Source organism: Tinamus guttatus, unplaced genomic scaffold (genome assembly GCF_059628265.1).
Source record: "Tinamus guttatus ecotype Peru unplaced genomic scaffold, ASM5962826v1 Tinamus_guttatus_pri_ptg000025l, whole genome shotgun sequence".
Taxonomy (NCBI): Eukaryota; Metazoa; Chordata; class Aves; order Tinamiformes; family Tinamidae; genus Tinamus; species Tinamus guttatus.
The window spans coordinates 1,014,301-1,086,389 of record NW_028288559.1 but is presented as its reverse complement, the minus strand read 5'-3'; the positions used below and the strand labels follow the sequence as shown (position 1 = coordinate 1,086,389).

General features: G+C 38.2%; 1 protein-coding gene across 1 annotated transcript; it reads left to right on the top strand.

Annotated features, from left to right (window-relative positions):
* The first annotated feature begins 14,929 nt into the window (after window positions 1–14,929).
* On the top strand, window positions 14,930–62,770 carry SLC9A3 (solute carrier family 9 member A3). The gene is made up of 16 exons (XM_088526361.1): window positions 14,930–15,161; window positions 35,678–35,980; window positions 39,188–39,348; window positions 41,215–41,293; window positions 41,714–41,891; window positions 42,764–42,984; window positions 44,852–45,054; window positions 45,874–45,963; window positions 49,133–49,203; window positions 51,052–51,181; window positions 54,096–54,211; window positions 55,559–55,688; window positions 56,055–56,231; window positions 56,783–56,858; window positions 57,943–58,056; window positions 61,915–62,770. Exons 1-16 carry the CDS (start codon window positions 14,930–14,932, stop codon window positions 62,490–62,492), a joined length of 2,859 nt encoding a protein of 952 aa, XP_088382487.1. The 3' UTR covers window positions 62,493–62,770.
* The last annotated feature ends 9,319 nt before the right edge of the window (window positions 62,771–72,089 follow it).

The following is a 72,089-nucleotide window of genomic DNA, read 5'->3' as shown; positions in this document are numbered from 1 at the left end:
GTTGTATCAACTGACTCAGGAAATAGCCCTTTCTTGTGGCAGTGATCAGAATACTAGTTTCATCTTAGTCTTGCCTTTGCCTTTGACAGTAGGATTTCTTGGGTCCTTAGTGAGTTTGCTGTGACAGTGTGACTAATGAAATTTGCAAAGATATATTCTCTTTCACATGAGTGAAAGGTTGAAAATTAACCAGGAAAAGAGAAGTTTGGTTATCTCTTTCTCTCAATCAAAATTTGACAATACTCTGTGTTCCTTCAGCTGCAGAGCTTTAGTAAGTGAATGGTGCCACCACAAAGCTTGCAGTGAAAAAGGAAGGATGGGAAAAAAAGAGATTTCATCCTACAGTGCTACCACAGCACCTGTGTGACTGCCTTTGCTCTTGGGTCCTAATAGGAAAAGCTGGGGCCATGCATCCTGGAACTTTGCCTGAAATTTGAGAGGTGAGAAAAGTAAGAATAATTGCATCGTTAGTCACACACATCCAGGATAACAAAACCAGAGATGCTGCAAGACCTCCAGAAGGTTTGCCGACTTTCACTACGCATACTGTGTAGTTATTTCATTGTTAATCACTGAGAGAGTGATCATTTTTGCATCCATATTTCACACAAAGCATCACCATTCATAGGGGATGCAAAATAGTTGTTAAATGTTCTAACTCCAATTGGTAATTTGTTAGGATGACTGTGTTCACTACATGAACATTAAACTCTTTCAGTAGCTGCAAGGCACCTGGGTCATTTTTTTGGAATTTCAGGACTTGAAAATTAGAAGTAAATAAAATGTTATCAGACCTCTGTAGAACAAATTTAAATGAGAATAGGAAAATCTTACTTTTCAGTGAGCCTGACTCCTTGTTCTTCATGCTTTCTTCAGCACAGACTGTCTTTTAGTAGACATAGTCTAGACACCAACATTTTAAAATTAACTCAGTGTCTGATTTGCTGAACCTAAACTCACCTCTTTCTTCATCAGAAAGAATGTACCAGAAAAACAAGTTATACTCGAATAGGGACCTATTGTAAATTGGAAGTAATAAGAGATGTGCAAGGGTTAATGTTCTAAATTAATACAAGATTGTTTTTGAAGTTTTGATCACTTAGTATTGATCAGTGGCATTTCATTTATCTTCCTGTGTATTACAATCCATAATAGGGCAACACTGTTCTCTGCTGTGTCCGGTGGGCCATGCAGTAACACTTTGATCCCCAATCAATTAGGATTGCCAAACACTAAATCACATCAGGACAATTTTACCCAATTATCTAGTGTTGAGAAGGAACTAGTGAAAACAGAAGTGGAACGTGGGCCTTGGTCAGGCCTGTCATTATATCTGAATCTACCTTATCAGTAGATCAGTATGAATCAAGCACTTACGATGGGGGAAAAAAAGAAAACAATATTGGGAGTGTTTCCAGATTATTTCTTTAGGAAGCCCTATCTTCAAATAATATAACAATTCAGAGAGTAAAAGTAACGATCACTTTTCCTGATGCTATCTATATTTAAACCATGTCATTTTTAACCCAGTTCAGTGATAATCATAATTCCAACAGGACTGAACTGCTTATTGCAAGGTAAGTTTTACTTAAAAATTTTGTGAGAGTGATGAAAAAGTTAAAATATCTGAACTATTGATTCTTTAAAAACTTTTTTTAACTTTGCTAAGCCAGGTCTCTTGGTTTCATGCAGACCACTTAGGAATTTTGAACAATTCCTGTAACTACTAGGATACCTTCCTGTAGAATTTTAAAATGCTGAATCTGTTACTTTGATGCTTTTATATATATATATATACATATACATATATATATATACATATACATATATTGTCAACAAAAGCAAATATTTCTTAACAGTTTTATTAAAATAATTCTTTTTCATTTTCTCATTTCCTCATCTTTCAATTTCTTGTAACGTCATTATTTCACTATATCTCTAGTCCTTATAGAATCTTCCTGTGAAGCTATTTTTGGTTTTACATGGAAGCACATGTCTTTTCTTCGGTGTATGTTATGTCAATGAAAAGGGGGAAAAAAAGAAAAAAAAAAAGAAAGAAAAAAAAGGAAAAGCTAGTTACCAGACACCTTTATGATCACAGGCAAAAGATTACTTGACTCCACCAGAAAAAACATTCATGTATACCTTCCCATAATCCCAGGTGCAGAACAACCATGCGCCTTTCTGCCATAGATATCACTCTGCTGTAATGAAGCATTCTGTAGAGAGTATTTTAGTGGTCATGTTGCAGTGCACACATATTTTTGGCACAACATCAAGTGCAGCAAAGCATTATTTTCTGAGGAAAGAAAAAAATTAACAATTAGGGCCAGGTCTATAGTGCTTTTTAATTTGAAAGGAGTCTTGTGGTTTCTCTAAAACATTTCAAATATGCCAGATAACAATATGACTTCTTAATGATAATGTGTGAGGCAAAATATATGTATATATATATATATCCTACAACTAAAGAGATCTTTTCTAAGTGTGCATCCCTCACTTGTCTATAACATCTCTAGTGGGGTAGTCATTCCATTTCCTAAACCAATGCAAGTTACAAAGACCCCCAAAAGGGAAGAGAATGACTCAGATTGTATTAAACTTTGTGTTTGATATGTAGGAAGTTACTCATAGCTGTCAGGAAGAAAACATTTTAGAAGTGGCTTTGTTGTTGTTGCATTTGTTACACTGCCAAGATTCGAGTTTACCAGAGATCATAGTTCAGTTTGAAAACTAAAGCAATGTCTCATTTGATCTAAAATAAGATCATACTCTCATCGGTTCAACTGAAAATACTAATCATTTTTATGAAACTGTAAAACTGCACAGAGAGTTTAGCCTTGGAAAACGGTGCTCATGAAAACAAGTCTGCAGATGATATCATTTTATTGAATGCAAAAGGCTGAAAACTTTTGAATCAGTATAGGAATTGAATCTTAATTTCCCCCAAGATAAAATAACTTTATATGTATACCGTTTCCTTATTAAAGATCATGTTAATTTCAGATTTAATTAAATTGTGCTAACTTTAAATTTAATACCCTTGGAAAATATGCAAGTGATATGTAACTGAAACTAGTAAGCCTGTGAGGAACATTAGAGGTACTGACTAAGCGAAGGTAAGTGACAGCACAGCATGCTGCACATCAGTGTTGGTTAATGTCAGGTATTTGCTGAGAGAGGAGGAGGAGATCACACTTCTCTCACTGCTCATGTGATTCTTTGTAAACCCTATCATCCTCAGGATAGATGCATGGAAATCACAGATGCAGCTCAAAAAACCCTCTAGCAAGCATGTAACAGGAATCAGGACACTAGAATCTGAAAGAAATGAGATAGAATATCAAAGAGAATGAAAAAAAAACATGCTGCAACTTGAAGGTGCATTCTCCTGCAGAAAACCTTGTCCATTGGTTACTTCAGCCCATGTTCCCGTCAGTTGTAAGATGCTCACCAAAACCCCCTAAATTATGGAGGTAGACTCCGTCCACCCTAGTTTCGATAAGATAAACATAGACACCTCCAGAAGATAATTCACTTCTATGAGTGCTCTGAGTATCCCCCTGGAGTGCCGGTCTCTTTCTGATGAATGCAGGAGGCCCAAGTGAATGTGGTCCTAACTTCTGTGATCAAAGTTAAATTAATCTGAATCCAAATCCAAAATACTGAAGTGGTATTTCAGAATTAGGCAGCACTGAGAATTTGGGAAGCATGGGAAAGAACTCTCCTCTGAAGAATGGAAAAAATTGTGTAGCTTAAATGTGAAGTCAGTGAGAGGCTATATGATAAGTGCATGTGGTAAAATAACACAGGAAATGAGTGGGACCTTTTGTTTTTCCTATCACATAACAGGAACAAGGAAGTATCCTGTGAAATTGTAGGATAATCAATTTAAAACTCATGAGAAAAAAAAGATCACTCAGTGCATAATTACAATCCAAGAAATAAGAGGTGGGAACAAGGGGGTTAGTTGCTGCTTATCAGTGCCAGGTCATTTCTTGTAAATAATAAAATCACTGAATGCTCTATTCTGTAGCTCTAAATCCATCCTTCAATTCTGCTTTTTTTAAAATTGTTTAGAAATCTGCAGGCTTATATAGATACTTATTTTATGAAACTCTCCTACTGAACTTTTCTTATATGCCACCTAATCTTTTTTTTTTTTTTTTTTTGTGAACTCTATCTCTGCTTATGATTTCAACTATATATATTTTTAACTGTGTTGTTCATATACTACTGCATTTTATTTTGGAGACTTGGTATTGTTACTCTTTATTTCCTGGTACCTTCTCGTGTGTTCTGTGTATTACATCTAAATATTTGGCTATATTTGACTGGTACCTTGCTTTGAGTAAGAAACACACTGGCTTGTTTCTTCCTTTGTTAGATTAGTCACTATGTCATAAACTTTACTCTTAAAAGCTACTGATGAGCACCACAGCTAGAGGTAAATGCAATAGGATGGTAAGGATGTAAGAAAGGCCATGCTGGGTCAAACCCAAAGTAGCCTAGTTCTCTGACAGTGGCAAATAGTCGATTGGTATAGTTGATTAGTAGACTAGTGAAGAGTTCAAAAACTGGGAAAATATACATCTAACATCTCCCTACAAACTGTGCATTTATTGATGGAATTTTGTTTGAGTTTGGGTTTTCAACAGCTATTACTATTTTGGGCAGCCTGCAGGTTTTCCAGGTGCCTTGGGAGTCACTAACTACGAGTGACTTCTTCCTTTGTAAGGTAGACTTAGACTATCAGAAGAATTCCAATGACTTCCTTCCACTAAAATACCTTTGGGCCTCTTCATCTTTCCTCTCTCCCACAGCTCGCAAACCATTATAGCCATTCTCTCATTGATGCACTTGAAGCAAATACATTTTTTTGAATAATGTCTCACATTTTTTCTGAATACTGTCTCATGCCCAGAGATAGGATGAGAGACAACAGACACAAACTGAAACACAGGAAGGTCCCTTTGAATATAAGGAAAAACTTATTTACTGTAAGGGGGTAACAAAGCACTGCAGCAGGTTGTCCAGATGGGTTGTGGAGTCTCTTTCCTTCCTTGGAGATATTCACAAGCCTTCTGGACAGAATCCAGTACACTGCTTGATCAAGTGGTTGGACTAGATGATCTGCAGACGTCCTTTTCAGCCTAAACCCTTCTGTGATTGTAGTATCTTCAGCTAAATTATGATACACTTATTTACCTGTAAACAGATGAGAATTTAATGTGCTATAATAACCATGGGAGGGAAGGAAATGGCATTTGCTCAAGAAGAAATGAGAAACAAAGGCTTATACTCATATTTCTTGTAAATCCATCACCATTGGTAATCAGGAGTATTTCATCTGTTCTAGAGATCGAGTCATAAAAATGACTTCCTTGAGATTCAAGAAGATCTCTGTTTTAACTGAAGAGCAGGAAATATGCCTTGTATGCATGTCTCAACAGGACACTATTTTATACTGGATTATAGATACAGCTTCTGGTATGCTCGCTTGCATTGTAAGGCAGTGGCCATTTGGATATCGTGAAGAGTACAGTCACCCTGATCTGACATTGAGGATCTCGATGGGGATCCTTGTTGCAAAGTTACTAGTACAGAACATAACAATACACCAGATGATGTTAACTGATTTAGCAGAAACCAAGACTCTATTCTGTGACTCAATATCTGGACTCTCACTAGTTTCGCCTGGTTGGTTTTCAGTCAGGAAATTGAGAAGTGATACTTGAGGTAACTTGTGCATTTTCCTTCAGATGCAGAACACTGTGTTGCTGAGTTGGCATTCTCTTTTGTCTCTCTCTAGAGATCAAAATAAGTGGAGGAGACTTCTAGTAACACAGGAAATAAGTTAAAATGGACATGAAATAAAGTTAAGGAAGTAGCTAATTTGTTTAAGGGGAGAAGAATGAAGCAAATGCTATGTTGAGATCATAGGTTTAAGATGTTATCAAAAGAGTAGTAAAAGATTATTTCCAGTGAATCACAATGAGCAAAGCATTAGTTGTGCTTCTCAGGGATATATCTTTTCACATTTAAAATTAAATGAAGTAAAGATAATAAGCAGAAATAAAACAGCAATGCACTGTTTTTATTCTACATTGATATTAAGCAAATACATATCAGTACGTCTTTGAAGTTCTGTGGAGCCTGTGATAATGTTTGATCTTTGTTCTACAGAGCATTTCATAACTGTAAGGTCAGAGCAAGAAAAGGATAAGCAAGACATTCATGAAGCAAGTGACAGAACAACATAGAATTTGTCTGATGCCTTTTAAGCGTAGATCTTAAAAACAGTCATGGAAAAAGCTTTGGGGAATACGTTTGTACTTTACATATTAACTTGGAAAAATAAAGTGCTTTAGTTCATTTTTTGGTCATTTAGACATTATTTTCTTCTAGTGGAAATAAAAACATAATAGAACTACTCTTTATGATGTGTTATCAAATATGAAAACTAAATGATTTTCTTGCAGTCGAGTCTTGCAGTTTATCATTTTTGGTAAAATTACACTGCTCAATTTTAACAAGACTGGGCTTTCAATGGATGAAAAGAGAGATAAGTTTTCTTTTGTAAATTTTTCAAAGGGATATAAATTACATAAGAGTAGGGAATAACATAGAGTAAAAACAATTTAGGTAGTTCTTTTTATATTTAATTTGAATTAAACTATTCACCCCTGCCAATAGGGAAAGACTTTTGTTCTTTGCTTTGCTCCTTTTCCTCTTTTCCTTAATCTGGGACTTTCAGTCCTAATTTCTTCCTTAGCCTCGGGGGCGAAGGAATCAGACCTTTCATGGACCAGTGCAATTCACTAATTCAGCAGCTCAAGGAAGCAGAGAAGGGCAGGGTCTGTGGAATCCTTCTTCTCTGATGGTGTTAGGGAAGCTCTCAACATCTCAGAGGTGAGATGTTAGATCAGTTCATCATACCATTTGACATTGTAGGCTCACTTCATTAAAGAAGCAAAACAAAACTGGATGGTTATTCTCAAACCTTTTTCCAAGTTTTTCACAAATCCGAAAAAAATTGTAAGAAACCACAATTCTTCAGCCTGAACATAGCAGCTTTTGCTAGCTGAGAGTTTCCCAAACTGTCATAAATTCTGATTTGGTTTGATTAAAAAATCAAGCCTCAAAAATCAATGCCTCTTTTTATAGAGTTTCTGGTTCTGTATGTGGACGTCCAGAGAATATTACAGAGAGAATATAGGAAAACATACAAATATATTTGAGAATTCAAATATCTAATCTATCAAGCTGAGAATTTGCTAAAAACATGGGACTACTTTTAACTCAATGTAAATTTTTAAGCTAATCATGATGGTTAAAATTTTGCCTCAGCTGTTAGTACCATGCTGCAATAGCATTATATAGCCAGAAATAGGTACTAGAAAAGCGAGGGCAAGAATCAGTCTAGAAAGAAGGCAAAAAAGGAATAAATCTTATACTTCAGGATCCATCTTATTTAATATTTCCATCAATAAACCCTGAATAGAATTGCTGATGGGGGTCACTATCCATACAGAGAAAGCCTGTAGTGGAAGGACACTGAAGACTCAAATAACAGGAACATAATGAAAGTTCACTCTGTGAAATAAAAGATGATGCAATGCCAATAAAATAGTCAACAGTTACAAGTTCGTTGATTGGGAATCCCCAGAAAAAAAAAAAAAAAAAAAAAACGAAAAAAAAAAAAAAAAGTAGAACTCAGGAATATTACTTGATTTCAGGATAAATACAATTGCTCTAGTGGTGTAGCCATTAAAGCAAAAGCCACTGCAGCACATTTCAGGTGCCAGCTTACAAACCCTCACCTGTCTGCAAGGCCATTGGGCCTGTGTTCAGGTAGGATTAATCCAAATTGTAAACCTCTTGGCAAAGAAGGACTCCTCAGGTGGCCAGGGGATAGGAGAGCCTGCCACATGAGAGCTGACTGGCTTGCTTAGGCTAAAAAAAGAAACGCCAAACAAAAGTATCATTACCTTTATAGGGTAAAAAAGGAGAAAAGATCAGTGCACTGCGGCAAAGGACAACACTGTGACAAGAATAAGTAGGTTGTGAATTGTCTGATGAAAATTAGGTTAGAAATCATATGAATATACATAACCAGTAGAAAGCATTTGAGACGGTATCTTTAAGATGACATGTGGTTAGGCAGGAAACATACAATATGATACCAGTCATCCCAGGAGACAGGACTTATTGACCCAGGCAGACCTTATGGTCCCATATTTGATATTTTCTGTATTTCAATGCATTTTCTTCATGTTTTAAGACAAAGTTGAATATATAAGGCTTGAAAATGTCCTGGACTGAACAAAGCAGGTGAGAAATACTCAAAGCAAGCCTCTGCTACTAGTATCATCCTTCAGGGGACTGCAGTTGCCTGCTTACCCCACTGGCATCTGACACTCTTGACTGGCCGAAAGAGACTCTGCTAAAACTGGAGAGGCTCAATGTGGTCTGGTCTCTTTAGAAGGGGTGGGAGGGCAGAAATTGTGATCCTCATTTCTCCTAGAGACATTGCCACTAGAGTACCTTAAAATTACATTTTATGGCAAATGAGCTGCTTATCCAGTCACCACTTCTTTCCTGCACTATCCGAATATCCTCACTCCTTCTCTTGTGGCACGTGCAATGTTAAAATGAAATACCTCACTAGAAAACTACTCACTTTTTTCAATAAACCATTTTTTTCTACCAAGAGCAGAAATGTCTCCCCGAAGGCCCATCAAGCAAACAGAAAGCAGTAGGGCTGCACAAGGACTCCAGCAGCTCCCAAATTTGTTCCCAAAGTGTCTCTGTGTCATCACACTGAAGTGCACCTCCAAGATGGCCCTGCCATTAAAATTTACAAAGATTTTCCTTCCTTTCCTTGTTTATTATGTGAATTTTTATGTTCATCTAGCACAGTGAATGAGTAAATCTCCTCTATGATTTGTGAGGTTTACCTTTCTATATCTCCAAAAAAAAATGTAACTTTAAAAGAGAACAACAATTTAAAATACCGGAGACTGACAAAACCTTGTTCCACTGCATATTTTTATTGAGCCCATTTGTACATCTTCATGACAATAATGTTTAGTAAGTTTTTTTCTTGTTTTCACTGTAAAGCTATCACACTGTAGTTATTTTTCTGTATCTTAATTGATTCTCAAACCATATTTTATACACTCTTAAAATTTTAACGCTAACTAGGATCCGGCCTTCCTGGATAGCAGAAGATTGTCAAGTCAGGTTGTTGTAGTTAGTTATTAAACACAATAGCATCAAAATATTTTGCCTACTAAAAAAAATCCCTCTTGTTTACACATTCATTTACTGGTCTTAGTCACTTCATTTATGACTGTTATTTTGGTAATGTGGAAGTGCATGCCACGCGCATGCTACACCTTGTGGCCTTTGGAACGGTAGACAATAAACAGCAAACCTGTCCAGATTCCCTCAAATCAAGGCACAGCACACTTCTGCTTCAAAGAATCGCTATCACTTTTTACACCAGCAGCAAAAGTCACTTTCTTCTCCAGCCCCACTGCTGTCCAATTGACGTTTACTGCAATCCTTTTAAACTGATGTTTGAAATACCACATGCCAGCTTCTCCAAACTCATAACTATCAGTGCCATTAGTGCACATTCATGCACTGATACCGTAAAGGTTTTAGAAAGCTTAAATAGACAGAAAACATGAGTTCTATCTATCTCGGCCATTGAAGTTTCAACAATTGCTTCACACAGAACAGAATGAAACCAGAATCAACCTAATTTACTCTAACTCATGATCAAGATCAGGGCACTTGCCTGAGAGTTTTGAAGTTCAAAATTATGTTTTTGTACTGAATTAGGTGGATTATTGGTGTTATAAATGGCTCTGAAGTTCTTCCTCTATGGTTTTGACTGGGAATCCCACTCTGATCCTAACAAAACATTCATGAAATCACATATGTTCTCATCAAAGTTTTCCATTTCATCTATCTGGAATGAGCCAGTAAAATCCTCAAAAAGCCTTGATAACGTCCTTGGATATCTGCAGATTTTAATCAATGCATAAACAACAAGGAAGAAGTGACTCTTATTTATGCCTTTATTGTTGCTCAAATTGCCAGAATCAATTCCTTAAGCCATAAATAGTGTGAGGACAGATTTTATTTGCAGTTTAATCTATTTAATGGTTTGACTTCTTAGTTCACCCAGTTGAAGTTCAGATATGCTGCTAATTATTATATGATCATTGTTACACATCAGCCAAGACTCACTCTTTTTCACAATTTAAGTGAACTAAAGTCAAAATGGCTCTTGGGAAACTTCAACTGCTTCCTGAAAATGTGTCAGAGGAAGAGTTGCTGTGTATAAGGACAGAGAAGGGGCTTAGTTGAGGTGTCTTGACTTTAGGAGGTGCCATGGAAGTTATAGAATCATAGAATCATTACGGTTGGAAAAGACCTTTAAGATCATCAAGTCCAACCATAAACCCACCACCTCCCTGCCTGCTAAACTATGTCCCTGAGTGCCTTGTCTACACGCCTGGGACACTGCCAAGGACAGTGACTCCACCACTTCCCTGGGCAGCCTGTTTCAATGCTTCACCACTCTTTCCATGTAGAATTTTTTTCTAATATCTAACCTGAACCTGGTGCAGCTTGAGGCCATTTCCTCTTGTCCTATCGGCACATAGGTCGGAAGAGTTTCCAGCAAGCCACGGATGGATGCAGCTGCAAGAGGCCCTGTTCCCACCAGCAGCACACTTGAGTCTAGGAGAGCTGCAGGGTTGCTCTTCCTGCTAGAACAGGTTTCCAGTTGCAGCAGGCAATTCAACTCAGTTCATTCTGATAGCTTGAGCTTTGAAAATCCACTTCCACCCCATGGTTCACAGATAGGAATAAGTGAAAATCACCGTGTGACTCTCACTGCTGCCATCTCTGCAAGCAGCAGGAGACAATTTAGGGAGTATCCAGAAGATACTCTTGCTTAGTGTTCATGGGGAGAGGCCTGGAGGTATGAATAATTCTGAATGTGTCCTATGTGTCTGGTGAAAGAGGAGTGCTGGGAAGGTCAAAATGAATTCTGTAGTTGCTCTAGGTAAAATGAGCTGGACTTTTTAAGGTGAACATGCAACATGTAAAACTAGATATGGGAGGCAGGAACTATGGACTTCAGAAGGCTACGATGAATGGAGATTCAATAAACAGGAAAGACTACCTTGCCATACATCTCCCAAAACTTAAGATCAAGAAGAATCTGAGCCTAGATGCAGAAAGAAGAAATGACACTAGAATTATCTTGCTAGAAATTTGGACTTCTCTACTTAGCCACTTCTGTTATTTAGTAAGTGCTTGTTTTTCCACTAAGCAACTCATCTCTGTTTTCCTTGCCCTTCCAGTCTAAGCTGGACAAGGCTAAATACTTACCCACTGAAACAGAGCTGAGAGATGCATTTTTATTTCTATCCTTTATGTCTGGAAACTGTAGTTGTGGCTTCTGTCACATATTTGCTGGAATGTAGAACAAGATATGTGGGAGATTGAGGACTGGGAAGAAAGTTCCCAGTCCTTTACTTGGATGCAACTAGCCGTCCTTAGGTTCAGAATTTGCCTTCCTTAGGTTTCAGAATTTGGGATTTTTGGTGAGCACTGAGAAGAAAACTTCTATGAAAAGACAGACTGCGGAGACTAGAAGTACAGAACTGTATAGAAATTGACTGGCAAAAAAGGGAAGAATGTGAAGCATGCAGTTTGAGAGAAAATGGAGGAGAGTGGAAGATGCAGGTTGTGAAAGATGAAAAATGCACTCTTAAAATCTACATTTAAATACTATGTTATGTTCTGAATTTGACCAGTACTGGGACCAGGAAAGCCCTAACCCACAAAACAAAATAAGGAGTTAAATAGGAAGGAGGTTTTATGCAAACGACACTTTATAAAAGTGTATTTTCTCTGAAGATGATAAAATGCACTAGGTATCTAGTGTCAAAAAGACATGGGGCTAAAAATGGGTGATCTGGTTAAAAATCCACTCTGCCCTTGAAAAATCAATTAGTCATGTCTTGAAATGAGTTATGAAAAAAAATCACGGAAATCTTCTCTGACATACCACTTTCTAGCCAAAAAATCCGCCCATCTCTCCAGCTGACTCATGCAGCCAACTCCAGTCTTCTTTTTGTCCACTAAAACTTGTAGTAATGTGCGTGGGCTGTAATAGTACATTGCTTCTCACAGCCATTGGAGAGGTTCACATTCATCATGCTGTAACACAATATTCTGCAACATTACTCGGTTCAGCAACGTTTGTCCAACTCTTTGTAGCATATACTGGTACTCATCTCATGCAGAGAGAAATTGGCACAATGGCAGTTGTGGCATCAAGTAGGTTTTAGCTATAAATTCATCCAGCTCTGTATTTACTTATATATAACACATATTACATTAATAACACATTACAATGATAATAATGCTGGTTCAATTACATTCATAAGCATTAGTGTTCTTTTTAACTATTTAACCTCGGGTGGGATTATGGCATAAGTGTATCCTCTGGAACAATATTCCTTTCAATCTTACCTTGGCTACTTATGTGTTTTATAGGCATTGGTATGAAAGCACTGCATTTCCGTGAGGGAAGTCGAGTATCGTAGTGAGTGATGATCATTTATATTGTAGTAGGAGATTTTCACACTTCATTTGCAGATTCTTCTCTTGGATTTATTTATTTTCCTTTACATAAGTTCAGGGTTCCACAGAATGTATTTCATATTTCTAATTTTCCCTCTTTTGACACATTTGTTTGTAATGTATCAGCACTCAGATTTCTATCACTGCCTGTTGTTACTACAAGTGGAGTTCTCAGTATATGCTTTCTATGGAAAACTAATGGAACATTAAAATTTTTTAAATGTCTCTCTCTTTTCTTACTGAAATTGTCTTTTATCGCATCCTTAAAAGAATCCCCAAAGATTAATCCTTGTAACACACAGAGCGTATGAAATGTGTATGAGAGGCTACTAATTACATTCCAAACCCCTAGCAATTACACAATATTCTCAGAAGTGTCTATGGTGGAAATTTTTATGAAAGAAAGAAGGAAAAGAAAAGAAAAGAAAAGAAAAGAAAAGAAAAGAAAAGAAAAGAAAAGAAAAGAAAAGAAAAGAAAAGAAAAGAAAAGAAAAGAAAAGAAAAGAAAAGAAAAGAAAAGAACTCAATACTGCTGCCAGCCATAATTTTGTAATAGGCAATGATCGTTTTGTGATATTTCAAAGCTCTTGTTTTTATTTCAGAGAGCCAGAAAAAAAAAAACCGGCTGTTCTGTGATAGGGGATTTTGATGGCAAACAATACTGAAGGAACCAGAAGGAAAGTCTTGGCTGTGGCTCCTCCAGGTGAAGTGTCAGCCTTGACTTTTTCTTTGGAAAGGGTCTACTGGGGAGGGTTTCTCATACTTCCTAGCAGAGCTGTATGGAGTCACAATCCCTTACCCATTAATCCTAACATCGAAGCTAATCAACACTTTTACTAGCCAGGTTTATTTTTAACCTCGTTATCATTCTGATGGACATAGATTTGAGTATGATTACTTGTCCAAGTTGGAACACTATGGCACTTGTGCCGCCCTTTTATCAGCTGCAGCTAAAGATATTTGATTGCAGTGTGATGGGATAAACTGAGGTACTAAAAACTGTGCTGACAGCTTGTTTTCACTACACTCCTCCTTTGCTTGATATCAGCAAATGGATCTGATGCTGACAGCAAGGAACTGCTGCTCTCCACACATCTCAGCAACTTAGGATACAGAGAAGATCACCAGCCACTTCCTTCCTTCCAACTGCAGTTTTCCTCATAAGTCAATGATTAAAAATGTTGCTTTATGAATGGTCAGAGCCAGTCAAAAAAGGCAAAACAAACAAACAAAGAACCCCCCAAAACCCTAACAAACTCTTAAAGGTATTTAAGTATCTAACATAGAGAGGAAAAAAAGAAAGAAAGAAACAAGGAATAGTAATTTTTTTCAGTTACTAGGCACCAAAACTTTCTTTGTCTACATCATTTCCTAGATGTAAAGACAGCACGCTGCTGTCTGCGCTCCTTCCTAATAAATTGCCAATTCCATCTTCAGACCGACTCCTAGTCTGAAAAACAAACAAACAAAAAAACCCGTAATTTTCTTTCCCTTAAATAACGAAGCAGCAGGAGAAACACACACACACACATATGATTGTTTGACAAGCGGCATCAGGGCTGGCACTTTCTTAGGGGTCATAAGCGAGTCTTCAGTGAATTAACTTAGCAGAACTTTGCTCTTCGAGCTCCTCAGCTAAATGAGCTAATTACGCGATAACGACAGACACCCTCCGCAGCCGGGCCATCCCATGCAAATTTATCGTTCTAATTGACCAGTAAATTGATTTATGGACTGTCCGCACAGGCTTTTACCGTAGCTCATCGAGGCTTCCAAAAAGTACTTTTATATATGTATATATATCTATATCCCGAGCGATTAGAATAATCAAAGCAGTTTATCTTCTGAACGTTTTTTTTTCCCTCCTCAGGAGAGTTTATCAACTTCGTTTCTGAACCCTTACCCAAGGCAGCTCTCGCGGCAGGAAAGGGGGGGTATTTTTCCATTGCGGGGCGGGGGAAGGTGCGCTGGCTTCACCGCGGCTCGCGGCGCGGCTGGCAGCCCCGCTCCGCGCTCCGCGCTGCGCCCTGCAGCACCTCCGCCCAAGGGCGGCCGCGGCGCACGGGGCGCGCAGCGCGGGGGAGCCCGTCGGGGCCGCGCGGATCCCCCGGCCCGGGCAGCGCCGCGCAGCACCGCGCAGCGCGGCAGCTCCGCCCCCGGCGCCGCGGCCGCCCCATAAAGGCAGGTGCCGGCGGGCAGCGGCGGCTGCCCTAGCGCGGAGCATCCGCCGGTGCGCAGAGCGCCCAGCAGCGCCATGGGGCCCGCACCGCGCCTGGGGCTCGTCCTGCTGGCGCTGCCGCCGCTGCTGCTCCTGCTCCTGCTGCTGCCGCCGGGGGTGCCCGCGGCGCTGGCGCAGCGGAGCTCGGGCAGCCCCCCGAGCGAAAACGGCTCGCAGAGCTTCGCCATCGTCTCCTTCAAGTGGAATCACGTCAAGGACCCCTATGTCATTACGCTCTGGGTACTGGTGGCCAGCTTGGCCAAGATCGGTGAGTCCGGAGTTATATCTTTAATTAAAGTTATATCTTAGTGTGTATGTCCTCTCCTTTCCCCTCCCTCCCCCCATCCCTTCTCCCACCCCATGTAAGGGAAGAAAGCTTATCGTAAGTCCACTGACCCGTTTTCAGGGGTTTTACTGTACTCTGTCCTGATTTCATAATACTGCCCTCCGCTGTGCTTAGCAGTGTGGTTTTCACCTGCCCCTGAGGGTTACCTGGTTCGTCTTCGGCGCCTGAGCCTCTGGCGTCTCTGCTTGGCTTCTTGCAAGCCCTCATCCTCCCTAAACCTCGCCTTATTCCCTGGGAAAGGCTCCCATGTAGCGGAGATCGCGCTCTGCTGCTTGTCCAACTGTGCCTGCTACAACCGCTTGTAACGTGCCGGCCTCCCGCTCACGATTGGTAGCCGTGTCAGCTACTCCGCTTCCAAGTAAACACCGCCAGCCACGCTCACGGGGCTTGGCGGAGGCTCTGCCGTGCCCGGCTCAGAGCCGGGAAAGGGTCTCTGGAGAAAGGCGCTGGGCTTTATCAGGCTGTAGACCACGGCTGGCGAAACACAGGCTTTAGAGCATGTAGAGATTTCTCCAAGAAAACAAGAGCATATATATAAACTCAATCCAGTTGTGGAGTCCTCGCTTTTTCATTCGTTCTAACTCCTGCGTGTTTAAACCCAGGACTTTGCCAAAAGTGATCTTACATTAACAAACCTCCAAAATCCACCACAACTAAGAAGGCATTATCAACTGCAAATCACTCGAAAGCTTTTCTGTGCTTGCGTTGATAACACTATTTGGAGATACCAGAGTCATCCTTTCTGGATCTTGCTTGTCACACGGGATCAGGGATGTAAATAGACAGCACAGGGAGGCACTGCCTAATGCACAAGCTAAATGCATTAAGGTTTGGGTGCAAAGTGTTGTCTCCAAATACAAATAAACCCTAATAAAACGTGTAAAACTGAGGGGAAAGCTATTAACAGGTGATCTTGAGTTTCAGGTATTTATCTGCCCATATTATAACTTTAATATCTTATCTGATTCTCTATTGGACTACACCTTGTAAATACTTTATGTTGAGATGGGTGATGTGTTAATGAGATTACAGGAAAAAAAACACTTTGATTTAATTGACTTTTGTTGATTGGCAGAACAAATATATTAAAACAAGTGACCATGTTAATTCCCTGTAAACTTGTCCTAAGATGACTTTCTAGTTTGAATATTCATTTTGAAATACTCTATTAATATTTGGTTTTGTAATTAAGGTTTGACTGCTTTATATATATATATATTTATATGCTGCTGTACAACTGTGCAGCACAGATAGTACTCTGTATCAGGGCTGTGGCATAAATGCTATAGAGGCAGCATTAACAGGACTGTGAGATGATCTTGCATTTAAACTGCAATGGCCTGGATTAAGATGAGCTCTTTTAACATGAAGTACTCGGTATAACTATAAACTCTTGATAAAGTACTAAATGTTCTGGAGTAATTCTGCACAAAAGCCAACTACAGAAGAAAGTCCAGGAACTGAGTGCCACTGGTTGTATTTTTTAATTATTTGTGCTCCTTTCACAACTGCACAGAGCATGTCACCTACTGGTAGACAGCATCTATCAGTATTTTCTGCACCAGTTTTCTTCCCCAAAGCTCTCGAGCTTAATTCTCTTCTCTCTTTCTCTATACATTTCTAATTTTAATGCTGTCCTCCTCTGGCCATAGTCTCTGAAGAAGCAAAGGACAAGTGCTGTGCTCTGTGTGAGAGCCTGTGAACCCGCTTGGTTTCCCCACTAGCCACAAGTAAAATACAGATGAGCAGAAATGTGCACTTGCTGTCCAACAGCTGGTTGATGCCGAAAGCGTGGAGGGGTCCATACAATCCAATGGGAAGGGACACCGAAGGACAAGAAAGCCCATCAGCCTCCTGACAGCTGGGGTATGTAGAGGGCTTTGGAGAGTAGACCAGAAGGTTTTGAAGATGAAAAAATGCCAAGACCAAGAGGGCTGATTCTGAAAGCAGATACAAAAGAACTGATGAAGAAGACGCAGAATGCTGCCCCTGGGTCTCTTGGTTTGCTAACTGAACAAGGGGGGAAAGATAGCAGAGTGGAATCATAGCCTGTGCTGTGTTATTCAGCAGGGTTGAGGGGTAGTTCTCACATATTCCTTGCTTCTCAGTGGATACAGAGGCTGGCGGGGATGTTTTATTGGTGGGTAGGTTTTAATAGCAATTGGGTTAGCAAAGAGTCTTCTGGGAACTGCAGCGACTTGACCTGTTACTGAAAGCTCAGGATGAAAATCGTACAAGGGGATCTTGCATTTTTTTGCTTTAGGTTCATTTTGCTATTTTATATGGCTTTGGGGAGAGTGTGTTTAATAGGGGATTCATGTGGCTCTGTTGAGGCTTGATATTCCTTGTTGTGTATGTACAGAATTCAAATTAGTGATGATGTGTTCTGTAACCAGCTATTGTTTGTGAAGTCTCACGACTGTGAAGCATCTCAAATGTTACCGGCTTTATGGAAAAGAAGCCACTTCTCCCATTCCTCCCCCCCTTTTTTTTGGCGGGGGGGGGAGCAATTCTACATATTGCTACAAATAAAAGTGTGGAAAAAAACTCTTCATACAACTGGCTTTCATGCTCTAAAAGAAAGCAATGAGTTTGTCTTATGTCTACTATAAAATTTTGGATGCCTGTCAGGGTACAGTTCTGCATATTATAACTGATTTAATTTGATCCTCTTCATTTGAAGTGCACCAACTCTTTATTCTAAGGTACAGAGTGTTCCACTTTGGCTAATGATCTTTATTTCCGCTTTTGATAGGCTCTCTTATCACTACCAATGAGTATCTTTATGGGATAAGGCCAATAAACTACTCACATGTGTAAAGTTAATCCTTAAAAACATCTTATCTGCATGAAGAAGGTACATGAGGTACATCTGAGAAACCCTCCTAGTGGACTTCAAGAGTTCATTTCCTTCTACCCTGCTTTTCCGAATGGAAGAAGCAATTCCAAAGTGTGTGCATGCGCACACATACAGTATATGTGTTTTATAAAAATACACACAAATAAACACATACTTGGTTAGAGACTGGGGCTTTTCCTAGTATAACTATGTTTTAAGGATGTAGTTTTTTATCAAACATACTTGCACTTTATGTTCCTGACTTAAGATTAGACATGTGCACCCTGGCTAGCCTTATGTGTGCTTTCTAAAGCCACTTCACCATGTTCTTGCCTCCATTCTTATACATCTGGAATAGAGCAGATCTTGAAAATAAGCCTTTAATGGACAGGAATGTAGATAAATGTAGCTAGAGATGTGTCAGATCTAGCAGAAGCCAGAAGTAAAGGAGAGATCAAAACCAGCTTTGTGCACAGGTCCTAGGAAAGAAATAATAAGCTCAACAAATGAGTTTATTTCTGTTCAGAATAACATAAATTTCAGGTTTTTTTTTTTTTTGATCAGTGGATTATGCTTTTTACTGGGGGGTGTTCACTGTATGCTAATTCATTTGCTCAAAATACTAGGAGGGAGAAAGATTGTACTTACATTTTCATTGAGTAGTAACTGGAGAACTTGTAAAATTTCTGTATGTGGTTTACATCTTTTTGTACAGTAGCATTTTTCAACAAATAGTTAATTGCTTATCCTGCAAAAATAAAAACTATAGAACACTTCTTGTTTTTCTCTTTTTTTGCAGCCGTAATGTAACTGGTGCCAGTGAAGCTCCTTGCATTACCAACCTGGAGTCTGAATAGTAAAGTTTACTGCCTTCACCTCTGTCATCTGACCTGTTAACCTTATGCTTTACTGGTCTTCCCCAAGGAAAGTTTTACCAGTGTAATTGTCCCAGTATGGTCAGATTGGTTAGATTAAGCTAATTGCTTCTGTTAAAAAGGTCATCCCACTTTTCCTTTTCCTTCTTCATCTCTGTCCCATGTTTCCGCCAGTGCCAGAAACCATCTGAGAGGGAAAGTGCCCAATTGTACGTACTCACCCCACCTCACTGCATACGCCTTTTATTTTCAAGGTAGTCTTGCTACCCATTGAGCTCTGTGAATTTTCTTATTGTGGATCAAATAAGCACTGGAGATTTTTTTAATGTCTGCATGGTTGCAACCAAATTCTGAAGTTTGTTATACTTTAATTTTAGAAACGGTAGTGAAATTTGAATGAAGAGCAACTGGTAAATCTGTCTTCAGAAATGCCTCAGTCCTCCAGAGAAGGAGTGGAGAGGCAGGTTTCAGTAGTAATGAACGCTATGGAGAAGGCTGCCTCAATGGTATTTCAAAAAGATGTCCATCATCCCTAAAATGTCATAACATGCATCGTATCTTTGATCTTATAGCAAGACAGGGTCCTAGTTTGAAATGGCTGCATGAGTCCTACGAGTTTCTTTTGCTGAATTCCTGATGGCAAACTACCCTGAAATCAAGGTTTGTTATTGCAAAGTTTGCTGTTACACTTCCAAATAAATTGACTACATACCCAGGATCCTTCATATTGCCTAGAACTATTCTGAGAACTGATATTAATTCAGAGCAAGGAGCTTTTTTTACGTGGAGCATTTAGTTAACACTAACATTGCCTTGGAGAATTTTAAACATGTTAGGGATGGGCTAATGAAGAAGCTGTGAAATGCAGGACTAACAACCCTCCCCCTTCAGACCCCTGGGCAATATTTTCTTTAAAGAAATCATTACTCCTTGTTCCAAAGCCAACTGTCAAAACAAAAGGCCGTTTCAGTCAAGGTTGCTCCTCCTGGCATTTTAGTAGTAGTGAAAATAGTCAATTATTCAGGGAATAAAAACAAAAATGTGAGAATAACTGTTCTACTGGACACTCTGTGTGCCAACTTTCACTAAATAATACCTTTGGGAAGAAACGTTGAAGGATGCTTAGCAGAACTTTATGGGAAACACTTAACTGAAAAGGGCGTGAGAGACTGTCAAGGTGAGGATACTGCCAGAGCCTGGAAAGTGAAGAGATAAAGTACCAGCCCTGTCATGACTGCAGTGCTTGTGAAGACCTGTTTTCATAGCACAGAGTGAGAATATGAAAAATGGCTCTGCACCATGACTAGTAAGACTGGTCTTGGTTACCTTCCCCCATAGTCTAAACCCTAGCCTAAGGGAAGATTCTTGATGAAGAGAAATGTCTTGTACTGTATTTCTTGCTTTATTGTTTCAGAAGTGATAAAGATTTTACTTTTTTTTTTCTTTTTTTTTTCTCCACTGATCTCAGTGGAATCTGGAATGGGTTGGCATTTATAAAGGAGGCAACTATGTCTCCTTCTTAGATATACCTATATTATCTTTCTTAGGGTAGAAAAAACAATTACACGGAATGCCAGCCATTTGTGTTGGTGACCGTCTTACATAACTGAGGTGTTTTCCTGGTGGTAAGACTCTGTGTTTCGTCTTGTACAGTGCTGTTCATGATACCTGTAAGCTTGCACGATTAAGTAGAGTAAGATTTCTGTCTTCCAAAGAATTAACTTAGATAAACATTTTAGGCAACTGAAAAGCAATTTTCCAGCAGAGAGTAATAGCTTAGCATTTCCAGGTCTAGGAACAATTGTGTAAGCCACGTTTTTATAAAATTTATAGTCTGTAGACAGATTCCATTTCTGCATTTTGTTCCCATTTTACTCTCTTTACCTCTCATCCTTTTCCTGTCCTTTTTGCCTCCCTGAAATACACATCTCTCCTTCCCTTCCCCCTACTACCTGCAAGTTGCAAGTCTTAATTATTTAGAGTAAGGAAGAAGATATCAGGACAGTATAATTCTACACGATTCAGATTACATCGCCCAGCGAATAGCAAATATACAATGGCAACTTGTGTGAATTACATAAGAAAACAATGGCATTTTGGGAATGGCCCTGAGTTGAATACAGTGCAGGCATGCATACCTAAGAGAGGATCTCTGCCATCAATTACTCCCAGGCACCTGTGTGCAAAGTGCTCAGCGTTCTTTGCAGAACAATGTGATCCTTTTAACATGTGGCCATAGGGTTGTCGAAACCATTGATTTACTGTCTTCAGATCTAAAGGCACTTATTACTAAGAGTGATCTACAAAATCCAGAATTTATTGCGAGCCTCTCATGTGGTAATGCAGCGGACCGCAGGCTGAGAAATAATTGGCACAACCAGTAAACGCCTTCGGGTGTGCACCATGTCTACAGGAGAAAGGCTCAGCAAGGTCTTCTCTGGTTTTGTGGAATCCCAAGTGCTAAAGTTCATCACAGGGATGTTGGAATTGGAAATCTTGATTCGTTATTTGGACGCATTAGTAAGAAAGCTGAATCTTCAGTGTTTTGCGCTCTTGTTACCAGATGTCTACCAAAAGTCTGTGAGCTTCATTGTCAGCTTACTTAAAGAAATATTTTGAATTCAAATTCCAAACTCCTTTCCTCTCTACTTACCATGTCTTTATCGCTCTGAAATAGTAATGTCAGAAATGGGCTGGTGACTGAGGTCTTTTATAGCTTCTGTATAGCTCTTTTTATTCCAAGATGAAATGCAGTGTCCAAATACTTAGAGGAACATTTCTTATCTGAATATTCTTTTGTTTACTTTCAGTGCAAGTAAATGAATGTCCCAAGGGACTAAGGGCTCTTGTTATTCTTTATCTTGCTAACAAGTGGAATCCATTTAAAATTATAGACTCTTAAAAACACTCTCTGTAAACTGGAAAGCGTGGCCGGCTTGCTGGTCTGTGTTGTAATATTTTGATTCCTTTTGTAAACGAGCTTACAAACTGTTCACCTCTGTGAAAGGAGTGACGTGATACCCAGTTGGCTGCAAGGTAAAGCACTGTAAAGTCATAAATACTGAAACTGCCAGCTGACAAGGAAGAGCCAAGATGGAAAGCAAGACCTCAAGTGGAAACATTTTTAATTAAGACACGAATAGTAAATGACTGCTCATGGAAGAAGAAAACTGAAAGATGTTCTGAAAGGCCTAAGTAAAAGCAGGGTTTTAAGTAGGTGGCTCTGCAGAGGTTACTCTTTTCAATAACTGAAAGTGGAAGAAGTCATTCTGGCTTTGCTAATTTGTGCCTAAGTGAGTTCTTCTGCTTTTATTTATTGAAGGAAAAAATGCCTAGCCCTTTTGCCAGTCCCAAATATTAGTCATCAAGAAAAAAAAAAAGTAGATTATGTGCTGGTTTTAGAAAATATTTGGTTATATTTTTAAGCATTTTTTCTACTTCTATTTTGGTGTTTTAGCAGTACTGCTGGAAATTTGTATGTAGATTTTTGAGCCTCAGCAGCTTAGACATACATTCACTTAACAACTGTTATTTAGTTGTTCAGCCACATTCATGGCAGATTGAATGAAACTGTGTTTGAATGCTTGCTCTTCTGTTTCTTTGCATAGCCTAGAGAGTTCATTTAAATTCCTGTAGGAGCTGATTTGAATTTGGTTGACAGCTTTAGCCCTGAAGCAGCTAAGATCCTCGCCCATGCCTTTCTGTTGTCTTACTCTTGGGGACAACTTTGAGACAATAGTGAACCACACTCTAAAGCTGACTTTTTCCTGATCAGAATGGCTCCTACCTCATCCTCTCTTCTGCCTTCTCCTAGCTGATACAGTGCAAGGTCCATCTCTTATTTCAATCAACTTAAACCATTGCCCATGATGAATTGATGTCCCAAGGAATAGTATTACTTGACTGGAACATGCAGTAGTGAGGACTATTAACTGGTACTGCAAGGTTCAAGCTGAAGCTAGCTAGTTCAGCAGGAACTGGACAAATGTGGAGGTGCTGGATGTACTGTTCCCTAAGCCCTGCAGAACATGTTCATAGATCTGCTTCCTTCAGATTCTTCTTCACTTACCATACATAGTTCAGCTTCCCCATTTGCAATGGATTTTTCTCAAGGAGCCTCCCGTGGTTCCCTTACAAAAATACAAAAAAAAAAAAAAAAAAAAACTCAAGCAGAATTATGCAGATGGATCCTTACATCATTACAGCCCTTTCCTCCCCTATAGAAAAGATTAAGAAGTCTCAGAGTCCTTGGCAGTTTTGTCCATGGTGGTCTCCAATAACTTCCTTTTAGGATACTCATTTATCTCCCATCTTTCTTCCACTTCACCCTGGACTGTGCAAGCTCTTGCTGTAGCTAGGATAACATTTTTTCTAGTCAGATAGGTATTTGTTCAGGATACATTATGGGAGTGTATTTGGGCTCTATTATCTGTTAAGATTAGTTGCAGTGGATGATCGTTAGTGAACGGTAGAGTACTCTCTTCTTTCCTAAGCAGAAATATTTAATAAATATTGTGCATTACTGTAATACTTGCTCCCATAATAGTTGCCATGTGGAGGTGCAATCAATAGATATATTTACTGACAAACAACTAATTTAAGTTGCAAGCACAGTTTTTCAAGCATAATAAGCTGAGTAAGACAGTCAACATTCAAATAAAAAACAGCTTCGTATTGATCAGTGTATTGAAAAATATTGTGAGAGAAAGGACAGAAAGGAAGAGATGGATGAGGGTGTTTTTATATATATAGCATTAAAACAATATAGTTAGATTGTGAGGGAAAAAGGAAAGAGAGTAGAAATTAATGATTTCATGAACATCTTAATATTTAGTCCCTATACAGATCTGTTCACTGAAGTATTTATTTCTTCATTTATGTTCATTTGTTACCATAGAGGAGATAAATATTTGGCCATAGTTCAAGAGGTTTTCTGATAGTAGTTCTTCCATTCATTAAAAGGGTTTTGTCATAAACTACTGCCTGATAGATTAAATATGGCCATCTCATAGCATAAATAGGCAATGTAAATCTTTTTAGACTTTGCTCTAAAAGTTGCTCAAGGGGATCTCAGGGTGACGTACCTGTGGTTTTGCATGTTGCCATGTAGAGTAAAGTATCTGTTGGAGGATATTACTTTTTAGAGGGTTTAAAAAAATAAAAAAACATTAATAACATTGCTTATTTTTTCCCACTAACAAGGCAGCTCCTAGACAGCATTGTTCTGGTCTGTTCAGGACTATGCCAAGTATTGCTTCAAATCCTGGAGCTACCTTCCATCTTCTTCCAATAATCCTACAAATCTTCATTTTTATTAGGACCAGGTCTGCATATGCTGACCTGTATATGCTTATATCTCATAGGCTGAAAAAAAAATAGTATAGACCGGTTATAAGAAAGTCCTGCAGTAGTGAAAACATAAAATGGATACCTTATATTACCTTTTTTTCTTGATAATATTTAGAAAAAGCTTGTGCAATATTTCTAATTTTATTAGAAATAAAAATGATTGCAAGCTCAGAAACCGTCCTTCTTTTCTCAGTGCAACAGATATGGGATCGAATTGCACAAAAGATAAAATTCACCGTTGTAATTCACCCTGCTGCCCCCCTCCCCGCCCAGGTTAAATCACTCAACTTTCATCACTCTGTGCTCTGAGGACGAGGGTATTACTCTTCACGTAGGAGTCTAAAGAAAGGGCTGTCACATTTATCATGGGGTGAAAGGGAGTGGCAATTCTTTAGCACATAATACATTAATCTTATTTGCAACCTTATGTTCCTAAGCATTTCAGTAACAGAAGTACATCTTGTTTTCGTGTCTTGAATATTTGTGCTGAAGACAAAGATTTTTTTTTCAGTAGCTTTTTCCTCTGAGGCAAAGCATTTCATTTTGACCACTTGATAGAGCGTCTTAATTATTCAGCCTTTCCTAAGAAAATGTAAGATTTAGTTTACCTTACTAAAAAGCATGGTTTTCAAGGCACTTAAATAGCACGGTTTGAAAATGTTAGGATGCAAAAGCAGCAGGAGGAAGTCTGAAGTTTCCTTCTGTTTATTGTGATTTAGAAGTAAAGCTTAAAACCAATCCAAGACAAACATGCTGCTGAAGGTGGAAGCTGAGCTTGTGCGTGTGTCCTGAAGATGTTATGTCGGCAAAGACCTGCCCAAAAATATAAGGATAAATGGTTTACGGCCACCATTTTCCCAGTGCTGCCTGTTGCAGCCTGTTCCATGACACAGGATGGAGGACTCCAACACTGTGAGCATCAGCAGGAGCTGGTCTACGTGCCCTCACATGATAAATGTATTGTGAGGATAGCTCAGTGACGCAGAGCAGCTCCTGCACCACTATGGTGCCATACTGCCAGAAACCCAGAAGTTCTGCTGGGAATGAGAAGCCTGCTAGGCATCCCACGCTTGGGGAAGTGCTCCTCACTTTGCAATATTGCTGCAATACAAACAAATCACCAAGCAAGTTTATTTGCTGACAAGCTAAAATCTCATTACTGAAATGAAAACAATAAAATATTGCTCAGATGCTCGTGGACAGAGCAGAAAGTGCAGAATCCACAGATTTAAGGAAAATTCAGCAGCAGTTTTCCATTTTGACTTTTGTTCATCTTTCATTTCACTCCATCAGCATACTTAGCTACCAAATTTCCAGAGACCATTGGAAAAAGCAATATTAGCAGAAAATTATGAAGTTTGACAGGTCCATGCTTCCATGCTTTAGAGCACAAATATGACTGACCTGTCCACTTTCATTTATAGTTGGTATAAAACAAAGTCAGTTCAGCCAGGTCTTTCTATTGGCCAAATGCTTTTTCACCCTAATATATTTTTTCACAACCTATCCTGGCCTTTACCTATATGCTATATAGCTAACCTTTCTCATTTTCCTTGTGTATACAGTACAAAACACTAATGCATAACTGAAGAAAATAGCTGCCTCACCATCACCTTCCTACTTCATTTCAAAACATCAAAGCTGCTTTCCATTTTGCAGTATAAGGACATTGCTCAATCCACTATTCTTCCTGGTATTATCACTGTGTACTTCACCTCTCAAGTGAGACAATGAAGAAGGCATGAGAGTTAATGTATTACTTCGTCAGAAAAGCTGTGAGAAAGGAGAAAAATCAAAAACCATGCTAAAGGACATTCAATAATAGCAGTGTCTAAGAGCCATTTGCAAGAAAAGTGATATAAATTAAGTTGGCCTTTGCTTTTCTTAAGTCTGTGGAAAAATCACATGGCTGCATTTCTGAACAATGTATTTTCTTTATGGGCAGGAAAGGGTGCATCCAGTAAGGAAGCATGCAAAATCTTTTGCTGTCTATTGTCTAAGCCAGAAATTCCCCACCGCAGCTGGTGAAGATGGTGCTTTCCTGCTGTGGAACAAACAGAAGGAACCATGTGCAAGTGCTGCGATACAAGAGCCCCTGCCTCCATCTTCCCCATGTGTCATCTGCTTCACTGTGCAGCTTCTTACTCTCTCCTTTCTCACTAGCACTACTAATGCCCAAAGGCCCGTTCTGCCATTAAGTAAAACTCCACAAAGGGAGTATTGTATTGGGAGAAATAGGTGATTCACAAGTAATTTTATCATCATTCTCATAGAAACAGGTTCCTATCTGCTTCTTCTCTATCTCCCAAAAAAGCTTTGGAATCCAAAATATGTTGCTGAGGGACTTCCATAGCCCAGTAAAAATCCCAGGCAAAAACTCTATCGTTCATGTGTTGAGCACATTTTTTTTTTTGCCACTTTGGAAAGTTTTTAGCAATAGAGAATGTTTTCCCTTAGATTGTTTCTGACTTGTGTGTAAAAATAATCTCAGCTAGAAAACCTAAGATTAACCAAATTCCTAGTACATGTAAACAAGGTATGTGAGTTTCTGAAATTATTTCCAAGAGATGTCATCCATCATGAAACTTTTGTGTATTTCTTAACTTCACTTAAACTATGTTAGTATTCAGTATTAAGCAAGAGCTACTTAATACTTGCGAAATTTTTGTCTGTGAGCATTGCTCCTAACTTGATGTACCTTGTTTTTGATTTTAATTTACTGATATAATCAGGACTATTTCCCCTGTAGTCTCATATCATTCCACTTGGACTGACTGGAATCTGGCCAGGATGGAGCATAAGGTGTAAGAAGTAAGGCCAGTGTTGGAAAGGGCTAGTTCCTACCCCATGTCTTCAAGCAGCCTTGATAACTCTTCCCCGAGCCTGTTCCCCTAATACCTCCAGTTTCTCATGCACTTCCCCACATGAAACAACCAGTAGCACATCCTTGCCATGCTCTTCAGAAAACAGTGCTGGGAATTTCCTGAAAACATTTGCAACTCCTTGCACAGTTTATCTTGACATCAGAAGAACTGCTTCCACATGTAGTAGTAATTCATTTCTCTATTTGTATAAGCAAACCCCCAAATATTCCCAAATTGAGACTTTTGCTTTAATTCATTCATCATGTTAAAGTGAAGGTCAAAAGGAAACATTTTTCTAAAACTTACAGTGTGAAATGAGTTAATTCAAACTTTTCTTAGCATTTCTTCATTTCAGCACATGCCTTCCTGTAGAATTGGAATATAGTCTGCTACATTAAAAATAAGTAAAAAGATTTGTTTATCTATTCAGCTTAATGTATTTCTGAGAACAATTTTAAACCTGAAGGGCTATGTCTTTAATAGGAATTACATTTTACCTTGTTTTTCTGTCCTGGAATGCTTTTTTAATTTGCACTGTAAGATCAGCTGGTGGATTTTTAGACCTCAGGCAATCATTTTAGTCAAAACAGCCTTTCTGGTCAGGATATTACTGCTAATTCTACATATAATTGTCGCTGCCCTTTTAACATAGTTGGAAAGGTTTGTAAGAGGAGTAGAGGTTCTTTTTATTTTCTTGTATATAAAGTAGTTCAATTATGTAACACTGTTCAGCTGTCTTTGAATTTTGCGTTCAGGATAGAATATTTGTATTGAGAGAGCATCCTAAACACAGTAGTGTTATCTGAGTTCAATCTATTTTAACTTGACTATGAAGACTGCCTTTCAGACTTAATTTTCAATCTAGTATCTTTGCATAGGAAGTCAAACGGTTTTCTGACATGTCTGCTGTCCTGTTTTATATCCTCTATTATATTTCAAGGTGTTTCTAAAGTGGACTTTGCTCTCATTTTGAAATATTATTTTTGACTGCTCCCATTTTACTTTCAGAGCTGTTCAGTTCCAGAAGGGCCACGTTCTACCACACCTGCACTGCAGTGGGTCTGTTCCTTCAGAAAGAATTATTTGGCATAATTATGATAATCTGTCACTAACTATTTAAGTTTCATTATGTTCTAACTGCCCACAGAGGTAATAGTTGCCCACTCACACACTTTCCTGAATATAACTTGGGGCTATTATGTTATGTCATGACCTATCAACTGGGAACCTTGACCTGTATGTTGGTCACATTTTTAACTGCTAATGTATTTTGTTAATTGTTCACGTACAGAGAGCAGTGACCTAAAATCTCCTATTTAATGAGCTCATTGCAATGCTGTCCACTTTTTAAATGGTGATCATTAAATACATGGCAAATAAAGAAAGCTTCCTTGAGCCGGATAAAACTGAGCTCTAACTAGTCCATCTAAACAAGTTCAATATGAAGGACTTTGTAATTCGCTTAGGGACAGCCAGGATCAAAAGCAAATTTATACACATGTTCATACAGCATACTTTAAGACACTATCCAAACCTATACCAAAGTGTGTTTTATACCTTCTCACTGCACCAGACACTATATTTCTTCAATAATGGCGAATACTTAAAAATAAACACATTTCTTCAATTTCTTCTTCTTCTCTCTCTTTTTTTTTTTCCTAATTTTACTGGAAGCATAAGATACTTTTTGATACAAGAATTATTTTTCTTTTTAAGTAGTATTGGTTAGAAGAAATCAGCAGAGGCTAAGGTATCCTGCTAAAGGTTTCTGATGACCATCAGAATCCATGTAGATCTGGATATTGTACTGGAAAAACTATGTAATGTTGAGGCCTAGAGGAATGGGCTGAAACATAGAAGTTCTGAAGGCTGTTTCACTGGTTTAGTGACTAATAAGAAGGGCTTCTACATGAGATTGTTAATGAGAAAGGGAAGAGGGGTATACTCATATACTAAATGAGCACAAGCTGACTGTGATAGTGAATACCAAATGCAGCTGAATCAGAGATTACCCCAGGACTAGGATTTTATTAGTGCTGTTGGAGCCCTAAACAGAATTCAGAAGAATCTTCTAATATAGTGTGATAATGGAGGACCTGGCTACATGACCAGGCAGGTCTTTCAGTTCTTGTAGTCTTAGTTAAGAACTTTAGAGTCAATGTGCAGGCTACGTAAGCAATGATAATTGGTTATGAGGTTTGCATGAGGCTTTGCAGGCAAGAAATATTGTGTGCAAGGAAATAGCAGAAGGGAAAAAACATGAATAGGTAGAGAAAAATCAAGTATAACAAAAGCAGGAAGTTTGTTAGAAAACTAGTAAATGGACTGAACTGCCGAGAAGGAAGCTATAGCAAAATATAACACGAATGCAAATAGGGAAATCATGTCAATCTTCATTACAAAGGAAAATAGGAGAATACTTTCTCTTTCTAGAGGAGCAGAGTAACTAGAAAGTGGAATTATCAAAAAGAGTGTGCTCTTGTACAAACAGGTGAAATAAATAGTGATTAACACCAATTACTTAAGGGCAAGGTAACAAAACCTCTGAAGAAATTTGAGATTGAACCTGCAAAAGTATTAGGAAAGTTGCTCGTCAAAACAGAGGACCAGGTAACCTAAGACTGGGAAAGAACAACAATGACAAAAAAATAAGTAGGGGGACAGAGATAGAAATACTAATGGTAAATAATGACGACTGTTTTCCAAAGTGATCACAACAGTGAGGTTTTCTAAAGCATCTGTACTACTGCTCATTATTTAACAAAAAATCATGATTAATCTGGGCAAGGAGATAGGCAACATGAAATGACACACATCACTGATTATCTTGAAAGGATTCCAGTGAGCAGCCAGTGAAGGTCAGGGACTAGATGGGACTTTTAATCAATAGTTAGAAGTAATCTGAAAATATCGCTTAACATCACTTTAGATGCTGAGAAAGTCAGGGTACCTATATCTCCTCCCTGTACAGCTCAACAAGGAAAATCTGATAATCTGTGAACTAAGAATTTTTTAAAAATGCATTTTCATGTTTGCAGACAGAAAACAGTAAAAAGGCCAGTAAGTGTATAACTCTCTCCGCCCCAGCATCCACACACAGGTCCTACACCATGAAGGTGTACATCATGCCCAGGGAAAGACAGAGCGCACTTAGGCCATACCACACACTTTTGGACCAAATGTTCTGTCCCTTCCAGCCTCGGCTGTTCTGTGATTCTCTGGTGTATGGCTATATTTCTTGAAATTATCGGTCAGGGTAAGATAGACTCTTCTATGTGTGCTAGTAGAATATATTTCAGATATATTGCCATTTTTGAAAGTAAACACACACATTTCTTTTGCAGAAGACGCAACTGCAAGAGCTGCAGGAAGTGTGGGAGCTAAACAGGTTTTAAATAGAATTCCCTCTTTATTAAGCTAAGGGAGATAAGATAAGATAAGAAATGAAAACTTCATGCTTGCCCGACAAGAGTCCAACTGCATGGAGATGTTTAGAAGCTAATTTTCCCTTTGGGCAGGGTATTTCTTTGTGGGATTTCTTAAGGTTTTTTTGGCCCTTTCTTAAGCAGCTGCCATGTGGTGCCATTATAGGACTGTGATTATTTCCTACCTTGAGATACTATTGTTATTTGCATCTCTGCAAAGAGAATGTAAATAATCAGTAAGAGCCCTCAACTTGGTCGTTAAGTGCTCTCGCAAATTGCAAAGAATCAAGTATTGTATGTTATATTAGAGGGACTTATGGCTTGATCTATAGGATAGCTTCAACTTCCTAAGTGAAACTTAAGAAACCAGAGAGAAACTAATAGCACACTAACAGGGCATATTTAGATCCACTAGCAAAACTGCAAATAGTAGACCTTGCATCTGCCACCTGTAGTGTTAGGAGAAGTTGGAAAAAAAGTCTGAATATCCATTTCTGTGTGAACTACAGAAAGATTAGGTCTTGAAAAAAAAGGATAAAAATCTTTCTATAACCTAAACTCTATTGTGATTCCTTGGATTTTATTCAAAGATACATAGAAATAAACTTCAACACAGAATTAGTAGTATTATTATAAGTAATGTTATTACAATTATTTTTGAGGATTACATATTGCATATTCTTCACATGCAGTAGAATTTGTGACTGGTTGGGGCAGCAATACTATCTGAAAAAATAATCTCCGTATTTTCTGGGCCTTGAGTTTTTACCAACAAAGTTAATGGGGGTTTCATCAGTTACTTCATCAGTTCTATAGCAGTTCCAGAAATTAATAGAAATCCAGAAATTAAATCCTATATTAAATAGGTTAGTTAGGAAAGAAAGATTGTCAAACCCTACTTCAAAAAGCTTGTCTATCTATCTATATATACGTGCACACACACACACACACATACACACACACAGACCTACTATGTGTATATATATATAATATACATACATTCTCTCTCTATGTATATATACACTTCACCATGAATTTCACATTCTCTGTTCTTTACTCTTGTCATTGTTCTTTATTCCTGTTAACCAGTCCTTTGTGTCTTCATTTCATTTAGTGAATGGGGGGGGAAAAAGGGGGTTTCTGTTGAATTATTTTCTGCAAAGCAGTCTCAAATGGTGTTTTAGAAAGTAACAGACAGTTTGCCGAATGCTCTGATTTTCACTGTAGGATTTCATTTAAGTTACTGGACTCTTAAAAAGTTATTAAAAATAGCTTATTTCTCCAAGTATATTTCTTTCTTGGAGTCAAAAGAAACTGTATCCAGCTATCAAATCATGGGTTGTTATTTTGTTTTGCTTTCTTTGTCAGACATTTTAAATCTCACAGTCCTCTTCCTTGGTTCTCAAAGGCCGTGTCAGGAAAAGTAGTAACAGGAAGTTTATACCATGTAATTGTTTCTTAACTTTGTAGAAAGCTTCTGCTGATGCTCAGCTTGAATTTAAACACAGTTTACGCACTAGCCAGTCCAACCCGTTTTCAAGCTGGGTTTAGCATCTACAGATAAAAGGTGCATGTTTAGCTTTTTCCAACAACCACTATTCCTAGACTGACGTAGATCAAGTCTAAAATATGAAGCTAATCACCATATTTCCCTGTGGCTTGTTATTTTTCTTATGCTATGACCTGGATAATATTTTTATTTATTTTCTTGCTCTTTCCCCCCTCCTCATTAAGACATATTAATCTAGTTTTCAGCATTAATAGACTTCACTTCCTCTCTAGAGACAGAACAGAGCCAGATATCTGAGCAGCCCAGCAAGTGATCCTTGACAGTGTCTGCAGAGCTGCTGTCAACTGCTTTCACAGCAGTAGAGTTCGACTGAGCCTCTCACCCATAATTGTGAACACTGATTGTGTTGTTCTCTTGAGTCAGGTGAAATATTTTAAAAAATATTTAAAATATAGTATGAAATATTCAAAAAAACTCGATGAAGATGATAATCACCAGCTTTATGAGGGGAATGTACTGGCCATATCTCCACTTGTAGCTGACTGAGGGTAGCAGGGACGTAACTTGAGGAGAATGAACTGTTAACGAAATTAGAAGTTGAGTTTGAAATTAACCTATGTCTATAATATTCAGTAAATACAAATACTGATCATAATGCACAATCTGTACTTTTACTGAGTGTAATTCATACACACATCCTGTGCAAAAGATCCATCTCTCTAAGTTAAAATATAAATTGAAACATCTGATATACCAGCCACATCACAATCTGAAGTTATTCCATTCAATTACATTGCATCACTTTGAGTATTTCCTTTGACATATTTCCAAGTGGATGTGGATAGATACCATGATCGTGCTAACTAGCACTTCCTTTTTTTTTTTTTTTTTTTTTTTTTTTTTTTTGATTTGGCTGTATACGAGGCCTGTTTCATGCAGCAATCCCCTAAGCCTTGCCCGCATTCTTAAGATAATAGAGTAGGAGAATTTATTGCTGTTACTTTTCTGTTCCGGTACAGTTCATCAGTTGATTGGTATTACGGATAGTGCAGACGGATGTGGGAGTTACTCAGCTGATTCACTGGGAACATGCAGCGCCTAAGCTTTTAGGAAGGGATTGACATAGGTGAAAACAGGTTGACTTTCCAGAACTTACTGGGAAAAGTTTGTTCTTGATCATAAAGGTGAGAAGTTGTAGAATACGACTTTTTAGCTGAAGCTCGTCAGGCTTTTTTCCCAACATCTAATTCTGAAAAGTCTGCGTGGTGGTATTCTAAACTTCTAACTCCAACATCTTGTAGTCATGGCTTATCTGCAAACATAGCAATAGGAAAAACAGACTCAGGTTAGTAAGACTAGCTCAGCAACATTCATTTTCAGGGATAAGGAGGTAATCCCTTCTCTGTGAGGTGATAAATTAGTTGATAATTCACTGACTGGAAATTCAAGGAACTAAGGGAGTAACACTAGTAAAGGCTGTTGAAAAGTTGAATATTTGTGGTTAGCTGGGTTTTTTTTTCATTTTTTTCATTTTTGACAGGCCTGAGGCAAGGTAGAAGAGATTTTATTGTAAAGAAATTAACTGCAAACACCACAGTGTTCCTTTCTCTGAAGTATTATTCAGCAATTATCAATAGGATCCAGATGGTATAGAAAATTGCCAGGACTTAGTCATTTTGCATCGGTGTCTGATTGCTGCTGTTTCACTTCCACTCTGGTCTCATCTGCATAAACAAGTGTAAGATATGTTCTAAGATGACTTAATTTTCAAGTCTTGTCTTAAAATACTTAAGAACATCTACATCACCTCTCATCATGGGAGGAAACGTTGGTATAAAGCCAGTTGCTTGCTTTTTTCCTTTTACATTTTTTATTTTAACGTGTCCATGGAGGTTGTTCAACTGCTAGTGCTAGAATCATGATGAACAATGTTCCTAACATTGCCTGTGTAGATGCAGCCACAGTGAAGGCTCCCACCTCAGGAATGGGGGCCCTTAAAACACTCTAAAAGGTAACTAGTAAATGTTTCACTAGAACAAATACTTGGCTGGGAGATTCTGCGGGAAAACAATAGTCTTTGAGTAAAGTTCTCGGTTCTAAAACCTCTGCATAGTCATGGGGAAGATTCTTCCACTATATCTTAAAAAGCTGGAATGCTTAATGACTGATTCTTGTCTGAACCAGTTTTCAGCTAACTTGGGTTAGAGTTGTAAGAGCTCCAATGCTTCTCAGACCAGGAGAAACTTCTTGGGTTTTGATGGCATTTTTTGCGCATGTATTAAAACCCCCAATTTCAATGCAAACTCCAATGAATTGGGTCAGAGTTTGAATGCAAAGTGTTAGAATTTGAGCCACCTGAGTCATATCGACATTTAAGAGAAACTGAAGTAAAAGCTCATATAAATATCAACTGTGTGAAACCACTTACACTTCCTTATTTCTAGACACCTTTGTGGTCTCCTCCTTTTTCATGTTCCATCTTTCTCAGGAGCTTGTCTTCTCCCAGTTTTCCTTCAAACTTTTTTTTTTTTAAAAAAAAAAAAAAACCCTAACTTGTATTCTATAAATATATGTTGTCATATGCATATATACACACTCTTCACTGCGTTCTTCCATGTTTAGCAGCCTATCTTTCTCTCCTGCCCTTGTCATCCTTCCATTTCTTCAGATTCATTCAAGGAATTCTGTGTATGTCTCTGATTATTGGTTACATATTATTCATTACATATTATTCATTAATACATACAATATATTGACCACCTGCTATATTACTGCATTTTATATACTACTATAAAAAACATTTTATGACACCTCTTATGCAAAAGGAATAGTCTCATGCAGAACCATTCACCACAAATGTATCTGTATATGGAGAATGCAGAGTAAGAGATAAAATATTGGCACTAAATCTACAGTTCAGAAAGCGTATGATTTAACTGGAAATCCTTGTTGGGGAAAATTTGAACCAACAGGGATTTCCCATATTATCAGTTCCATTTTGCTCTTGCAGCAGGCTACATTGTAACACAATATTCTTCATAAATTTACCAAAATTTGTCTTGCAATTCATGCAGTTTTTGGCATTGTTCTCCTCCCTTCCTTCAGTAAAACTATTACCATGCACCTCATTTTAAAGATAAATATTAGGAGGTTAAATATAAATTTTGGAAATAGAAATAAACCATTTAGACATAAATTTCCAGCACTTCTGCTATTTCTTGCGGTCTTGCATTTACTGCTTTGCAAAGAACACTATCTTTCCCTTAAAGATCTTGCATGGCAAAGACAATCTAGCAGAAGAAATATGTATAATGAAATATTGTTTTCATATAAGTTGAAATGTGATTTTAAAAATCACTGCTGAGTGTAATCTTAAAATCAATCTTTGTCTTTTTTTATGAATAGGTGGATTCTGGGTTCTGATACCATCTGTATCCCATTCACTTCATTCATGCTTTGAAGTCTAATAGTAATAAAAGTTAAAAGTGTGTATGCACCACCTAGACCACCTAGCAATAGTTGTTCTCACGGATTGTTTCTTCATTCCTAACACACTGCTTTCTTTTTCCATTGCAGTTTTCCACTTGTCCCACAAAGTCACTCGGGTCGTCCCGGAGAGCGCTCTGCTGATTGTTCTTGGTATCTTGCTTGGTGGCATAGTATGGGCCGCAGACCATATTGCCTCCTTCACCCTTACGCCTACAGTATTTTTCTTCTACCTGCTGCCCCCCATTGTTCTGGATGCTGGATATTTTATGCCAAATAGATTGTTTTTTGGAAATCTTGGTTCCATCCTTCTGTACGCTGTCATTGGGACAGTCTGGAATGCGGCCACCACTGGCTTATCACTCTACGGTGTCTACTTGACGGGAATAATGGGTAAGTTTCCTCTGTTAAGACAAAACTAGGAATGTAAATGGATGCCAGACATTAGAATGATACCCACTGAACAAATCTTTCCAGTAGAGATTTATAATTTTAACTGGTGAAATTTGTAATATTTCAGAACAAATTTCAGAATGATCTGAGGCCTCTTCTCCAAAGCAAGCATAAAAGGGACTTGAATTTGTTCGTCATATTTCCCTACCCTAAATTATACGTATGTACATTCTTAGGATCAAGCTCAAGATTCACCTTGCTGATGGATGTTTAGACAGAAATACACTCTGAAAGGCTTGTTTCTTTCTTCTGTGAAACAGCCTTCAAATGGAAGGCTGTTTATATACATATATATAAATATATATATACACACAATTAATATTAGAGCTGTCTGAAAGAAGGCAATTCGGTTTCACAGAAACCGAAGACTGTTTCTGTAAAACGGAATTGCCTTCTTTCAGACAGCTCTAATATTAATTGTGTGTATACGCACGACAGTTCACACCAAGTAGTGCCAATGCCAAGTAGTGCATGTGAGAAGTCTTCATTGCTCTCACTGTCCTGTGATATCACAGGAAATACATTCCTCTCAGCATGATGTGTGTTGGAAGAGGCACAGAACAGCAATTCTTATCTTCTCTGCCCGTGTGATGTTCCCATGGACTGAACAACAGTAATTCACAATACATGGAGGCTGCACATGTTTGAAACCGGGCATCCTATCTTTGCTTTTTAGTGCCTGGACTGAAGAATCTTAAGAGCCTTTTTAATACAAAATGAAATTCTCCAAATTGTCTTGGGTCAGAGAGTTTAAGAAAGTCTGGGGAATCTGGAGAGCTGCTGAGAGTTGTACCAGTGTGGCATTGCTACACCTATTCACTGCACCCATCCGTCCTTGGATGCTCAATGCAGCAGAAAATTGCCAGCTAACAAAATACATTAGTCAAAGATTTCTTTCTTTAAATATGCAAATTGCTTCGGTTTTGGTGGAACAATTAAAAATGACTACCAAAGGTATTCTTATTAATATCCTGTTCTGGAAAACACAATGAATGATAATTGCTGTTTAAAATGTGTTGATAAAAATCATAAGATGAGAAATATGGATCTCTTTGCGCAATAAGAGATTGAGAAGTCAGATGTTTTCCCGAAAATTTTAGTTGTGGTAAAAGACCCATTTCTCTCTTGCTCACCTCCTATTCCTTGATCAATTTTTGACTATTAAAGCTGTATTTGATGACTGCATGTTCTGCTTCACCATTATGCAAGTCTTGCAGTGTCTTTATATATAGTCTTCATACACCATTTATATACTATATATGTAGTCCTTATATACTATAACTCTGAGCTTATAATTAAACAGTTGAATCTGTCCTCACCTTAAGAGGACAGATTTAAGCCCTGCAAGACAAAAAATATAGGATGTTAGCCATGGCAGACGATAAACTTAAGTGTCTGACAGATTTCTGTGTTTAGAATGAGATCACTTGAGTGTTAAATAATCTAGTGTATGGATCTTTCTTTACTGACAAGACATATTATAACCTCCTAATTCTAATTTCAATTATGGAAAAGGCCAGAGAAGTCTGTCCTTGATTTGAACTGTGTCATTCTTCAGCAAAGCTAAGTAGGACTTCAAAATATGTACCTGATACATACCTACTAACTCCTTAAATGCACTGTGGTGACTCCCAAAATAGAAACAAAAGCTTTTGTGAAAAGCTATCCTGTTGTGCTAAAGATGTGAGAATATTGAGAGGTTTCATTTTAGGAGAAAATGCAGCCTCTGGTTGAAGTTCCAGGGGATATTTTTGCTTCTACATCACTTTACATATAATTTGAGTGAAGAAGGTTAAAAGTAATGTCACTAAAATGTAAGAATGTTAACCCACGATAGACTAAGAGGTACTAAAAATTGTTTCTAACTGTCCTGTGGAATAGGCCTGTGCTAGTTTGTTTAGGACTGACCAGATAAGAGAGACCTTAATCCAAACTGGGTTACATAGATATCCTACATAAATAAATAGAAACAATTCTTTATTTACATTTAACATCCTGATAGCTGATTTGCAGAAGAAAGAAAAAGAAAAAAGGTGATAATAGCAAGAAAATGCTTCTTTAGAAGTGAAATAAAAAGAAAGCAGCTTTTTACTAATAGCTGCTCTGGCCCTTCTGCGCTCATTAGATAGGAGGAGGAATCTAACCCTAAATCTTGCTATCTGGTTCCACCTAAGCATTTGTTGCAAAACTAACACAAGCAGCAGCACTATCTGCACTGGAATAACTGTGGTTGTGACTAATATTCCCAAAAGCTTTTCTTGTACAATCTAGGTCACAGTAGCCACGTGCTGGGTGTGGGTGGGTGTCTTAAACTGGGTCCAGCGACCTCCCCTTGCTCAGCTGTCCCAATTGGCAGCAGTGACTCCAAACCCTGGTGAGCGGAAGGGGGCAATGGCCATGTACCACTTTGAAATAGCTATGTTATTCATCCAAGTAAAAATTTGGTTTAGCAATCCCATGTCTCTTGACACTGTCTTGTATGAATTATAGATGTATCCCGAGATTTCCATAAATATTTGCTCACTAGCTTTGCAACTCTTCCAAGAATGTACCAATGGCTATAATTGGTAACATATAAAAAAAAGATAAGCAATCTCAGTGACTCCATTTATTTTAAAAGCTTATGTTCTATTGTGCCCTGATATCTGGTGGTTATTGTCAGTGTGCTTGTACCTTCCTTAAGCACGGCAAAAAAGGAAAACTCTTAGTGGAATCATTACTTAGATATAGGTTCAAGGCTGTTTGCAGAATTTTTGGCACAGACTCCAGTTCATTGCCTCAACATCTCTGTCACACAAATGGACACATTCAGTCCTCTTGTTCACAGCCCACTAAGTCCAAGAGTGGGCAACACAGTCTCGCTTTTTGAAAATGCAGAACGTTGTGTATGTGTGCAAAGTAATTATGCCCTTGCATTTTGTAAAAAAAAAAACTATGTATGTATATATATCCTCCAGGGGCCTCCCAAACACAAAACATTTTCTTCTGAGCTCTTGATCTGTGGTCCACTTGCAGACCATTTAACAATGTCTTCATGAATCATAACCGGAACAACTGGCTTAAGTAATTTAATGCAGCTATCAATAAATACCTGCTTGAATATAAGGTCAGAAGCACTTATGCTTTGCTTTTACTCTTTTTTTGAAGGCCACCTGCATATTGGACTGCTGGACTTCCTCCTGTTCGGCAGTTTGATAGCTGCGGTGGATCCTGTAGCTGTTCTGGCAGTGTTTGAAGAGGTCCATGTCAACGAAGTTCTGTTCATCATCGTTTTTGGAGAATCACTTCTAAATGATGCTGTCACTGTGGTAGGTAAATTGTATGTCACAAAATCGCCAGTTCCAAAGGATTTCTTCTGAAGTACATTCCCCGCTCTTAAATGAAAATGTGCCATTTACATGTATCTACTCACAGTCTTGTTAATTTATGGTGTTCTCTGTCTTGCTTGCAAACACTGCAAAGATTAAATAGTCAAACACTAAATTTATTTGGAGCGTGTAAGTCACAAAATAATGTACATATTCCCAGTCTGTGTGAGTGTATTAACATTTAAAACCAAGTTTCTGATGGGTATGTTTTATTTGCCTTTCCTATTTGAAAAAGAAATGTTAAAGTTTGCTTTGTTTTTACTTTTTAATACATTTGCTCTTTTCTCCCTGTGTTCTTAATGTCCTTAATTTATATGCATAACTTCGATATATAGACAGTGGGAAATAGCGTGCTCCCAGAAGTGCTTGTGCCTGCCCCCTTTCTAACTCCTTTCAGATGCTTATCAAATTGGTATACATCAAAAAGTCAAAAAGGGAAAACTGGTGGGACCTTTTAGAAAGTTCTAGTTTGTTTTGGTAGCTTGTTGCTTTCTGGTTTTTCATTTTGGAAAAAAAAAGAAGACTGAAACCCAAATTTCTATCTATGTTTTTATTTGGATAGAAACAGTTTTTTTAGTGCATTTTTTCCCACAATAAGATGTTCTGCAATAGGATTTTTGTGGGCAGAGCTAGGAAGTCCTTTGCAATTTCTCTTCTCTCCTTGGATCACCTCTCATTGCCTCTCCTGCCCATCTCCAAAAGAGGGTAAGATACCTTCAGCAGAGTCAGTGACTTCTTAATTTTTTCGCAACCCAGCGAGCTAGGCAGTGCAAAGTCATTGGCAGTGACCTAACTCTTCACATGTTTTTGAAAAACCCATTTGAGACCTCCAGAGAAACCTAATTGTCTTTAGCAATGTCTCATTAAGATTTCCGAGGTAGTACCAGACAATGTTCAAAGAATCTCCTGATGAACTGAAGTATCAATATCACTGCCTTTCAGAAAATTACCGTGAAATGAATAAAAACACCCACTCTACAAGTAAAAGATGCTTGGTTCTTTGTTGGAGAGAATCCAGAAGGGAAAGGTAAACATGATCAAGAGTTAGAAAGCATAGCCTACAAGAAAGAAAGACTAGGAGGCTAGGAGATGAAAGCGAATGATGTAGCACTTTTTAAATATAAATATGTAAAAAACAGCTGTTACTGAATAAGAAAGTATCCCACTCTCCACTGCTGAGTAAATTCAGTAAGAATTCATGAACTCAGATTGCAACAAGGAAAGTGGAACATACTACAGTAAAGCTTTGCTCCCTCACTTGCGTTTAAGGGTTCAAAAAAAAGTCAAGAATGACACGCATGCAAGCAGATAACATCCTGAGTCAGTTGTTATGGATTAGATGACTTCTTCATTTTCAGTACTCTCACTGTCAGTCAATTTTGAAAAGCTTCAGTATAATTATTATATTTACTTCTATGCTCAGCTTATACATTCAACCTATTTCAACTCCGTCTTTTATTGTCACTATTCAGGCAAAAAAAAAAAATCTGTCCAAACGTCTGATTTTAAAGTGCTAAGTGCATTAGAATATGCTTAGACATCTAGATTTAACAACTCATCCTGCAGTTAGAAATCACATTGAAAGAAAAATTGGAAAGGGTTTTTATTTGTTTATTTTCTTTCTATTACACTGTATTTTTTTTCCATTCTGCAAATTCAAATATTTGCAAAATCTTTGACACTTACAAAGAATTTTTCTCAGTCATATAAATTTTCAAAATTCATAATGCTGGGGGCATACAGCCCAGACAATTTATCGCGCTTAACTTGGGAGTAAATACTAAGTGAGTCTACTTTTCTTTTCAGGTGCTGTACAATGTGTTTGAATCTTTTGTTGCAATTGGACCAGAGAAAGTGACGGGGACTGAATGTGTCAAAGGCATAGGTGTGTTGTATTGAATTCTGCATCACGTCACTGATGCACATATGCAGACTTTTAGACAAAGTATAATTATTGCTCTATCAGAAAATGCTATTTTTCAGCCCATTCCCTTGTCACTCATACTCGCACAGTCCGGTGGCATATCCTAAGCGTACAAACCTAAAATAATGTCTTAGGAGAATATGTGGGAAGCTTGAAAGGATTTGTTTTCTTTTGAGGGGAATCAATAGATGTGGAATTCAGTTTTTAAGACCACCACACTTGATGGCTGTTTTTGAAGTGTTCTCTAAAATTTTCTGATTTGCTGACCGTACAATAAAAAACACAATACTAATTCAGACCATTACCTTTCTACTGTTTAAGCTGTGGTTTTTCTCTCTCTTTTTTTTTTTTTTTTTTTTTTTTTTTTTTTTTGTATTTCAGTGTCATTCTTCGTGGTGAGCCTGGGTGGGACTCTGGTTGGCATTTTCTTTGCATTCCTGCTATCATTGGTCAGTCGTTTCACCAAGCACGTTAGAATCATTGAACCTGGATTTGTGTTTATTATTTCCTACCTGTCTTACCTCACAGCAGAGATGCTTTCTCTTTCTGCCATCCTTGCGTAAGTCCCCTTTTTGTTATTTTCTGAGAAAGGGCTGAAAAAGGAATATAGTTTCAAAAGCATAGAAAGGAAACACCTAAACTATAGAGGGAAACTACAGAAAATTATATTTACAGAGCTTGTGATGAATATTAATGAATTTGGTTTGCATTATAGTTTATATTATGGATTATAGTTTGCTTATGCTATCATAATTCAGCCTTGAAAAAAGATTCAAGCTTTCCAGTATCTGCTGTGCAACAGGAGAAGAACAGAATATAGATGTGATTCTTTCTTCTTTATGAGTAATAATACTTCAATAGCTAACAGTTGTCCATTCATATAGATATTTTTTCCATATAATGTGTAATTAAAACCATTTTCTAAGGCATTGTGTGACAGAATGCCCATTACCTGCTGCTTTCACCTTCTGAACTGACCTTTTTGATTTTTGAGCATTTCAAACAGATAGCTTAATATTCTTACTTTGTAAACCCTAAATTTTTCTTCATGGCATCAGTCAAGCAGTACTTGGTTTCAGTTTGCCTGAAGCTTGTCTCTTTTGTCTTGAGCACCACTGTGTTCCTTCTACTACCATATCCCTTGATTTGTAGCATATCTTTCTCCTCAGTTTTGTCTGCGGTGCTTGTAGATGTTACAGTGAGTATCTTCAAATTCTGAAAATCCTACTGCAAGCCTTCAGTCCTTTTGGGGTCACCTTGGGGTGATTACTTGGAGTATTATTTTTGCCAAAGTTAAACTCCATAATAGATCTTGAGTGATTTTTTTTTTCTTACGAATTAATGGGGGGATTTTATCACTATATGATGGCCTGGGTGGAAAGAATATCATCACAACAAGTATTTTTTGAACAGCTGATTTTTTTTTTCTAGGATAACCTTCTGTGGCATCTGCTGTCAGAAATATGTCAAGGCTAACATATCTGAACAGTCTTCTACAACTGTAAGATATACCATGAAAATGCTGGCCAGTGGAGCAGAAACTATAATTTTCATGTTCTTGGGAATTTCAGCTGTAAATCCAGATATCTGGACCTGGAACACAGCTTTTATACTACTGACTCTTGTCTTCATCTCAGTATACAGAGTCATTGGTAAGGAGACAATCTTCTTGTCCTTAAATTGCAGTGCTGTGTGATCACACATTTGTTTGCCAACAAAGAATTTGTGTTCCCAGACTTGTTTTTTTTAAAATGTCCCATTGATTCAAGCAGATGTTAAGGCTGTTGCTGCGTTAGGAGGATAGATATTTATAGTAAGTTCTATCATAGGCTGAAAATATAGTAGAATTTCACTTCGGAAGGTCTGAATAAGCCAATGGTTAACACGAATCGCCTCTTTGTTGACCAAACACATGGCACTGGCAAATTCTCTTGGTGAAGTGAACTTTGTTCTTTAACTTACAGCCTAACAAAAGACTTGCGAGTCCTGACAGCCATCTTCTTCCTTCAGCTCCTTCAGTTTGGAAATAAAGAGATTTTGTTAAGCTAATTTTCTGGTTGACTGCAGGTGTGAGACATGGTGATGTAAAATCATACACAATTACACTGCAGGTTCTCTGGCTTAAGAAATCATGCCCCAAGACTGTTCAAAAACAGAGTAAATAAGACTATGTCAGGTAGAGATTACCTACTGTCATTTTAGTGGCTTTATATAAGTTTGTAAACATTGCAAAATACAGACAATGATTTGTTCTGCTATTTAACCACTGTTTTGTGAAGCAACAAATGGCCAGAAATAGCAAAAAGGCATAAAGTACTTCTTGAGAATAACGCATACAGTGCTTTAGTATATGTACTTACATCTAGGAATAAGTTAAACAGGATCACTTGCTTATCTGTCTTGAATATCTGAATTAAAAGTAAATACAAGCTAACCCCCTTTACTAGCTGGCAGTTTTCCCAGGCTTTGTATTGTTATTCTAACTGGAGATTCTTGGCCTTCTTGAAGGGCCGAACCCCATGTCCTCCTTTCTAAGTAGTCTGTGACCATTGCTCAGTTAGCTACCTCTCAACAGCCACTGATGTACGTGAGCTGCTCAAACAAGTTTTCAAATTCTTGACTTTGTCACTTGTCATTGTACTCCTGGAATTAGTTCTTAACAGTCTTGTGCCGAAGCGTGATTGATAATTAAACAATAAATATTCAGCAATGACAGTAAGCATTCATGACAGCAATTAAGTTTAGACTATGATAAATTACTAAAGAATTGATGATGTTGGGCCTTATGCAATCACTGCTCTCACACCCTTGGAGAAGTCAGGTCAGTGGCATGAATTCATTTTCCAGGTCCCCTCCACAAAGCCTGACTTTCAGTGATATGCTTTTCACTTCAGAGTGCTCTAAAAAGAGGGATAACTCTTTTGCACTGATCCCCAAACCTGACCTGCTGCAGGCTATCACATGTACTGTGTGTAGGGCTCCTGCAGCAGGGAGCAGCTCACCTGGAAGCCTGGATGTGGCATTAGCCTAAGACCACTACCTTGCAGGAGACAACATGGTTTATAGAGTACATTTCCTCTCTCAGTCTGCACTGTTTCAACCCATTTCTTCTTCCATTGAAAGACCCCATGAGTATCACTTATGATGCTAGAAATCTCTTCTTTCTGAAGCGTCCACTTTGAAGGACTGCATACGCTTGGATCTCGCCTTCACTGCCCATGCTGGCAGAAGAACCTTGCCTCATACCAATGGACATTCTTGGACAGCACTTCCAGCAGAGTGGCTGGATCATAGAAAAAGCTGCCTCTTTTTTTTTTTTTTTTAATTGGTTCAGGATAAAGGAGAAGGTACCCAGTCTGCCTTATTTCTTTAGTGGAGTACCAATAGTGAGCATAAGGAAGTGTGACGTAGACTGTGTTTTGAAAGCAGATTGGTGGTGCTGTTTCTGTAACACATGGCTGAAGTTGTTGACACTTCACAAAGATATTTCTAGACATCCTGGCATTTGTTTTTTTATAGGTGTAGTTTTACAGACATGGATTCTCAACCACTACAGAATGGTCCAGTTGGAGATAATAGACCAGGTGGTGATGTCTTATGGTGGACTCCGTGGAGCAGTGGCTTTTGCTCTGGTTGCACTTCTGGACAAGGACAAAGTGGAAGAGAAAAACCTGTTTGTCAGCACAACTATCATTGTTGTATTTTTTACTGTTATTTTTCAGGTAATTCAACTTTTTAATCAGGCTTGTTATAGGGAGAAGGAGCTCCCCCCAGACTACCCCGTGCTTAAAGTAGTTCTCTGCTGAAGGTTGTGTTTTGTTTCACTGAACCAAAAGCATAATTAACTTCCTAATTTTAGTAACAAAGATCCTATTTTATGTTTTCATATGGCACCACAAGGGACAAAACACAATTTCCTCTGTGCTAAAAAATGTTCAGTCTAGTTAATAGAACTCAAGTTAATATCTGATGGAACATCCTTCATTTCATGTGAATGAAAAGAACTATAGGGAACAGTCCTTTTTACTGATGAGTACAGTTACTGCACAAATCTACCAGAACCTAAATTCTCATTTTAAAATGTAACAGTAAGCAGTGGGACAAGGAAGTATTCAACTTCCAAACACAATAGAAATTTCTGAATGGAAAAAACAAACAATCATACAAACAAACATACCAAATATCGAGGCCATACCAGCTTAGAATGCTGCTTAGGTTTATAAAGTGTGTTTAATAATGCTTCACGAACTACTGATAAGTGCAGAAAATTCTGTTCTATATGGAACACTTTCATCCTTCCACTGCCATATTTCCCTGTCTAGAATATGCATTTTCGCTCTGTTTTGTATGTTTCCAAAACTTTGTAACAGGAGCTGGGGGTAGTGTGTTATTTTATCTCTGAAGGGGAAAATGATCAAATGAGGAAGCTTGAGAAACCCAATATAACACATAGGAAAATGCTCTTCACCCCTTTAGTACTAGTAGCTGCATGCAATTCTAAGACAATTACTAAATATTTCTTACCATGTTTCACTGCCTAGGGTCTGACAATCAAGCCGTTGGTGCAGTGGCTGAAAGTGAAGAAAACAGAGCATCGAGAGCCCAAACTGAATGAGAAACTTCATGGCAGAGTAAGACTTTAAAAAAAAATCATGGTATATTTTGGACTTTTACAGAGTACCGTAAAGAAAAAAAAAATTGAAGAAAATTTCTTGTGGCAAAGGAGGATAAAATCAAACTGAAATTTCAAGCACAAAATCCTTAGAATATTTTTAAAACTATCATATAGGTTGCCATTTGTTCTTAGGTTGAGCCCTTAGGTTGAGAATTGAGGCAATCCTCAATTGAGAAGTTCTGGTCTTTCACTTGCTAATTTCCTGGAGCTGACAGGCGGGGGCAAACAGCACAACTGGGAATATATTTCCTTCCTTCCAGCTGAAAGAGGAGTAATGCTCTCTTGATTGTAGATAGCAGAGAAAAGCGTTTGGAAGTGGGTTTATTTATCCTTCTTAAATATTATTTATTTATGGAAGAGAGATGAAAGCAGGCTTTGTAACTTGCCTATTGCATTGAAAGGTAGTGTGCTGTTCAATGTGGAGGTTAAATATTGACATTCAGGATTAATGGCAGTATTTCTAGTCCGCTTTGAACACTGCAGATCTGCATTTCTTACACATTTGAAAAGATTTTGAAATATTAGCCCTGGATCAACTCCAATTCACTGTCGTGTGACATTATGATGTAACTTAGTAAAAGAAAACATACACTTCCAACACATCTGGAGGGTAAATGTCAGAAGACTATAAGACATCTTGCATGGACTTCTTTAATTAATAAACTCTTCAGATTTATAAAGGTATCACTACATTGACCATTCTGAAATATTCTTGCATGAGCTCATAATTTTGTTTGTTTTCAAACTAGAGGATACCTAAGTAAATTGATTTGGAGATGGACAGGTACATACCAGAAAGCTATTTCATGCTTGATAAGTTACTGGCTGAATTTAAAAAACAATCAACCACATCGAAAAATGTATCTAGGGATTTGCTTAAGATGTCTTTGGATCTATGTCTGAATATTTCTAAGCTCTGAAAATTTCCTACAGGCGTAATTCCTGCTGTAGATTCACACTTTGTTCAGAAAGGTTTCCTTAGTTATCTTGAAAAATTTGCCTTCTCTAGAAAAAGCGTTTCCCAGTATTGCATTCACCATCATGACTCTACACGATCTGTTCATTTCTGAGGAGTTCTGTTCAAAGGCTACAGAATAAATATGTTATGCTTTTGCTGCACAGCAGGATAGCTGTTTGGTTTATAAAGAGATGGAATTTCCCCAGAAACACTATTTTGGTTATTGTAAAAACATAATTTTGCCTCTAGGTCAGTGGTCAGTGGAGGGCTCAGCAGTCAGGTTAATTCTTTGTAAGGTGTGTATTCACTGCTCCCTAAAGAAGTACAGCAGACCTTATCTTGGTGTCTCCAGTTCTCCTAAATTGTCACTTCTACGCCTTTGGAAAGCAGTGCCCAGCCTTAAAGGCTGGGCTGGAAGCACCTGAATTATAATATCATTTTCCCCAGTTTCATGTGCAATTCGAAGTGAAAATATGAAGTGCTTCACTGAAGTCACTCAGTACCTAACCGACATCAACCTACGCATTAGTGAACCAGTGTAGGATTTTGCACTGGTTTCCATAAGAACGGCTCCTAATTTCACTCTGATGAAAGTAGTAATTCCTGAAAAATCTAAAAAGAAACATCAGGGGAAACTTTCAACTGATTTAATCAACGGTAATGGTTCATATACTTCATTGGGTTCAAATGAAGGTGATAAAATAAGTTGATAAAGTCTTAAAACTGACCATTAATAAAAAGAGCGTTTAACTACCTTCTTGCTGAGACCTGTGTAGATCAAGAAGAGTTAGTAAATTTATAGTATCAAAGATCTGTGGAGAAAGCAAAAAACTTTGAAAAAAAAAAGTGTGGGAAAAAAAAAGTGTCGGAAAAGAAAGTGTCGGAAAAGAAAAAAGTGTCGGAAGTGTGGGATAGATGAGTGGACAGTGAGATGGATTAGGAACTGGCTGGATGGCAGGGCCCAGAGAGTGGTGATCAGTGGTGCAGAGTCTAGTTGGAGGCCTGTGGCTAGTGGGGTCCCCCAGGGGTCAGTCCTTGGTCCAGTCCTGTTCAATTTATTCATCAATGACCTGGATGAAGGCACGGAGTGCTCCCTCAGCAAGTTTGCTGATGACACGAAACTGGGAGGAGTAGCCGATACCCCAGAGGGCTGCACTGCCATCCAGAGGGACCTGGACAGACTGGACAACTGGTCGGTGAAAAACCTCATGCAATTCAACAAGGCCAAGTGCAAGGTCCTGCACCTGGGGAGGAATAACCCCAGACACCAGTACAGGCTGGGGACCGACCTTGTGGAGAGCAGCTCTGCAGAGAAAGACCTGGGTGTCATGGTGGATGATAAGTTGACCATGAGGCAGCAGTGTGCCCTCGTGGCCAAGAAGGCCAATGGAATCCTGGGCTGCATTAAGAAGAGCATCTCTAGCAGGTCGAGGGAGGTGATCCTGCCCCTCTGCTCAGCCCTGGTGAGGCCGCATCTGGAGTACTGTGTCCAGTTCTGGGCTCCACAGTACAAGAGGGATGTGGAGCTGCTGGAGAGAGTCCAGCGCAGGGCTACAAGGATGATCAGGGGCCTGGAACATCTGCCCTATGAGGAGAGGCTGAGGGAGCTGGGCCTGTTCAGCCTGGAGAAGAGAAGGCTGAGAGGGGATCTAATCAGTGTATATAAACACCTCAAGGGAGGGAGTGCAGAGGACGGGGATGGTCTCTTTTCAGTGGTGGCCACTGATAGGACTAGAGGAAATGGCCGGAAACTGAAACATCAAAAATTCCATAGGAACTTAAGGAAAAATTTCTTAACAGTGAGGGTGACAGAGCACTGGAACAGGCTGCCCAGAGAGGTTGTAGAGTCTCCTTCTCTGGAGATCTTCAAAACCCGCTTGGATGCAGTCCTGTGCCACGTGCTCTAGGTGACCCTGCGTATGCAGGGGGGTTGGACTAGATGATCTCTAGAGGTCCCTTCCAACCCTAAGCATTCTATGATTCTATGATTCTATGAAAAACCCAATTATATGTCAATCACAATATTTCCCTAAATGGGAAAAATACCTGTTTAGCATCAATAAAATTATCCTGCATAGTTACCTGGTCTAACCTGTCATAAATTGAGCTGTTTTCTGGTTGTCAACTTGATTTCTGTAAGATATTAATTCTACTTTCACTTTCCTAGGCCTTTGATCACATTCTTTCTGCTATAGAAGACATCTCTGGTCAAATAGGACATAATTATCTGAGAGATAAGTAAGTAGCAACTAACTTGGAAAACTTGAAATATTGCTACACAATCCTACCTGTTAATTTACAATTTTAAGTCTTTCAGTGAGGGCAACAGGGATGTAAAGCATCCCTGCCTTTAAAGGTTAGACACTGAAAGCACTGGAAATTTAGGGAATGTGAAGAGTGCACTTCCACCCCCTGAGACTAGAGTCTTCTCTTTCACAGCCACAAGTAAAGTTCAGAGTAGGCCTTTGCAAATGCCTCAGTCCACATCTAAGGATCAGCTTCTTTCAAGATTTTAGAATTTGCCATTTGCACAAGATTTTATGGAAAAATATAACGTTGTTCTTTCTCTGTTTCATGAACTATTTTCACTGGGAGAGGAAGAGAGACACTAAGCTTCTCTAAATGAACCTCAGAAATGCTTGATTTTTATCTTAGTCCTACATAGGATGGGTTCAGCAACTCCAGAAGTGATCACAGAGTGCTTTGAACTAGCTCAGATGTTTTAAGCCTAATAGCTTAAAGCCAGTAATGAATGATCATTTTCACTCCCTTCTGTTTATAGTCTACCCAGCTTGAAATAAGCAAAGTTATTGAGTGGAAGATTGGTGGAGTCACCATTTTCTTTGAAGCACACATGAAGAATTACTGTTGTGATGGGCAGACTTTCATAAGCTGAAAAAGGACTTTTAAAGATGGACTTCTTTAATAATGGTTTAGGCATTTCCTTTCTCCCTAGCTTTAAATTTTTTTCATAGGTGCAGGCATTAAACAGTCAGATCTGCTAAAATCTTGATCTGAATCAAAATATCAACTCTAATCCATAAACCACGTGGTTGAGCTGGCATAATGCAGAGCTCTCCCTTAGGTCACAATGAGAAGAGAGAACGTTAGCTCAGGTTTAACAACATCTCATATGACTATACACCTCCTGGACTGCAGCTTGGTTTTACTTAGTTTTGAACTCAAGTAGAATGGCCATATCCAGCTATAGAGGGAGGCTCATTTCCTCTTCTTTCTCAGTTTAATTTTCTAGCAGCAGAAAATGCATGTGCATACACACATTTAGGCTCATACAGAGTGAGAAAGCCTAGCGAGACAAACAATTTGAAGCAAGCCAAGAAATATTGAAAAATATGCTTATTTATGCAGGCAAGATTTTTCATGAGGCATCCGAAACAGAACACCTTTCCTTTTGGTAGCCTTTAGCTGTTAGCATATTTATTGGGAATGAATTTCAGCGGATTAGAAGACAGGGGTGTACTTCCTCAGTTTTGAAACACTGCCTGTCAAGAGATGGATCTGAAGATTTTTGAAATCGCAGACCAGACTTTGACTTCTTTGATGTCAGGGAGTAAGATGCCTGAGTAACAAGAGATGGTGTAGCTTAATCTAGGATCACAGCTGAGTGTGTGGTTTGATGACTAATGTATTTTGAATGAGACCACTTTACAGCTGCTGCTTTTGTATTATATCTGCATCCAGAAGGCTCTGCTTCCTCCAAGAGGTGGCAAGTCCCTAGCTTATTCACTAATGGGCTCAGATGTGACAGCCTGAAATAGGGACCAGGACTGCTTGTCTGGTGTTCTGGCTGACCAAGAGGAATAATAATCAACCCTGTGAATAATGTCAGCTTCCACAACAGAGAGACTTCAACTGTCAGAAGAAAAAGGTGTAGACCCCCAAATAGTCATGGGGCAAAGCAGATAGAATCACTTGAATAGTGGTAAGTCTCTGAAGCTCAAAATGCTCCATCTGCTATGCTCATTATTTTTGGAAGTATTTAAAAGGTAGCATTTATCCTAAATTAAAAATGGTGTGACATTAAAATTGCTTGCTCTCATTAACATAATTTGTTTAAATTATCAGGTGGTCCAATTTTGATAGAAAATTCCTCAGTAAAATTCTGATGAGAAGGTCTGCTCAAAAATCAAGGGACCAGATCCTTAATGTTTTCCATGAGCTCAACTTGAAGGATGCAATTAGCTACGTGGCTGAGGTATGGATGCTTTCTTTACACATTATAGCACCATATTTCTTTTTTTTTTTTTTTAATTGTAACTTGAAGCATTGCAGAAAAAAAAAAGTCTAAAAGAAATCTATTTTTATATCAGATTTGTTTTTTGTTTTTTCTAAAAGGAATTTAGATTTGTTCAACCAATATCACCTGTCTGGGTGGCTGCAGTTCTCAGTATAATGTATGACCCTTGAACATTAGTATACTGTACATGTCAGTGTTTTTTAGCATGTTGTATATATATCGGTGCATTTTTCTGTTGGATTTTACCAAAGATTGTTGGATTTCTGCCTTCTTTGCATAAGGAAACGTTGTAAATCTAATGGGACTGACCAAATTAATGCATATTCCTAAGCATGGCAAGGAAATGTGGCTCCTGCAGAACAGTGCTTCTGGGTGAAGTCAAGTCTGATCTGAAGAAGGGCCTTCCAAACAGTGTGGCCACGCAACTCAAAGTGGTAAACTGCTACAATCCCACTTTGCAAGATCAGTCATTCAAAAGATTTTTGAGGAGTAACTTTGATTTACTTGAATCACAACCTACACAGTTCAAAAATTAGAGAGCAGTACATTACAGATAGCAAATCTGTAATTGACTCCATTAATTGGAGTCCACAATATTGTGATGTTAGACAAATATAAGACATAACAACAGGAGGATATTTAAGAATTACTGAATTGTAGGAAGTTGCTGACCTTCTGTTGGAGTATAATTCCCAGAGCCAAGCTGTGCTAACAGACTGTAAGAATTCCTATCCTCTTCAGTCAGTGTGTATTAATGTCACCATAAACATACAGCATCCACACAGTGTGAGGAATAGTTTTAAGCAGTAATGTTTAGTGATCTTTGAAGTGATAATCTATATCTGCCCGTAATCTCCAAGGGAACTCATTTTCACAACTAGGAAAAAGTTCATTTTACTTAAATACAATTTTTAATAATAATAATCTATTTTTTTGAAATGAAAACACCTGGATATACTTCTACTTCTTTCTGCAATATCTGATGTTTGTATTCACAGAATTAGATTAAATTAAGCAAATATTTTGTTGTGAAAAGAGAAAGAAACAAGCAAACATTTCAGTTTTAAATTTTCTAAATTATCCTTTCAATTTTCAGGTTGTTTGAGCTCAGGAACTAATTTTCTTTCTCATGGGTCTTTCTGTGTCACACCTCAGAGAAGGAAAGTTTTATTGCAGTATTGTTTCCCTCAGGAAAAAAAACTTTACTCTTTAGTCTTGCAGTTTCACCCTCAGTATCTTTAGCTAATACAGAACTCTATATAGTAACATCAGATTATTCATTGCTTGGAAGAGTGATCTTTCTCATTATACATTAGTACAGTACATCACTCAAAGACGCTGAGTTTGACACACTACTGAAGTCTAATGTTTATGTAGAATGTGTAGAAATTGCACATTGTGTAGAAATTGCATTTTAAAATGCCTGTTGTTATGCAAAAAAAAAAAATTAAAAATTCTTTAGATTCTCCAAAAGGTTTCAACATGATTTTTTCCAGTGGAAATTAGTTAATCGCTCATGAGTTGTGAACCCCTAAATCATTCCACCTTTCTCACATTAATACCTGTTTCAGGATAGGCTGCTTAACAGTGAAATAACTAGATGTTTGTGAATTTACAAGCAGACAATGAAATGGAAGCCATTTCTTCAAAGAGGAATAGAGATCTGCCTCCCCCAGGTGCCCCTTTTCTTCTGAGTTGCTAGAAGCTAAGGCGTTTATAAAACATTTTTATAAATTCACCCTGCTTCCAGGTCTGCTGTTATTTTGCAGCTGTTCAATAAGCAGGAGCTTGAAACAGCTCAGCCTGAACCTAAATAAATTCCTTATAGAGGTGAGAGGAGAGCATAAGTCAGCTGAGCTCAAAATAATCCAGAGCAAACAAATAAAAATGACTTAAAACACATTTCTTACCTCTCTTTTCAGAATCATGGTATAGGTTTCTCAGATAGCTACTCTGCACTATCCTCAGGGTACCAAAGTTCAAATAGCACATTCTCACGAATGGGTGCACTTCCAGGAGCCTTTGTAGTTAGCTTATATACAAAGTTTTGGAAATGATTATATTTTAACATTAGGCCATGCTCTAATGAATGTGGATATATGACTCAGAGGACAACATTTACAGTAAAAACTCATTTTAATACAGATCATCTCTGAGAAACCATAAACAGCAAAAATAAACATAAAAAACATAAAATCATAAAGAGCCTAGGACATTTTGTACTGGGAACAAAATTTTTATTACATCATTAAAAAATAAAAAATGTAACAGATGAATGAGGATCAAGATAAAGGCAATATTTTTTCAGAAGGAGAGGCAAAATAGTTGTGACATTACTGTTCTAGAGTGCGTTTTAAAGTAAAGCATACTGTGGAAAAATCAGTACTTGATTCCTTGCTGAATCCTGCAGATTCTTGCTGCAGGCAGCAGCTCCTTCTGTTGTAAATAACCATATTCCCTGAGTGCTGGAAAGGAACGATGAAAAGAATATGTAGTTAGTAACTTCCTGTTGGCTAAATTCCTCCACTGATGACATGGTATGATGTATATATGAGACAATAAATTTGATTTGAAAAGGAAGACACCCACACTTAAGAAAATGGATGAGGTGTTGATGACCCAGATTTCCCTTTTTAAAGTTTTTTATCTACAGAGGTCAGAAAGTACTTAATGCCACTGAACTGATCCAACATATTACTGTAACTGTAGGTGGTCTGCCATAATACAAGGAAACATGTTTGACTTTATTATTCTGCAAGAGATATTGTTTTCCCCTGTGTATCCTTTACTACAATTCAAAATGTATAGATGTGAACATGCGGTAGCTTTTGGCATAAATGCAGTAACGTGTCCCATCTCATGCTGTGGCCAGGGAGAACGCCGAGGCTCCTTAGCTTTCATACGGTCGCCAAGTACAGACAACATGGTGAACGTGGACTTCAGCACTCCACGGCCCAGCACAGTGGAGAGCTCTGTCTCCTACCTGCTGTGAGTACCTGTAGCTGATGGGCTGGCTGCCTTTTCGTTTTGCGTTGTATGGCGTGAAGAAGTGCAAAAAACACAATGTGGGGGATTAAGGTTGGAAATTTTAAGAAACGTAAGTTGTAGGGCCTTCATTTACTACTTTTTGGAGTTTTCTTTAGTCTTTTCCTCTCACATAAGATGGGCATATGGCGCTATCTGTGCTCTGGTTTCATTTTGCACACTCATTTTTCAGTGCAGAACTTGCATCTTCCCTAATTCATCCTTGGTTGCTTCAGAGGATATATAGACTGATGTAAACAGAAGAATAAGACTAGAAAGTAATAAATAAATAATAATAATAAAAAGAAAACTCATCTGAAAGATAAGAGTCAATAGTTTTTAAAAGGGGAAGGTACACGTTTCTTCATACTTGCAAAATGGCATCAGAACTTTCAAGTCACACAGCATTAGAGCTTAGCATATTTTTTCATATCTAAACATGAATTTTTCAATATCTTAAACGAGGGGTTTAACACTCCTTAAGCATTATGTCTGTGGCAAAAGCTTTGTGAATTCTGTAATTCTACAACCCTTGCATTCGGGGTGGGGAAAGGGGAGTATCCACACAGCTGCACTTTAGATATTTGACTGTGGAAACCAAGTTTAGGAATCTGTGTATAATAATAGGAAAAAAAAAAGCCCTCTCAGGGCAATTCAAAGACCCTACTTGTTGCCTAAATTAAGGTGCTGAGAGTCACCCTTTGTAAACAGCCTTTTTTTCCCATTCCCTCCCTAGAACATCTAGGTTCTTATGTCCAGAGACAGCATCTCTTGCCCGGAAAATTGCTCTCATGTCCCTTTCTTATTTTAATTTATGGTCAGATAGCTGTGATTATGGATAATAGAGCTTCAATAATGTTACAGGAAGGTAATGGGCATTAAAAAACAAAAAAAAAAGAACAGATAAAAGCTCATAAAATAGAGCACATATCTGTGTTTGCCTTGGCTCCTGTGGCATCAGAGAACTGCAATTGATGGTGCTGGATGTTGTTGCTAAGCCTGGTATAGAGAGGTCTGGTCATGAGTGAGGCAAGGAAGAACATTGCTCCTTCTTTACATCACTTGTGACTCACAGGAAATAGAACATACAGGGAGAGAAATAAGAGTAGCAAATGCTACACTCAAATATAAGGAGTCAATACATTTTAAAAGGCTAACATGTATACTCTTTTCACATTTCCCATCAGCTGTTGACTCTTTTTTTTTTTTTTGCAAAAAAAATCTCCCTGTCCTTCCCCACTTTCCTGTTTTTCCTTCTCCTTCTGCAGTTATTGATTTTAAAAACCCTGTTCCTATTTTGGTGTTCTTCAGGAGGGATAAAACTGGACCAGTTTGCCTTGACATGCAAGCGTTAGAGCAGAGGAGGAAGAGTATCCGAGACACAGAAGACACAGTCGCGCACCATACCCTGCAACAGTACTTGTATAAACCCAGGCAAGAGGTGAGAGCAGGAGGCCAACATAGGACAGATTCTCAATCTAAAGCTGGGAGACTCTAGGAACCAAAAATTTGGGAATCAGGCTCAAAAGGAAAGAACACATCTTCCGAATCCACCCTTGATGGGATTTTTGTATGTCTTCACCTTTGAATGTACATCACTCTTTATTAGCTACAATTAGTGCTCTTGGACTAGTACCAGTTTTATCATAGAGAAAGAAAATAGGAGTTCTCACTAATGCATTTAGATTAGCTTTTTTTTTTTTTAAGTGATTGGTTTTGTTTTCCTGGCTCTATTTGACTGCATTAATCCAGGGCTTCTAGCAGCATTTCCAAATAAGTGAATATTGGTTTTCCTTCCTGGCCACAGCACAAACACCTGTACAGCCGACATGAGATCATGCACAATGAAGACGAGAAGCAAGACAAGGAAATTTTCCACAGGACAATGAGGAAGCGCTTGGAGTCATTCAAGAGTACCAAACTAGGAATAAATCATCCCAAGAAGCTCAATAAAATCCACAAGCGAGACCGGGGCCAAAAAAGGGTAAAATACTTGCATGTGGAATCATCTGTTATGCAAACTAAGGAGTGGGGAGGGCAGGGAGGGCTCTGAAGGGTCCCATGTCCTGATGTTGTCTCTGCCCTGTAAAACTTCATGACATTAAGGTCTTTAGGCAAGAAGAAACTAAACTCTGTGGTGACTCATGGGGGACCTTCTCACATGTCACTATTCTCTTTGCTTTTGGAGCCTTCTGGGTGAGAGACTTTTCAACACTTGTAAAACAAGAACTTGAGTCAAGTGGGAGCACTGCAAGGTGATGAAACAGGGTAGAACTGCCACATGGACCAGGCCACAAAATTTACAGGGAATCTGGAGGGAATTGGTAGCATTTGAAGAGCCGAAGCCACTTTCTATTCCTGCAGTGAGTAAGAAAGTGTGGAGAAAATAACATCATCAGTACTGGGACATGAGAAAAGTTTAGAAGAGATTTCAGGGATATACCGTGGAACTCTGTGGATTTTATAAGGATTTTTTTGCCATTGCTATCTGATGATGACAGCATCTTTGGTAACTTTTCCTCTGTTTTCTTTCAGCGAAACAGCAGTGCCATACCAAATGGAAAAATACCTTCAGAAAACTCAGTACAAGATTTTGCTTTGAAGGAAAAAGGTAAACCAACTGTTAGACTAGCTTCATTAACCAGCTACATCGTTGGTAAAAAAAAAAAAATGCTGAAAAACTTCATGGCATGCAAAGATGAGGCTGATATTAGAAAGGAACTTCTGCTCATAACCTGAGTTGGGCAGGTCTGCTCCATACTTCCAAATGGTAGCATCTGAGTATTTTGCTGATTTAGAAGCTATTTTCTAGACATCAAGATGATAAATCAAATATGAATCAGCTCTCTGACAATTTTAAAATGTCCTTTCTGCACTTTGAAAAAACAAAAGATGGAGGCCTGTGAAGTAGACGATATCTCAACTGCCTTTTGAATAAGCTATACAGAGCAACTTTCACTGATGTCTTGGTTTTTGACCAGAGCAGGGTATGCCTACATATGATACCACATTATATATATATATATATATGTATTTATTTATTTATTTATTTATTTTGACTGACAGAGGCAATGCGTGCTGGTAGAGTGACACTAATGCTCTAGACTCTCTTTGCTTGGGATAAACCTTCCAAATGCTTTTGAGGAGATCATCCAATACTGGCTCTTAAAGCACATTCTTCACAGAAATCTTTTCATCCTCTACCTAAAATAAAAGTTTCCTTGGAGGACAGTGTTAAGAAGCAATGTGGCAGCACGGTACTGATGCCAACCTCTTTTGAATGATGAAAACGCTGTGACTGGTTGTTGTACAGGGCCACAGTTGACCAGACTTGAGCATTTAAGAGCCACACAGTGGTCATCTTATTTGTGTGCTCACTTCAGTGCCAGGAAAGCAAAGTCTCAGCCAAGAGCGTTATCTGGAATGTGCCATCTCTACCTTAGTACCATGCACTAATACAAGGCTGAAAAACCTGTGCTGGCTTTCTTAATCTATTTGGTGTTGAAGCTACAAACGGGATACATTCAAGCTCTCTTTTGCTCTTATCCAGATCCTTGTAAATGATATATCTTAGATAATTATAATTATTATCTGCATCAAAACAGAACAAAATAACATCTTATATCAAAACTTATAGAAATCTAACCAAATTGGACTTTCTTTTTAATTTCTTTTTTCTTTTTTTTTTTCCCCAGATTTGGAGTTTTCTGAGCCAGAAGACAGTAATGATTATGAAACTTTGCACCTCGGGAAAGGAGTTGATTTCCTGGCTAACGTGACAAAGCAAAATTACACAGATACACCTAGCGGTAAGACTATCAGCTACATATGGATATTTTTTCCCTCAAATATAAAACAAATTATGAGCAATGATATTGCTTTAGCTTTTTTATTATTATTATTTGTTCTCTTAGACAATTTGCTTAATAGTATTGTTAACACATGAGAAGTTTGGGATATTTAAAGGTATGGAGAGCATCAACTTTGCAGCAGATAATACAGCAGTTGTGAGCATAATCCAGTGCTTTTAAGCACTGATTATTTCTACCAACAGATAACATTATCCTAGACTTCTCCTATTTCACAAGGCCAGCCAATACCAGTCCATTGGAAATGATTTCTACTGACATTGAAATCAACTTTGCTGTGTGATACATTTCATATTTCTTTTTTCACATGTGGATTTTTTCATCTTACATTGACAACTCTCTCAGATCCTTGCAAGGTTGTATATAGTCCTGGATCATTTTAGAGATAATACAAAACCCATAGTACTCACAGAAAGGGGAAAATCTGCAGCATTTCTGGGAAACTTACTGTATTTGACCTCCAGTCCTGAGTAGCTTTGAAATATCAGGTTGAAAATACATTTTTATATGTAAACCAAAGAACATGGTGTGATCTCAAAGGTTTTAAATTTGAATAATTCTCTAAATCCTTTTCTATTTAAGCTCTCAGCATGCCACTGTATGGGTAACATGCTGCGTGTAGGGAAGATAAATACTTGTGTCAGCACTCTTGGCAATCATGCTGATGCACCTTTTCACTTGTGTCATGACAAATTACCTGTTTGAGTTTATATAAAGGTATCCAGAAATTGATCCAGAAAAAAACGTGCATAACGAGGTAGAAACAGACTGTTTCGAATTTTTCTTTTACTGTTTGAACAGTATAGATTCATATCTATACTATATATTTATATTAAAATGCTGATGATACTTAATTTTGACTGTTCTGGGGCCTGCGTTGGCTCCCTCAGACACATCTTGTACCTTTTGAGCACTTAAAGATTTTTATTATTATGTTTGTTCTTTCCTTTGTGTAGGTTTTATTTGAACGTTCTGCAGTTCTTAGCTTTCCTTTATTTTGATTGAGGGACGGGGTGATTTGTTCTTTTATCGATTATATTCATTATCTGCAGACATCCTACCCATAACTGCACGTGATATCTAATTTTTCTCTTTAAAGGAAATCCAAGCTGACTAGCAGTAGCCATGCCTGTGAGAGCAATCTCTGTGTGTATAATAGTGTAACTGTCAGTAGGTTTCTTCACTATAGGCTTTCTCCATATAAATCTTGATGTTTTACCAAGAAGTTACCTTATTTAATTGAATTTGTTACTCATAAACTTTTATAGGAATTGATAACCCAGTATTTTCAGCTGATGATGATCAAAGTATCTACATGAAGTTCTCACCATGGTTATCTAGCGAAGATACTGTGGTACCATCACAAAGGGCCAGAGTGCAGATCCCGTATTCTCCAAACAACTTCAGACGGCTCACTCCGTTCCGACTCAGCAATAAATCAATAGATTCCTTCTTGCAAGCAGATGGCCCAGAGGACCGACCCAGATCTTTTCTCCCAGAATCAACACATATGTAATATTTTAAAGCAAGATTATCATCTCTATTTTTAATCACTCTTCCTTTCTACTCTTACTCCACTGATAAAAAGTTTACTTTTCTAACTTATTTTTTTTTCTTCCAGATTGTTTCTTTCCTTCTTGTTCTTTTTTTTCCTACAACTAAATATATTCTATTCTCCTCCTGTTTGAACAGCTAAACTTTTTTTCGTATCTTCCTCCCATAGAAATACTTTCCAGCTGTAAATATTTAGGGTGTAATGCCCAATTATTTTTACAACAACTAAGGATCTGACTCTTTGTCTTGGCTTGAACACTTTAAATGCTCAGCAAAAAATATTCCAGTTAACCCATCAGATACACAATAGGAACAGGAGGCCTAGACCAGCAATGGGCTGAGCCCAGCCACTCATTCTTAGCATGACCAGATTGTGATTTTGCCTCTGCCACTAAGAAGCCTTGCACCAGTTCTTAAGATCTGTCCAGGTTCTTCTTTGTCCTGAGCTTATTCAATGAGAATGCTCCCTCTCATTTAGCAGGGCGACTGCTAAATGAAACTGCTGATTACACCATCAAGTTGCATAAGAGGGAGTTAAAAATGAAGCAAGTTTTAAGCCTCAGAGTCCCCTTACACAGGTAGAGATAACTACAGAGCAGCCCAAACCACAGAAAAGCAGAAGTTTTGACTAAAGCTCAGGCATTTGCCTTTCCCTTTAACTGTGAGTTTTTCTTAATCCATATCTTGTTCTGAAACCAGAGAAAGGCAGAGAAATTCCTTTTTGGTGTAGTAAATAGCCTGATGTTGCTAATGTGTTAGTGACTTAAAAACAAATCAACTCTGGATTTAAATGAATATCTTAGTGGCCCTTTAATTCTTGTTCTGTAACATTTTTCCACACCATAAAAATCAGCCTTCATTTCTACAATCAACATACTGCTGTAAATGAGATGGCTCAGGTCACAGTTCAGCCATCATTGAACAGAGCATAGGGCACTGCAGGGATTATGCAACGAAATCCAATCCTCAATTTCATTGGGAATTAGTTGCTGGGAAATCCACAATCACGTGTGGGACCTAGTATGCTCTGTGTATCAACAAAGGAATGTGGTAGATAGAGAGTGCTTCTGTGGGTAGCTGGCGAACTTTTGTTCAGACAAAGATCTCATCCTGTGAGTGACTGCTACGCAATTTTGACTTGAGAAAAAATTATGAAAAATGGAAAAGAATGTGCCATTTTGCTTCTGTTTTGGCTTCTGACCTTACAGAAAATGTGCTAGCTAGAGAGTAATTCCAGGCAGCATATTAGTTTCTTCACTGAAGTGTAATGCAGCAATGTGATTGATTTTAGTGCTCAATTCTCTTTTAGTGTGTCTTCTGATTCTTTTTAAATGGTAATTTAAATTATAAGTTGAATCAATTAAAAGATTGTGAGTTAAATTCCAATATCTTGATTAAAACCTAGAACACTGAAGAGCATTCACTGACATTTATCCACATTGAAAATCTCTTCAAGTCTTTTTTCCATTGAAAATATTGTCATAAAATACTGGCTTATTACTCACTGAACTACTTCTTTCTAACCTTTGTTCTTTTCCTCCATTCTATTGCCTTGATTATACCTGACTTTATTATTTAGAATTGCTATGCATTAGTTCTTGTCCAAGTATGTTTGATATATCAAAGTCACTGGGCTTTGACTGTGTGTCTTAAGAGGCATTTTGGGAAACTAGATTGCCTGAGCTAACAAGTTCAGTGCTTAATTACTCTCAGAAACAGTCCTCTGAACTATCTCCTATAACAAAATGTCCTAAAAGGAGAATGACATTGGAATTTCAGAATAGATTGAAAACTAAAAGTAGGAATGTGGACTTTGCTTACACAATCTAATGCATACAGAAAGCTGAACATAGGCAAGAAGAAATGGATAGTCTGCTGACACTTTCCATTCATTAATTTAAAGATCACAATTTATTTCAAAAGTGTCCTTGTTGAGCCTCAGGACTAAATGGTTCCAAATCAAAGACACACCTTAGTGACCAGATGATGACTCCATCTCCTAAATACTTGTAAAATGCAATGTTCATCACTGGACACAATTCCACCTGATATTCAGCCAAGATAAAGGCATCGGAACAGACTAGAGTTTTCCAGCTCAAAAACAGTCTTAAATAACACTTTCATAAGATTTTCAGCAAATTTACCAAATTCAAAGGATTCCTAGAAAATTAGTTTTTAAAATTAAATCAAGTTTGCACTGGTGTAGAAAGTCTATGTCTAAGTATGTTTCTCTTTGCCATCTAGGTGAGATGGACCATGAAGTTGAAATGACAGAATACTCTTCTTCAGATGACAAATTGCCTCCTTATACATCGGACCAGCCAAGCCAAGCACAAAGTGTTTCAGAAACTCCCCTCCACTTTTTCCCATCTTGTCTTCAAATGCCTTGGACACAAACCTATTCTTCCTTGGAAAACAGAGGGAATATATCTCTTTCTACTGTCTCTGAGTACGTAACTTCCTGTGACCCAGATGTACCTGATCTCTACTGGGAAGCAGAAACAGATATGAATAACAAAGAAACAATAAACTCAGGTTATTGTTCAGAAGTTAGCTACGAGCCGGAGAATTCACAGGAGGAGAGTTCTCTTTCTATGCCCGAAGGGCTGGAAGACTCTTATATAAAGGAGCCCCAAGAAAAAATGATGTTGCTTGATGTACAAGCAAACTACAGATCTGCTGCAGCCAGGCGTGTACAGAGTCGACGTTCGTTTCACAGGCCAAAACCCTTGCAACACCCTAAGCTTCAGAAGCTGGCATCGCTTCCAGCATCTTGCCACATCCCTCCCCATTCACTGGAACAAGAGGAAACCCAGCTGTGAACCAGGACTTACCTGAAAGGAGTAACTGAGTGAGAATAAATTGAATAGAGCTCTGTAAAACTAGAGAGAAACTTGTTGGTTTGCTTTCCATCAGAATGGTTTCTGATGTAAAAGGGGCTGGGGTCCCAGAATGTCAGAAGCACTGGGGCTTTCTATTGCACTTACATTTTTAAGTCCTCATTCATGCTGAAAGGGTGCGCGGTGAAGGGAAAATATGCCTCCTTGCTATTCTTTCATGTAGACTGTTACAAAAATGAATCTTATTTTTGGAGGGCTAAAATAAGAGGCTTTTCAAAAGATAAATGTCCAGAGGATTTTAACATAGAAATGGTTTATTTTGCCATATATTCCCAGTAAATACATTTAAAGAAATTGGCTGCATTTGCTGTATCAGTAATGGAGTGCAGTACTTGTAATATATGAAATTCATATAGGAGGAGCCAATGTTGAGCCTTTTGTCTGCTAAGTCTATTCTGAATGGAGTGGATCAGTGCCTTTTTTTTTTAATTGAATGCTAAAGAAAAAATATTTTCCTGCTCTTGGATATTAGTGTCACTGTGTAACTGTGGTATATTGACTTTGTTGGAAGCCTTCAGGGATTAGGGGAGAGGAAAGTCCTGGCCTCCTGAATTTTAGTCAAGGACTCCAGGATGGCCAGGGTTTGACCTTTATTTCTCCCATTTACTGGCACTGGAATAGAATAACACCCAGAATTAGTTCAGAATTTAAGATTTGTGTGGTCACAAGCATCTCATTTTATATTCTTGATTAAGCTGCTCAATTTAAATAGCATCACTCATGTAGAAATGTAAATACTTATCATTTGTCCTGCTGCTTGTGTGTCTTCCAAGTATTGTTAGATAATCTTGGTTATTTATGCACAACCCCCTTCCAACAGCTGATCAGCATAATGGCCTCGCATGTGCTATTTTTTCTTTACCACACGGTTTAAGTGCCACAATGACTCAGGATGTTGTTGTTTCAAAGTACTGTACAGAGGTAGTTTGGCTACTGCGTATATATACACTTGTTTGTGTCAGGAAATTGCATTGCTATTTTCCACTTTTATGTTGAATTACAATAGTTAGTATTGCACTATTATGTATGAATTTGATCTAATTTTTGTGAAGCCAGCTGGAGACTGCAATGAAAGCTGACTCAGATGAAGACTTCGCAAAGGTAAACACTCCGAGATCTTTCCTGGATGTATAATGCTCCCTGCTGGACTGCTTCAGGCATAGTCTTGTTGCATAGTTCCTTTTTTTGCCTTGAGTGTCTCCAGTCCTGAAACTGGCTTTCAGTGATATAAATTGCTAAGGTTCTGTGACATTAATGAGTGCTTAGCTGCTTCTGTGAACCTAATGTGTACTTTATTTCTATTTGAGAACCATGTACATTTTGTAGATGAGCTAAATCAAGTTCAGGGAGATATCTGAATTGTTTAACACTGGATCCAATAGATGCTTCCTTTGGCAAAATTTACCTTAACTATAGGAATTAATGGGTGCTTCACTCTCCACTTTTCCCAAAATTTGAAATGAATCTGGGTGAGTCTGTGTTGTTTGTCCAATTTTAGAGTCACCCAGACACCCCAAAAGAGTGGAGCACTCTATAAATGTTTTGACTCAATGTTTTTCCCTATATTTGTCCTCTTTGCACAAATGCTCATTAGGCTAGTACAAATTGTACACCTGTGATGATAAATGTCTGCTAGTTTAGCTAGCTACATAACCTATGCCTTTAGAGACTAGATTCAGAGTACTGGTTGTTTTGATATGAACCCACAGACAGCTGCCTGTCTGCAACCATCTTGGGTACTGACTGAAATCAGTGTCCCTAAATGAAAGGCTCCATCATCCAATACTAAACCCAGAGCTAGTTATTGAGGGTCAGGAGCCATAGTTTCATAATTCGATAATGTAATTTTTTGTGTGTGTGTGTGTGAACTGGATAAACACGAACATATTATTTTGATGAAGGAGACTATTTTTAATGTTGTCCCAGATAGTAAAATTTGAACAAGTATTGGAATTGTAGTCATTGGCACCAACATAAAGCAGGACCCTTACTGATCTCAGATATTAGCACAAGGAAAGTGCAATGTGCCAAAACCTCATCTCCAATTCTTTAGTATAATGCCTAAGTACTAACACCAAAGTTGATAAGATGTTGGCGAGGTGTTGGCTTTTAATTAAAAGCTTTCATTTCTTATTGCTGTTGTACAGAGGTCATTACTGTCTTGCATTCAGAAGAAGAACTACACCGTAGGCTGCATTTTCTGTATGCTTATTAGAACATTCATAATCTATTTGTGTACAGGCTACCTCAATAAAACATCTGCAAGTCCTCATCAGCAGGTGGGAATTTTTGCCAGATAGGTGTTGCACACACAAGTGTATGCACTTTTGAAAATCTCAGGTTATGAGATTTTCATGTTCTTGTATGTTGAAGTAATAAACACAGGAGGAACAGTAGACACCAGAGTGTTTACAAGTACAGCAGTCCTGGGAGAAGTCAGGATCCTGTATGCTTTGGAGAGGGCTGTGGGCTGGTAGGAGTTTCTTCAGAACAGAGAGGAACATTAAGCCATTTTGAACATCTGAAAAACAGAAAGAAAGGCACTGTATGAAAAGGGCTTAACTTTCCATTTACTCTCAAAGGCCTTAGGCCTTGCCCATGTTATAAAGGGCTCTGTCACCGTAGTAGTACAGGTGAAGGACAGGTTGGCCAATTCTGATAGTGAAGAGACCTTTCCCTGGAATAGCTTACATCATTTTGGAAGCTCTTATGCCTCTAGAAGATGTTTTCTACAGGACTGTGGTTGGCACAGTTTGTAAATTTGAAATGTGATGAAAAAGGTTTCAAGACCCTAATTTGCACATTGGTAAAATGTTGGGAAAACAGGTAGATTTCCACTAGTATGTTGTAGGTTATAATCCCGTATTTTTTTCCAGGGCAATTGCTTCTACCAGGAGTCTACAAGGATATATAACAAGAGCAGGTCATAAGTTCATCATCTGTCTCACAGTTTTTACTCTATGCTATATTTCTATGAACTTTTGAGTATCAGTACACATCCTGCAGGTGCAAGTGTTTGATCGCTTCTTCAGCAGACATAAATGAGTCAAACACCAATAATTGCATCACAGTTATGCAGATTTAGAGCTGCTGAGAGGACGGGTATGTGCATCAGCTTCTTTTCCTGTGTGAGGAAACAATGAATGAGATTGTAAAGATCTGTTGGTAAATCATGTTGCCTCCAGTGAGGGTGGTTCAGTTCTTGCTGGTCTAGACTGGCTGAAAAGTCTGTCTAGAGTTTATCTTGTGACATGCTCTGTCAAAGAAAGACAAGTTTTGTGGTTTGTGGGGAATTCCACAATTGCTATTTATTGAACATGTAACTATGGGCTACCTTGTTGTACAAGATGGAATGCAGAAATGTGTGATGTCTTTCCCCATTTTGCTCCACAGGTAGGATGCTTTTTAACAATGTTTATTATGCTGCACTATGACCTAGAAATGTTAAAATAACGTGTGTCACCTGCAATCAGATGAACTCTGTCTTTCTGAGCTGTGAAGCTACTTATTTCAAATTATGTTTTATAAATATATGGTCTAGCCAGAGATTTGTGTAACAAAAATTGTAAAATAATTATGTGCCTTAAAATGTCACTCTTTAGAGAGCTACTGTTTGGAGATTTTTTTTGGTGTGCAATTTCCAAGCAGTGTCAACTTCCTCCGTATATTTTTAAAAAAGTCAAGTTGTTCTGCTAATATGTCTTAAAAAATGTTTTAGTAGTATGTCATCATAAGAGGTTTGGCAATAAATTGTGTCATTTTGGTGGAATCCTTCTGCTTTGCAAGACTCATTGATTTGGCGCACATAGAGATGATTTCTCATTCAAGACTTCTGAGAAAATAGACTGTTTGGTTTTCTGTCCCTGAATCAGAAAATTAAAAATAAGTGGCAATAATGTAATGCTGGTTATTCATGTTATTTATAAAACTCAAACTATTAAATTCAGCAACAAAAGCTATAGGAGATATCCTGAGTCTCACGCTGATCTCTGTGATACTTTTTGATACAGTCCTGACTCCATCCAATTCAGTGACAGAATTCCTGTTGACTTTATAAGGCAAATATTTCAATCCTTAAAACACATGAAAGTCTGGCTGACCTCTACTGGGCTGAGGAACAAACACAGAAATATCATTTTTTAATGGAACAGAATTAAAACATGACCTCAGAATAACTGGTCATAACAAGCTGGAGACAATGTGAAGATAGAAGTTCTGAAAGCAACGTAGTGTTCCTCAGCTTGGGTATAGGAACGCATACAAGCAGAGTTCAGCAGACACAGTATTACTGACACAAAACTATATGCCATTAATTGCCTTTTAAATAACATGTCATCAAGAGTGCTATGAAGCAGAAATTTTCATGGACAGGCTAAATGTATATCTGCATATGTGTAGATTGGAGAATCAAAGAATATTATAGCACCTGAGGATCCTTCCCCTCCTTGCCCTTCCTCTTCCCCCTACTCCAAAAATAAGAAAAAAAAAAAGAGAGAGAGAGAAATCCAGCTGCTATAGTCTCCATCTGCAGATAGGGACTCTATCAAAGGACCATCCACCAAGCACGTGAATCATCTCCTCTAGCTCTCTTGATCATAGAGAAGATTTACAGCTACTCTACATCTCACCTAGGGACCTATATTTGAGCACTTACACTTAACTGAGCAGAATATAGGCTCTGGTGTGTATAAAACATGGTAGAACTTACAGAATTGAGCTGTGGTGCAAGCCCGTGCTGCCCACATAACAAAAATCAAAGGGAGTTTATAATGGTGCTATTATAGTACATTCTCCTGTTTTATATACTTTCCATTGCCCTGTCTGAAAAAGGCAAAGAGTTGATTTTATTCTAAATGAAATCAGCAGTAAGAAGCAAATGGTAAGACTGGTCTCACTGTTAGAACTTAATTTACTAACTGAATTTAACTTGAGAGACTAATTTTAAAATATTTTTTAATTTTAGTCTGTTAACTAGATGTGAATGAAGAAAATCTTGCCGTCCAGAAAAAAATGTAGTAAAGCAAGAGGAATCAGCACCTGCAGAACTGTCATTTTAAGACAAAAGCTTAATGTACAAGCTCTTAGTACTATCTACTAAAACAACACAAACTATAGAGCATAGCCAGGTCTGAACTTGCTGCAAAGGAGAGCAGACACCAGTTCAATGAATCCACAGGGAAGCAAGAAGAAAAGAGAGTATAAGCTCAGAAAATGTAAACATTTTTTTCTCACTGGCCTTCCTAGGGTATAATTCTATAATACTAGACTTTGAGGGACTAAATTTGTCCCTCAAATTGTATCACTGGGGAAAAAAAAGACCTCGAAATTTCAATGCTGCTCTGGATAAGTCCTATTTTTCATACCCAAGGGTGAATATATAAAGACTCTGATTTTTTTTTTTCAGATTATCTAGCCTAGGTGGTAATATATAGCTAAAAGTATGTCTCCCTGCTAAAAAAAGCCATGCCAGGGCATGAACTGGAGCATTGAAACTCTGATCATCACTGCAATATTCTTATTTTATTATTAGGTTCTTTTCCAGAGAAACCCAATTAGCTTTGTCTGAGATAAAGCCTTAGTGCAATTTAAGGGATTATTTGCTCCAGGGACCACTGCCACAGGCAGTGCGGACCGCAGTGCTATGTTGCCCTGCAGAGTCCTCAACAGTTTTCCAGCAGACTTGGTCTTCACACCTCCCTGCCTGCTACATGCTGCCTCCCACCCCTATCACCTTTGTAAAGGTAATTCTCAGCAGCATGTGCACCAGGTTTGTCCTCAGTCAGGGGTATATTGATGAGTGTGAAGGTGTGCATGGAGCTGTACAAATTCAAGTCTCTTTTTGATAACTTGCCTGAGTTGGTTCCATTACTGAGCTGGGTCATTAGTAGAAAAATGATGAGCTTGAAGGTCATCTGTCAGCATGCCATTACATTACATCATTGATCCATCATTGCTCAAGCTGTTAGAACCTGCTGTGAAACCCAGTTCTACACATTTCAAGAAGGGCACAGGCCTGGCATAAGCACCCTAAGAATCCGCTGGGATGAAATGCATGTTGACTGGTGCGTGGGATAGGGTAAGTAAGAACTACAGAAGTCTTTACTGCTGAACAGATCCTCATTTCTCTTCCTTTCCATTGCTGAGAATCACAGGTCAGGGTCAAGGTTGGAAGGGACCTCTAGAGGTCAGAGAAGATCCAGAACAAAAACTAGACAAGTATATGTAGCCTCATATGTAGCCTTCTCACATATGAAACCATTTTTAATAGTGATATGAAACCATTTTTATTAACTATATACTGATTTCATACCCTGCTTCCTTTTGCTACACAACTGAGACAAGATATCTTAAGGTATCTTAACAACTGGCGTGCGTATTACATGTAGAGCATATAAGGTTGTGTAAGACTGTGAAATGGAAATCCCAAGGGGAGGTTTAAGAAACGACAGAATGAAACACTTTGCTGTGCCTGTTAGGTGATTATACACAGCTAGTTAACCCAGCTGCTCATAATGTATTTTGATTTGAGCTATGCAATAACATCCAAAAAAAAAAAAAAAAGAGAGAGAAAATTTTGGCTTTGATGATGGCCTGAAATAGTCACTATTTCTGGAAGTTTTATGGGGGACTTAAGACAAAGTCCCACCTGAACTGTATAGGTAGAAACTCTCTGTGTTTGTAGGAGAAAAAAAAAAAAAAAAAAAAAAAGCTAGCATGGATAAGTTAGCAGAAGGATTTTATGTATAACCACATATTTAAACCGGTTAGGTGTTTCTTAAGGTAGCCTTGCTGGAAAGACAATGGAGGGAATTAGTGAGCTAACAAGGGCGGGTGAGTTTTGTGCAGATGACATAAAGCTCCGATTCTTCGGGGATTTTTAATTACCCACCTTTCAGTTACTCTGACTTTTCCCAAACTCAGAATAAGAAATGCCCTCATGTGGCGTGTGGAGGGATTACTGTTGTGAGAATGATGCTGTTCTGAGGCACTGTCTTATGCCGCTGTCCTGCTCCTCGTCACCTGGTCCTTGCACCTTATTTTTGTACCTCTGTATGTTTTGTTGCTCTGTATGTTAGCTGTTTAGACTGAAAACACACTGTTCCATTTTAGGACTACTTTTGCTCAGATGTGCAACATAAACATGCATGAAGAGCAAAGGGCAGAATCTGACTAATGCAGTACTAAGTTTTTCTATGTGCTATATTGGCAAAAAGCCTGCTCGTGGAAGGCATTGGGAGAGCTAGCAGGTGGTGCCCAGAAGTACCTGAAGAATCAGACCTGTCTTAGATTCACTGCCTTGCAGTGATTCCTTCACTGCAACAGGTAAGTACCTATGATTTTCTTTGTGGGCTGATCTTTTATATTCTTGTAGAACATGAGTATTGGGTTTGTGAGGTCCCTCTTTCTTAAAGAAAGTATCAAAAAACTTTTTTCTTTATCTGCTGCAACCTTTTACATTTTAAGTTCTTCCAGCTTGCTCAATTACTTCTGAACCTCCCAAAGCTGCCAGGCAAGGCAGTAAACAACAGAATGATTCCTGAGCTGCATAACATCCCATTGCCCATCTGCCAGCCCTAAAAGCAGGAGAGGTTGATTCTGAATGGTGCGTAGCTGCCTGAATAAGACGTTCTCTTCCTAATCCTAAGTGTCAATCTGTTAGTGCCTGTGATTCTACTCTCAAAACCAGGATTTCTCCTCTGGGTAGAGGAAAATGTTCACTTACAAAATTTGTGTGCCAGATGCAATGTGAACATGTATCCACCAAGCTCCATCATCTAGATCACAAAGAAGATGCCCAATGATTTACAAACAAAGAGGATGAGAAGTTTGAGGAGGAATGTCTGCTTGTGCTACTTTCCCTTGCTATGCAGAAATACAGTCTGAAAAGGCAAGCTGGCTAAGAGCTGCGAAAAGAAATCATGGTCAGAGTCCTAAACACATGGAGTCCGCTCAAACACACTGAAGAGGACTAGGGGAAAACGTTTATATGGTTTGTGTTTATAGACAACACTGTACGTGTGGACAACTCTTGTACTACCTGTATATGGTCTTTATGCACAGGGTCATAAATAAGTTACATGAGCTTTTCCTTTCTTTTTTCTCAAGAGAAAACAGCAGAGCACTTCCTGATTTGTGCAGGAGTGTGTTTCCAATGTTATTTTCTGGCAGCTTGGAGTAGTGATGGAGGAAACTGTCTAGAATCTTTCTGAGGTGACCATTGTTAACACAGGTAAGTGAAAGAAAATAAAAGAAATCAAATAACTAAGTGCTTTGGCAGTGAAGATGAAATGCTTCAGTAAAAGATTGCATTTGACAGCTCTACAGAGATAATATACATTTTTTTTCTAAATGTTACCTTTGAAATTATACTTCATACGCTTCTTGTTTTAATCAATTCATTAACCTTGATTTAATCAAATCAATTTATTACATTTTCTTTTTCAATCACTGGATTTCAGATCAAATAAAAACAAAATTCCAGTGGAAAGGTATAACTTTTCATGAAGATGATTTAAGATGACTAATCTTCATAAGACCCAGTAATTTCTTTTTCTTTCTGGTCTTCTCTCTCTAGTAAGAACCAGTGACCGAGAAAGCATTTACAGAAAACTTCACAAACAGAGCACACACTGCATAATTTAAAAGAGAGGAACGTTCCCTGAATCCTAACTACAGATGGATGTGTTTCCAAACATGAGCTCAAAAGAGACGGGACATGAATATGCAACAGGAGCAGAATAAAAGCAGAATAAATTGTGTTCTTCCCTTCTCGGATGTGGGAGCCTTCCTGCTTGAATGGCTGATATAAATGGTAAACTATTTCCTTTACTCTCACACCATCCTAAATTCATGTTCAAATATCCTTGACTAAGTAAACACAGTAGTTGCTACGTATTAAGAATCTAGATAAAGTGAACAAAGGAGTACTTTGCCTTTTCTGGCAAATACTAAATCCAGCTGCATGTCATCTGTGCTAATATTTCCCTTCACATTAAAGGACCTATTATCTCAGTGAGATCTATCAAATTAAGACCACTTTTAATGTGACAAATATATGCAGAGCAATTGGGAGGACCGCGTAGCCTGATTCCTCAAAAGGGGAAACAAACACTTTGCATATCACAGTCCCGTGGTGTTTGTGACCCCTGCCAAGCTTAAGTTGGAATAGACATTTTTGAATGTGTGTAACAGACAGCCTTAAGAACAGCTCTAAACCTTAATGTATTTAGAGGACTTTGTGGAAAAGAAAATCTTGGGTGAGATGACAAAAGTTTTAAGTCTTAAAACTATGGTTGTACTTGTAAGCATTCAAGGTTTGATCACAAAACTTCCAGCCATTCCTTTGACTCTTACTTTGCTATTTTGCTGCATATTGTCACCCTGGGCTCTCCCTTTGTGATAAATCATTTCAAATGGAGATGGCTTATTTACTCAAGGACAGACCAGTCAACTCACCACAGACTTTGATGGTGGAACACAAAGCAGAAGGAACTGGCTGCAGTATTTCATATGAGGGCA

Bases quoted from the DNA above. Each gene is read 5' to 3' on its own strand.
- SLC9A3 (XM_088526361.1), top strand. From the start codon at position 14,930: ATGGGGCCCGCACCGCGCCTGGGGCTCGTCCTGCTGGCGCTGCCGCCG. The intron at 41,294-41,713 runs GTGTGTTGTATT...TTTGTATTTCAG, and splicing joins TGAATGTGTCAAAGGCATAG to TGTCATTCTTCGTGGTGAGC. The intron at 42,985-44,851 runs GTAAGGAGACAA...GTTTTTTTATAG, and splicing joins CTCAGTATACAGAGTCATTG to GTGTAGTTTTACAGACATGG.